Below are 63,407 nucleotides of genomic sequence, written 5' to 3'. Positions count from 1 at the left end.
TATCTCTGTCTTTTGCACTTGGTAGGGAATAGGGAAATGCTTTTTTAGTGGGTGTAAACGGACTTGATTTGCCCGACCTGAGAAACGTCATAGCATAAGCGTAGACGAGGGGTCTAATTCCATGGCTATAATAAATTTATAAATTAAAAAAACACAACTGGGACGTTTTAAAATGCCGTAATAATTAAAATTGATCAAAGTGCCGGTTATAGCAAACCTTAAAAAATATTAGATGTTATGTTTTATTATGTTTTTTCAATATTTTATATATCTTGTTGCCTTTTACGCAGACACGCCAATGGATTTTCGTTCCCGGCACGCTTCATCCCCCTTACTAGTCCAAGAGCTAGCGATGAATCACTATCTATAATTTTGGCCGTCGAGTATAAAAGAAAGCAGCTATTGTAGTATGAATACTATTATTTTTTTCGTGTCCTTTTGAACATTAAATGATTTAGTGTTTAGTGGATCACGGAATCTATTTTCGAAACACTTACCAACAATGGTCCAATTTCCTCCAAACAAGTTACGACTTAAGTACGACTTTCACGCACCTTCCGTTAAAACTAACCTCGTTCTTGTTGTTGCAAGGAACTTTGGTCGCCACACCACCGTCTTTTCTGGCCATACATTTTCCTGTACGAGATAGATAGCCATTCTTGCACGGTTTATCTAGCATTTTTTGGGATCTATAGTTCGCCCTATATCCAGTGATCAATACGACGCACAGAAAACACACGGACAAAATTAACAAAAGTTTCATGTTGATACGTCGAATAGAACTTAGTAATTGCGGTACTGTTTCAAGATATGTCGTTTAAAATCTATAAATGTCGTGGCAAAAGGAAGTGAGCCGGTCAGTTATCTTTACCGCTAAATACTAAGTAATCAAGAAACGGTAACTGATGAATATTGTATACAGGGTGTAACTTTAAGTGGGGGTCAGTTACATGCTCCCCTGAACACGAATCTGAAATTATTATAATTTTTTAATCAAATAAATAGTCGAGTCGTAATTTGCTTTTTAAAATGCACTTTCGTTCTGGTGTACACGCCGGCCCTGAGAATTTGTGTGTGAAGTTGCGTTAGTGATGCATATCAACGTTGCCAATTGTTTTAAATCAATCTACATTGTGGGCTGTGACAAAAAATAATTTAGCAAAACACACTTTATTTGTGTAACTTAGCAAGGTGTCATGTTAAAGTCACAATATTTTTTTGATATCGCTGTGATCGAACATTAAAAGCAAAACATTCTATCGTTTCTAAAAAATAAAACAATCATTTTTACTAGTCCGCCATTATTCGAGTTATTTATAAAATTCTTGGCTTCACTCAGATCCACTGTGTGTCCTGTGTCCGCCCTATGCTCTGCTACTGCCGATTTTTCTCAGTTGTTATTTTTGAGGTGACTTCTGTGTTCTTTTTATCACACACACACGCACACACACGCACACGCACGCACGCACCCGCCCCGCACACACACACACACACACACACACACACACACACACACATACCCTCCTTTCCCCTCGACTCCCGCTAGCCTAAGGGCCACCTTAGCAAAGCGCATCCCAGGCTGCATAGCCGCACTACCTTACCCAACCATACCACACATAAACATGACACCACCCCCAGGGTTTACACAGACGAGCCGCCGAAGCAAGAAGAGCTCCAGAAGAAAGGGCCTTAGCCGGCGGGGCCCAGCCAGGACTCAAGAAGGTCCCACAAAGAGCCTACACCGACCGCATTTGCGGTCCGGGTAGACGACGGATGGGGCCCACCTACGAAGGCTGTCCAGGCCTACACGAGATGAGGCAGGATAAAGAGGGATNTAGACGGGTTAGGATAATTTTTTCTACCACTTTGCTCATAGCCGGGAGCAGGCTAATGGGCCGGTAGTTGGATGGGATGGTGTGATCTTTGTTGGGTTTTGGGATAAGGATTATGTTTGCTGTTTTCCAGCGGATAGGGAAGTGTCTTAGTCTGAGTGGATAAAGAGGGATAATCCCCCTCGATCCCAAATTATTGAGGCCAATTTCTAGCCACGGAATAATGGCGCGTGTTTCTCAATGGGTGTATATCTTCTCCTGATAGCTCGTTTTATATTTCTCGCCTTGCAGCCATTCCTTCTCAAGGCCGTGCGTAGGTGATCTAGTTCTTCGGCCAAGTGTCTTGGCTCGCTGATCCGCGCTCAATGAATCAAGGTATTTATGATCCCCTGTTTTTGGGCTGGGCGGTGGTGGGACTGTGCATTCAGATACCTATCTGTGTGAGTTGGCTTCCTATATACTCGATGTCCTAAAGTGCCATCTGGTTTCCTCTCCACCAAAACATCCAAGAAGCGGCGTTTTTCTCTACTTCCATGATAAACTGGATATCTGGATGTATCTCATTGATGTGATAAAGGAAATCCGCTACGGTGTTGCGTCCGTGGGGCCAGATGATGAAGGTGTCGTCAACATATCGTTGAAGCCTAAATGCTGGTACACATGTCTTGTCCTGGATATCTCGATATCTTTTAATCTCTCGTTTTGAAATTTTTCACAACTAAGAATTATTCAAGTACTTAAATAATCTCAATAATACAATAACAAACCGGAACTTAAATGCATTAGAAATGTCCTAGCTTTCAATATAATAAAATTCAATTGTTGATTTAAATTTAATCATTGTTTTTAGAAGACAAGTTAAACAACCTTGGTTAGTTCTGTTCAGTAAAATCCAGATGGCAGTGCCAATGAAGTGTGTTTATTAATAAATAAATGTAAATATCTATCTGGTTTTAGGGTAGAACATTGTATAATCATTGTTTTCTTCTAAAAACAATGCTCTAACGTAAAAGCACATAGACATTTACATTTATTTATGAATAAACACGCTTCATTGGCACTGTCATCTGGATTTTACTGAACATAACTAACCAAGGTTGTTTAACTTGTCTTATAAAAACAATGATTTAATTTAAATCAAGTACAAGTGTTACAGCGATCCCAGTGGTAGCGACGAGAAACGCAATTATCGAAAGCCACGGCCAGATATAAGAGTTCACTCTTATCTCTATATTTTCCTTTCTCCATGGTTTATGTTCACANTGGGGCCCACCTACGAAGGCTGTCCAGGCCTACACGAGATGAGGCAGGATAAAGAGGGATAATCCCCCTCGATCCCAAATCATTGAGGCCAATTTCTAGCCATGGAATAATGGCGCGTGTTTCTCAATGGGTGTATGTCTTCTCCTGATAGCTCGCTTTATATTTCTCGCCTTGTAGCCATTCCTTCTCAAGGCCGTGCGTAGGTGATCTAGTTCTTCGGCCAAGTGTCTTGGCTCGCTGATCCGCGCACGATGAATCAAGGTATTTATAATCCCCTGTTTTTGGGCTGGGTGGTGGTGGGACTGTGCATTCAGATACCTATCTGTGTGAGTTGGCTTCCTATATACTCGATGTCCTAAAGTGCCATCTGGTTTTCTCTCCACCAAAACATCCAACAAGCGGCGTTTTTCTCTACTTCCATGGTAAACTGGATATCTGGATGTATCCCATTGATGTGATACAGGAAATCCGCTACGGTGTTGCGTCCGTGGGGCCAGATGATGAAGGTGTCGTCAACATATCGTTGAAGCCTAAATGCTGGTACACATGTCTTGTCCTGGATATCTCGATATCTTTTAATCTCTCGTTTTGAAATTTTTCACAACTAAGAATTATTCAAGTACTTAAATAATCTCAATAATACAATAACAAACCGGAACTTAAATGCATTAGAAATGTCCTAGCGTTCAATATAATAAAATTCAATTGTTAATTTAAATTTAATCATTGTTTTTAGAAGATAAGTTAAACAACCTTGGTTAGTTCTGTTCAGTAAAATCCAGATGGCAGTGCCAATGAAGTGTGTTTATTAATAAATAAATGTAAATATCTATCTGGTTTTACGGTAGAACATTGTATAATCATTGTTTTCTTCTAAAAACAATGCTCTAACGTAAAAGCACANCGATTTTCAGTTTATTTTCTTCGTAAAGAGTTATATTATCATGCTGTTAAAAAATGTTGACGATTTTATTAATTTTAAGGATCAAAAAATGACTGAAAAAGTTGCACTTTTTTGGGTATGTTTTTTTCATATTACTATTTCAATTTTTATTTTATGAAAATGACTTAAAGAAACAAAACTAAACATTTACGGGTCAATTTTGCTTCTAAGGCGAAAATGCTATAATATTCGTGTTTAGCTACCCCAGATTAAGTACAAAAAATAATAAAAATTGAAATACATTTTTATAAACCAACCATTCCTCATGGATTTTTGAGGTTACGTGTTCTGCAATGTAGCTTATTTCTAGCTATATAAAATTTTATTTTGCTACCATTTATGAAATACCTAACTGGGAATACACCGCTTTAGCGAAAGAGCAATTGATTGCATAAGAGTGTCTTTTGTGTAAAATTAAATTCTGATTAATACGTAAACTTATAATGCAGAAGACCTAACTTGAAAAAAGGTGTAATGTTAAAATGTCACTGAGGAAGACCGAGACTTTTGAACCAATATTTTCAAAACTTAATTTTAAAAAATCCTATTTCACACCCTGTATCTCAAGATAAAATCGCCGTATATTTTGGTGTTCTGTCAATCCCTAAACCTATGTTCCTTTTTTTCAAAACAGTCTGCGTGTATTAAGCGGAGTGTTTTCAAAGTATCATCTAAAATATTCCAAGGTTATGTCATTCTAAGGAAAAAACTTCACATAAATGTAAACATTTTGATTATGTATATATTATGATTTTTTTTAATTTTTGATGTCATGATTTTTTTGTGTTAAAATTTTATTACGTAATTGTCTCATCAGAAGACATCTTTTTTTGAAACCAGTATTTCATCACCCTATCTGAGGTGGAGTGTTGTCCCAATTGTCCGCTACTGATTTCTTTAACTTTATATGCATCTTTTGTCTTGGTATTTTTTCATTTGAAGACTATTCTAGAAGAAAACATGATTTTATTAAAAAAAGAGCAAGTGGTTTCTGTTATTTTTCTTTTTAATTTATTCGTGCTAATAAAAACGTTCGCATACTTTTTATTTGTTGTTTTTATATATCGATCTCGTTCATATTTAGTTTTCTTATGTATTAACTTTTAATTAAAATTAATTTCATTCAAATATATTCAGTTGATAAGAAAATATCTAAAAGTTTGAAATGACTGATAAATTGATAAACGTTATCATTTACCGGTATAGTTACTGTCTACTTTTTTCACCTTGAATAAAATTTATAGTTACATGGATTTCAGTTATCAAAAACCAAATAAAAAGATCATTTTATGACTCATTTTTAATAGCACAATTGCATCGTCTGTATTGCTTTATTATTTTAGTGTTAAAAGAGAAGAGGAAGTCTGTCAAGCCGTCTTGATGTGTTTTAACAGCATACAGTAGAGACTTGAGCATACTTATTTAGATAATCTGGCTTTATGACACAAACTATTATCAAACTAAAGGTAGGTAAGTTTAACTGTTTTTTGATTAAAACCAATATTTTTATTGCGAAAATTTAGAATTATTCAACTTATAACTGCATGAAATTTTATAGATAATATGCATATGTTTTTCATTTGACCCAAAATTTATTCATATGCTAATTGCTGAAAATCCACCAAACTCTTTAGGAATTGTTACGTTAACCCCAGAAATTCAATTCTATGAGTTTTTCTTGTGAAACGAGTAGTTCCTGTATTATAATACTTATCTGGCACGTCATGTTTGATAGCGATGAATAGGAGGGTTTAAAAGGAAAAGATAAATCGAAATGATTCATTTTTCAAATAATACGAGTTATATTTTTTCTTGGAAATACCATAAGCAGATAGAAGTAGCAATAGAATTTTTTTTTTAATTCCGTGGGATCAACTTTCTGGGTTTTTTAAGTGAAGGTGACTCTCTGTAACTGGTACACATCTGAATTTAGATTTTTACCTTTATTTGGAATCATCAGCCTAAGCTTCATCGTTCTTCATCAAACGTCTACAGAGATTTTAGAAATGGTGTATTTTTTTTAATTTCTCCGTGTTTTGAAAACTATCAATCTGCAGACGCAGTTTATATTACCTCTTTGGTTTAAAATCGTTCAAAGAATTACTACCTAAAATTTCTATATGAAAGACATTTCACAATCACTTTATCATAAACACTGAAAACTAAAATGTAACAAAAACGAAATAGTGATTCTACCATTCCTTTTTCACCGAATTAACATGGCAGTTTGTTTTCCACCCGTTTACCATGCCATCGTATTATACCAGGTGTGCAGTCAACTGGTAGTAGTGCCTTTTCAGAGGCAATACGGCTTTTTAACAATAGCGGAGGCTAGCCTCCACAATCCTTTGTAAGCGTTCAGAACAGTATCGGATTTTGTTTAAATTTAAACTGGTTGAACTATTGGCTGTTTTTTCATTTCATTTGTATTATTCGCAGTTTAATTTTGTTGCTTTTTGTTTATTTTTAATAATTCCAGTTAGCCTGGTTGAAACAAGAATTAAAGTGCAATTACCAATAAAGAACTGACCCCCCACTTAAAATTACACAATTTATGCTCGCATGTATTGTATACTAGTACATTATTTATTTTTTAGTTTATATGTATTTATAACATAACTTTTTATTATGTATTTCCCCATACTGTAATTGGGTTTGTTGGATGGTGTATGGAAAATAAATAAAGACATAAAAATAAGTAAATAGCAAAACAATCGCAAATACTTTGAGTGATGGCTTGTGTGAATGATGATTTTTTTTTAAACAGACTGACTTGTCTCATTAATTTTTAATTTTTATTGTTTCAAAAAAATTTTATTTGAAAATCGTTCTTACTTTTTTAAGTTGCATCCTGTTAAAAGAAAAATACCAACTAAAAATATACAGGGCGTTTCAGGATTAAGTCGACAAACTTTGAGATATTCCTCATAAAAAAATTTGAAAAAAATCAAGTATAATTTTTTTTCCAGAGACGCTTCATTTTCGATATATAGGGCGTTAAAGATTTTTTAAAAAATTCAAATTTTTTAAATAACTTCTAAATGAAAAAGGCTATTTAAGCCAAATTTGGCATGACACATCTTATAAGATACCATTTTTCCATAGAAGTAGAAGTCCCGCAAGCAACCAGTGGCGGAGTTATGGGGATTGTTATTGACAAAAAGTGTACATTCACTTTTTCCGAACTCATAGTTTCATGGCAGAATTGTTTTCGGAAGGGTGCTTCTGGATTCTGTCGATAAACTTTAGGAAGACGTTCCTCATAAAACCTAAAAATAGTATATTATGTTACTAGGAGTAGAAGGCGATCATTATGTGTTGAGCCCAAAAGTTTGCTCGCCGAGGCGTTAGCCGAGGCTGAGCAAATTGGGCAAAACACATAATGAGCCTTCCACTCCGAGTGACATATACTATTTTTTCTTCAAGCGTGAATATAAAAAATTACTAATTTTGAAAATTTATAGCGGATAACGCGATGTTCAATCTCAGCACAAAATAAAATCAGTAGGTAGGTAATACTATTTATTTTATACATTTTATACATTTTATTGATTAATTAAACATGACAGTTTTAACCACTTTATTCATGAATAAAAAAACAAATGTAACAATTATTTTTCTTTAATTTGAATTAAACGAATAAACATCTAAATTACCTACATGTCTATCATCAAACTTTATTTATTAACATGAATATTAAATGTGCAATTTTGTATGGTACAGTTGTTGATATTTAAAGCGCTGCTGGCTGTCTTTTTTTCAAAGTTTACAGTTCTGTCGTTGAATACGTTACTTGTAATAAGGTTCTCAGTTTCAGTGTTAACAATTGTACCATTATTAACAGAAAAGTCTTCGATTAAATTATTTTCAGGATCAATATTTACAGTTTCGCTTGATGTACTTGGTTCATTATACTCTAATGGGTTTAATATTTTCATCGCTATCTGTTTCTTATTGTTTACAGAATCTTCAATGTATCCTTCAGCGACGCTGGTAGATTTCCATCCACCATGTCGCTTTAGGGTTGTAATGTCTCCACCATTATCAACTAAGATAGTTGCCGAGGTTCTTCTAAGGCAATGCCCCGTATATTCATGTGGATTTGGCAACCTTAAAAATGATGCAACATCTTTTGGCACTTTTGAAATTTTATGTATGCCCATTACAACACGATGACAATGGCCATTTTGATATTTAATAAAAAATCTATCAAAAGTTATGTCTTTTGGCCGAAGAGTAGCATATTTTCTGTATAAATTTAAATAAAACTCTCCAATTATGGTAAATGAACGATGTTTTTTAGTTTTTGTATTGGGAATATTTACTAATATTATATTTCCCAAATCTTTTACATCATTAACTTTTACTTGAATGAGTTCATCGCATCTACAAGCTCCTGTGACTCCAAATATTAGTGCAACCTAAAAAATATAGAATTATTAATTTTGTAACAATAAAAAAAGTTGGAAAATGCAAGGAAATTCTAAAACATGACGTAATTTTAAGACATCTATATTTATGAGTTTTTACAACATTCTTCCAATGAGCTATCTTTATTTCCGAAAATTGTTTATTATTCTCGTAATGGATACTATAAAATAACTTGAAGTTTACAAATTATAACAAAATTTTGTATTACAAATATAAAAAGGTTAAATATATATCTACCTATAATTTAAAAAGTACATACCTTGGTTGCTAAATATTTATCATCAGGTGCTTTATTCAGGAATTCGTCAAATTCTTTTTTAGACAAAACTTTCGACTTTTTTGGTTTATAATTTTCACCTTGTCGTTTCAAAAATGTAATTAATTTTGAATATTTCTCAATATTTACATTGTGTTCTATGTTTAATTTAGATTTTACCATTGAATATTGCGCCCATAAAGTTGAACTTTTCAGTGTTCTGGATAATCTTGTAAAATATGCTATCATCACATTTTCTGAATAAATATGTGCATTATTTTCTTTTGCCCAATTTATGAATTTATCATAAGCATTTTCATAAATTTTTCTCGACTTTGTTGGTATAAGTGTTGCCACTGATGTATTTGCAATTTCCAGTAATTCTGGTGGTGTGCACTGCATTTCTTCAGACATTTTAAAAACGACCCGACGCGACATCAAATTTCAACTGACACTTAATGAAACGTCAAAGCTTCTTGAATCTTTAATTCGTTGCTAGGATACTTACCTACACATTGTTACATTTTTTTACTAGTTAAAAAATGAAAAATATTTGTACTAGTTAAACAATAGGCTGCTTCTAAAGGAGGTGTTGCACTATATAAGTATTATTATACGCTTGAAGAAAAAATATAGTACCTATTAAATTTGGTCTTATTGTTAGCCTCGAGTATGTGTGAGTCAAATAAGCCTTTCTGTCTCCCCTTCCCTTGGGTTTAACCAATAATATTAAAATTATTTAGGAGATACTTCATTTATTTCATTCATTCATTTCGAAAATGAAGCGTTTCTGGAAAAAAAATTATACTTGATTTTTTCTTATTTTTTTATGAGCAATATCTCCTTAAAGTTTGTCGCCTTAATCCTGAAACACCCTTTATATAAAGTTAGCCTAGCAAAATGTGAAATAATAAAAAACGTTCATATTTCTTGCAGTTTTAACTTCACGAAAATGGAGAACCAAAGGTACGATAAGGGCGGCAGCGCGGGAAGCAAAGGGGTACAATTCCAAGTCAACCTATTGACCGTCTTTCTTCTCAACGCTTTGAGGAGGCTGTCGGGCTGGAGGCTGTCCACGGAGGACAAGCGAGCCGGCAAATTCGACGACGTGGTTCTGGAATGGCCAGGAGGCGCCGTACTGCTGCAGGCGAAACACAGAGAGAATAACAAAAAAAGGATCACCGCGGACGACCTGATGTCCACAACCTCGAAAAACAACGACTTCAGTCTTCCCAAGTACTTCTTCTCATATCAAGAAATTAAGGATAAATTTACATTGAGAAATGTTATCGTTTGCACCAACGCCGGCGTCAACCAGAAGGCTTTCAAATATTTAAAGCCTCAGGCGGACTCTCTTGAGAGTATGTTACACTCTGGGGATGATATTGTATTTTACTCATTTAAAGAGGAGAATTTGCCTGAATTGATAGAAAAAACAAAGATTTACCGTGAGCAGAATTTGAAGAAATTGACGAATCGGTAATCACCGACGAAAACGTGAAGGAATATCTGGAACACCTGCAATTATTCTTTGACTATCCTCCGGGAAACGACTTGGGAAGTATCGTGGAAAAGTTACTACGAGAAACTAGGTGGCACGGCAAAGTATCCCTTTTGGAAGTATACTGTAAAATAATGGATTGGTTCCAACAAAAAGACGGGGAATATCTAAACGAGGCTTACGCGAAGGCGATATTTTCCGAAATAAGAAGAGACAAATATTGGCAGGCGTTGGAAGGTTACAACGTTTTTCTCCGAGGCGATTCGAATTTCCAAGATTCAAAACGGATATACCGCTTCGTAGCCGATAACGCCTGTCTGTTGCAAGAAATAAGGGCGTACCGCTCTTTGCGAGGTGCGGAAAAGAAAGTCCTATGCATCTATCCGGATGATAGCGTCGAAGATCGGATGCAGCTAATCGAAGCGTTTGGTCTACGCCATTACGTCTACTTAATAATCGTTTGGCCCGAACTGCAAGAAGAACCTCTAGTAAGGGACGTACGCGACAAAATAGAAGAAATCTTAAACAAGTACAAGTACAAAAAAGTCATATTGTTAACTCGACGCGATGACGCATTGTTTCAAGGGATTGAATTAAGCCGTGATAGTATCGATGTTCCAAGAGAACCCCCGACATTCCGAGATCTTTTAAAAGAGACGCAAGACGGGCTATTAAGGAAGAAAAACGTAATTTTCCAAGGAATCGCCTTTACCTTGGAAGACCTCCTTGCTCCAGAAACGGTCGAAGATTACAACGCAGAAATATTGGAGAGACTAGTGAGAGGTGAAGAGATCAAAGTAGGGTCAAAGTTGGGGCTTTTAGACGAAAGTATTAGGCACCTCTACGTATACCGCGACATCATCAGGAAAGGCGAGAAGAGGAAAGAAGACGACATCTTTAATGTGAGAGAGAAAGCGATATTAATTTCCGATAGTGCGGGTACCGGGAAAACCACGATCGTCACTAAATTAGCGACGGTTATAAAGGAAAAATATCCACACTTGTGGGTGATCAGAATCGAACTCAGTCATTATTCAAAGATTTTAAAGGGTTTGCACAGAAAGAAAAGGAAAACGATAAGTATAACGGAACTGCTAAATTCTCGAAAGACAACCGAGCTAGCAAACCCGTTGGAGAAGTTTATCTTTTCAATGAACGGCAAAGTGGTGTTGATGTTAGACGGGGTGGACGAAATCGGCCCCATTTACACGAAACTCATCGGTAGCCTTCTCGTCGATTGCCTGAAAGCCCCCAACCTGGCCAAAATTCTGGTTACGACGAGACCGCACTTGACCAGGGAATTGGAAGAACAGCTGCAAGTGAAACCCTTTGCCCTGCGGCCGTTCACAAAAAGAAACCAGTTAGATTTCCTCACAAGTTACTGGATACACAACCTGGAACTGGACCCCGCCGTTAAAGAAAAGTGCGAAATCTACGCTAAAGCGTTGATAAGCAAAATGTCGTCTTGGACGAAATCGAACTCCGGAGAGGCAAACCAGCTCATGGCGGCTCCGTTGCAGGTGAGGATGCTCGCGGAAATCTTCCAGGAGGAGAACGGATGCGACGAGGCGGTGGATTGGGAGGGATGTAAGGAATTTTTAATGGCGGATAAACCGGAACCGAAACTACCGAAAAGAATCGACATATCGAGTTTGTACGAGATGTTCCTCGAGAAGAAACGAATCGATTTTATAGACAAGAGCAACCCGAGCGGGATCGCGGCGGCGGAACAGGCGCTCACCGACCAGTGCGACGAGTGCGTCGTTTACCACCAAACTTTGGCGTTGGAGGCCATCCTGGAAAGAGCGCAATGGGAACTCTTCACTTGTTACAAGGAGGGTAGCGAAAAGGTGATAGTGTACGTGTTGAAGCTGGGAATCGTACAGGAAGTCGACGACGGACTGCATTTCCTGCACAGGACGTTCGCGGAATTTTTCGTCGCCCGATGCCTAGTGAAAGAATTGCAGCGTCGAAATGGAAACGCGGAGTTCCAGAGGTTCTTGATCGACGAGATTTTACGTAGTTTCGATTTTAAAGTTATCCGGAACTTCTTCGACGGTTTACTTAAGGACTTCGTGGACGCCTTACCTCGGGATATCTTCCAAAACTATCGGTCTCTATCGTACGAGGCTGAGAAGAACCAATACAATTTCGAGTACCTGGTACACGACCTAGCAGCAGAAGGTTGCGTTGCTATACTTCAACTTCTACTGAAATGCGTGAATTTCAAAATTATCAAAGGCAAGGAGACCACCATTTATGACCTTTTCAGACGATCTAATAAAAACGAAAAGCCTGGATTACATCTCTCTGGAAACAGGTTGGATATTTTGCGGTTCTTGGTACGACGGGGCGGCGTAAACATCAGGGACCACATGCGTCAGACCCCGTTGCATTCCGCCGCTCGCGAGGGTCAGTTAGAAATGGTGAGGTTCTTGGTTGAACGAGGTTCGGATATCAACGTTGCGGACAGGGAAAGGTGCACCCCCCTGTACGAGGCCGCAAGGGGCGGTCACTTTGACGTCGTGAAATTCTTGGTGGAGCAAGGGGCAGTCGTTAAAGTGAAATTAAAACAGCGCGGGAACGAACTGCACGCAGCCCTTAGCAGGAATCACGCTGATATCGTCGAGTACCTTTTGGAGCGAATGTTAGAAAAAGAATTTGATTGCTTAGACGCAAACTATTCCATGATTCCTTACGCGGCGGCTTATCTAGGCCGACTAGACATCCTGACGACTTTAGTAGGAAGGGGCTTGGACGTCAATTGTAGAATAACGAACGGAAAGTCTCTAATTTTTGGCGCAGCAGCAGGAGGGAAATTAGAAACCGTGGAATATCTCGTACAGCAAGATGCCGACATCAACTGTAAAGACGAGCATAATAACACGTTGCTTCACGCGGTCGCAAAAAGGCCTTCCTGTACCTGCATCGCAAAGTTTTTAGTGAAAGCGGGGATAATCGTCGACGTGGAAGACGTTGACGGGATGACGGCTTTACATCGTGCTGCCGAAGCAGGCGTATTGGATACGGTGGAATTATTATTAAACAATGACGCTAACGTGAACAACAGAGACAAAAAGCATAACAGGACTGTCCTAAGCACGGCCGCACGGAATGGTCACGTGGAAATCGTCGAGTTACTCGCGGAACGCGGAGCGGATATTAACGTTAAGGACATCCGTGACAGCACCGTGCTGCATTTGTTCGCACAGCGGGGCCGATTAGACGCTATTAAGCGCCTTGAAAAATTTAACTTAGACGTTACTGTGAAGGACAATAACGGGCGCACAGCCCTGCAAGTAGCCGTTTTAAACAAACACGCGGATGTCGTCGATTTTCTCGTGGATCGTAACTCGGACGTTAACAGTAGAGACAGTGATGATCGTACAGCGTTACATTTAGCCTTTTCGGCGGGTACGGGTCAGAATGTACTACAAATAAATCATAAAGATGTTGTGGTGGACGTGGAACCTCATGACGGAAACGTCGATCACAATTCCGTTCATTCCGTTATTTTATCACAGTTGGATATAGTCGGGAAGCTTGTGGAAGGCGGCGCAAATGTTAATGCGACAAACGGTACCGGCCGAACTGTATTGCACGTAGCGATTTTACGTTTTACGTTAGACTTTGAACGTTACCCGTTTATGGCAAACTGCGATCGTTGTTCGAGTGTCGTAAAGTTCTTAATCGGAAGAGGCGCAAATGTCAACATCGAAAACTGTAATGGGGACGTGGTGACTGTACTGGCCGAGGAAGTACAAGGGTGCAATAAGTATTATTCGGGGAAAAGTTTGGAGGATGTCTTGCAGTCGCATGTTTTCAAGCTACTTGGGTCGATGTCACTGAATAATAAATCAGAAGAGCGTGCAAGCACCGACGGCGCGTCTCTTGGTTCAACTTGTATTGCGGGGACATCTCAGCTGACGGTCAATATGCCTCTTTCAGAAAAGGAAGCCGTTTCACTTCTAAAGCGAGATAATGAAACGACTAACCAAAACCCTCTAGATGTTCCAAAGCAACAGTCGTACTATGAGTGACTACAGAGCCTCTATTAAGGTGTACAATGTAAATTCAACGGTAAAGTCAATTTGTTCGATTTTTTTTGCGCTCGCACGTGATTTTTCACTATTTTTTGCTAATTACTCAAAATTTTGAAGGTGTTTGTGCTAAAGCATTTTAGATTCGGATTCAGCAAGTCAAAATACATACATTGCCAACTGACTGACTGTCAAATCAAAGGTACAAACCAGTTTTTTTTGTGCGCCAACAATGTAATTTTTTCATGATTTATTAATTATTAACTACTACCAGTATGTAGATACGTATGCATGTTTTAAAGTATTTATTTTTGTAGTTTTATAGAATGTACATAATAAAAAATAAATAAAAATATTTGAATATGCTAGGGAAAAGATGTTTGAAAAAAAAATGTACTAAGAGTTTTGCGGCGGCTTTGTTGCCCTTACCTTTGAGGGTTTCACTATGTTGGCTCACTCGCCTGCAGCAGGAACTAGCACCCTTGCATCAATTTTGTGTATCACTTATATGTACCATTAGTCCAAATTTTAGATCTCAGTTGCGTATAGTTGCGTACTGTCTTGGTCAAAGCTCTTTCACATACACACACTTTTAAAATTGAATGTAGACTCTTCTCCCCCTCATCGAGTCTTTTTCCCCACCCTCGGTTAGAGGACAAGGACAACATGAAATTAAATCGCGGAACGCGCGGTGATTTAAATAAAAAATAAATTAAGAGAGAAACGCAAACAATATTAATAGAGCAAGTTAAAAGTACATATTTGTTACTATTTTTTTAAAGAATTGTATTTAGTTCGTGAATCTCAAGGTGAATGACCTCTGACCCACTTTAGATTAAATATTCTACAAACTCTACATACTCAAATGAAATAAACAATTAAACAATTGCAAGCAGGCACGGCGCGGCGTCTTCATAAAAGTGCACAAGGATGTATTTAGGAAGTTACTATTAAAAAGTTATAAAATTGTAAACAAAATACTAACTGTTTTTAAGTACTCTTTATTTCTTATTCAGTTCCTTTATCAGTTGAATCCGTACTAGACATTTTAAATTAATCCAATAGCAATAAAATTAACCTTATAAAGTTATTTATTTCCGTGTTTGTGTCTTCCTTTTCAAGGTTATGTGTGATATGAGAAAATAAGTATATGAATAAAAAAGAATAGACTCATTTAGTGTGACGTCACATATTTAGGCAACCCGCAACGAGTTGTCATAGTTGAAATTGTACAGACCGAATCTGATCCTTGTGTACTATTTACATAGATTCTATAAAAATGAATAAAGCAAAAATTTAACATTAGCCGTGTTATCCCTCATGCGCGGAAAGAATAGCCTCATAGGCAGGTGAGATCTTGTTGATATGTTATCGCTGTCATCATTAACGTATTTTCTCTTGTTTTGTTTAATCTTGGCATATTATACTTCTACTAAGTATTTTTATTGTCTTTCTTGGTGTTGTACTGTGTCAGTGTGTTTATCGAGTGTTTTTTTTCTTCAAGTGGCTTATTATAGACGTACTCTTAACCATAACAAAACTTTTGATAATGATATCCTGTTGCGAGGCTATTTCGCTTACATGAAATTATCTTTAATGCGCATGCTCAGTAACATTGATATAATTTTAATTTATTAATTACTATAAGTCAATATAAAAATTCTCTAATTCTTTTAGTTTGTCACTTGAGGCTTGAAACTTTTTAAATACATATTTCTAATATTGCCAGAATATCGCAATATTTAAGGTCATGACAAAAAAGCCATTTTTTTAGCACTTATGTCTAATGTAGATAAGGTCGAAAATCGATCTAGTAGAAATATTGAGAAATTCTTCATAACAATGTGCACTTTATGGGGTTGCCTATTATTTGGCGTATGTTGACGTCACTACTAAAAAGGTCTCTATACCAAGCGATACGTACTGAATAAGAAAATAATTATTGTAAAATTAATTCAACATCAACAGATTGTGTGAGCTTTTTTAACTCCAGTACGCTCGGCAGAACGTGGATCTTAATAAGGTAGATTGAGATATTCTATGATTGTGATGTGTTGAGGCATGTTTGGACAATAGAGGAAATTTTAAGCATACGCTGTAAAAATCGGGTGAGTAAATTGGTTATTTACTTATTTTTATTTATTTCATTTTATCTTTATTATGTTTAATGCATGAGTTTTCAGTTAGATGACTTGTTATTCTTTTACTGTTTATTTTATTTAAAAGAATTAAATATTTGTTTATGTGGGATAATAGGCCTCCCCCTAAAACTCTCCAACTCTTTCTATGAGCTCATTTCATTCGTTACAAAATCTCTAAAAAGGTTGGTAATATATTTAAGTTGCTACAAAAAGACACCAATGGTGATCGTCAGTATACAGCACGACCATTCAGTCCAACAAGATGGTGGATCAAATCTTTAAAAACAATATAAGTCTATATCTTCTTCTGTTTCTTAATGAGAAGTCTAATGAAAATACTGAAGCAGCGGGTGGCTAACCTAATGTTTATCTTGCGAGTTTGTATCAATTTCAGTGTTTACTTTTTTTTTGAAATACATGATTTCTTATGCGTGATAGAGTTGAGCAGCTTTAATACTGTTTTTTCAGCGCAAATCATTATTTTATCAAATTGTACATGGGAAACATATGCCATGAATTAATTTTGTACATGCATGAAAAGTTGTGATATTGTTAATCCATAAGACGTTCATTGAAGTCCATCTGGAGTTGTAACGGATTAACAGGTAAACAATGGATGTACAGAATATCCAGGGCAGCCAGCTGTAGGATGAATGTGTGCTGTTTGGGTTTATAGATCAAATAAAAAAGTAAGAAGCGGATGTATTATATTACAATAAAAATATAAATGTCTCTTATAAAAAAAGAATACCTATGATATTTATAATATATTACCAAAAAACTATTCCGCAAGATTATGTACTGAAAAAAATGATTCAAGTATTAGACACTTTTATAAGATTTTTTAGCTACTGTTAGTAAAATATCAGAAAGAACAATAAAAATATATTGTTGACATGAGTATATGTGTTTGCGAAAACCAGTTTTCTACCACAACAAGGAATGTTTGGACTTTATTTAACACCTTGCTTAATTATATTTTATTCAATTGTCGATCCGCCCGAAGTGAGTTGTTTTGCTACGAGCTCTTATTTGTAGCAAATTAGGATTCACTAAGGCTTAACTTAAAATTTTCTGGATTAAACTGAAATTCGTCTTAGTGTACTCTTACTCCCGCCGTATTACAATAAAACCCCTCTATCCCGAGACCCAGTTTCGTCGCAGTCGACACAAACAGTCCATTATATACATTTTCCTGGTGAACAAATATCTAAGTACATGCAGCAATTAATTCTCTCTTGTCGTTTCCCATATCTGGGTCAACACACCTCGTTGAAGCTACAGAATACCATGACGTCTAACAAAATATCGATCTAATTCACTAAAAGGAAATATATGTTACTTTTTTAGTATAGGCAAGCTGGGGTTAATGGGTTGACTCACTTGAGGTAACAAAAATTTTTATCGAACCTTTACCTACTGCAAGTGAGCTCTATTTGCAAAGCATATTTGATTATGGTAAGAATGCAGTTCACTTGATCCTATTTAATTCAGATATTTTGCTACTCTCTGTAAATTTTTATTAATTGTAACAAAATATTCTCTCGCTGCTTTCCAATTGTCTTGGAACCGCTCCTGAAGTGTTCTACTGTTCTACTCTTTAAAACATTTCCGAGAGAACCTCGTCAGCATATAAATATTTCTCAAGTACTTGTTTTTATTATCGCGTGCCAAAAGCCAGAGGCAAATATACAGCAAATAATCTTTATGAAACATATTCAGAAATCCTAACCTCACATTATGTGGAAACGCTTTGAGAATACAAAACTNTCTTATTATCGCGTGCCAGAGACAATTATACAGCAAATAATCTTTATGAAACATATTCAGAAATCCTAACCTCACATTATGTGGAGACGCTTTGAGAATACAAAACTTTTTAGCAAAGGCGGTGCGCGAGGCAGCTGGAGAAAGCAAGCAGGAACACTTTAGGATTAAAACGTTTTAGCTTAATGGAACGTAAGAAGCCAGTTTGTAGTGTTCCCGAAGTTCTTCCGATGTACCTACATCGGAAAGCAGCTTACAATGTTCTTAGTCGCTTAACCGTCGTTTTTGTGTTCTATTCCGTGGCCCCAGATACCGAACTAAATCCGTGGAAAGCGGACGCCACAACGTGGCCAAATGCAGAGCCGTAAGGCCGTCGTTGTCGCGGATCGTAACGTCTGCACCAGCCTCCACAAGGGTCCGTACAGCGTTTAACTTGTGTTTGACAGCAGCTAGGTGCAACGGAGTGCGGCCCTCGACATCCCTTTCGTTAACGTCTCTAACGCGTTTAATAAGGAATTCTACGATATGCAACCGGTCTTTTTTCGCAGCTAAATGTAAAGGGGTGCGCCCTTCCCCATCTCTAGCGTTGACGTCCATACCGGCGTCTACAAGGAACTCGACGATGTCCGAATAATTCTTTTTCGCAAACAAGTGTAGAATTGTGCGACCGTCGTCCTGCGTAGTGTTAATATCGACACCGCATTCCGTAAGGAACCGGCCAGTGCTCGGGCGGACTTTCTCAGAGGCCAGAAGAAGAATATTGGCCCCTCCACTACCACTGTCTGGATCGTGTTCCGTGAAATACTTAAACGATTGCAGGCTACATTTTGACGCAGCGAATTGTAGTGCAGTGTCGCAGCCCTCCCTATATTTAAAATCGGTCCTTGACCCGTTTTGTAAAAGGAACTTGACGATGTTTAAGTTGTCTCGTGCAATGGCGGAATAAAGTGGCGGGCACTTATTAAAATCTTGAATGTTTACGGTCGCGCCCTTCCGCACAAGGTATTTAACAACATCCAGGTGGTCATTGTAGGCAGCTTCATGTAGCGCCGTCCTACCGAATTCGCCTAGGATGTTAATATCGCATCCCGCAAGTGCAGTTACAAACTTCAATTTACCTAGCTTTGCAGCCAGATGCAGCACGGTACGATTGATTTTGTCTCTAATATTTACGTTTGCTCCATTCTCAACAAGGAACTTAAATATGTCTAAGTAATTTTTCGAAACGGAAAAACGCAGTGCTGTATCTCCGTCACGGTCCCTGGCATTAACGTCGGCTCCTCGCCGCACAAGAAGTTTAACTGCGCCCAGGTCGTTCTCGCGGACAGCGAAATGTAATGCGGTATAGCCTTCTTTGTTTATAACGTCAGTATTGGCACCACGTGCTAGAAGATACTCGGCCACGTCTCTAAGGTCGTTTTCAATAGCCAGATGTAGGACTGTATACCCGTCTATATTGGTAACGTTTAAGTCCGCACCGTGCTCCGAAAGGCGTTTGCAAAATTCCACGTTACGGGAAAGAGACAAGTGAAGTGGCGCGTCGCCCCTGGCGTTTTTAACGTCGACATTTGCGCCGCGTTGTAAAAGAAATTTAACGGCTTCTAAGTCTTTCGTTGAAACGGCTAGATGCAATGCCGTGAACCCGTTCCAATCGGTGTACTTCTTAAGAGGTGCGCAGCTTCTGGTGTAAACGTCTTTAGTGAGAAGCGGACATTTCATGCGGTCCATGAAATATTCAGCAATGTCGTCCAACGAATACGCATTCGTACGCAAACAGTGTCTGGAGTTAATGTCAGCACCACGGTCCACGAGGTACTCGGCAACGTCCATGTGATTCTCCAAAAGAGCTACATGTAGGGCTGTGGGATCATTATTTCTTCTAATGTCGACATCGCCGCCGTGCTCCACGATCAGTTTAACTATATCCAACCGACCTTGTTTAGCCGCTAAATGAATCGCAGTGTATAATTCGCTGTTTATTTCCCTCATCTTGTCACCGCTTTCGATGAGAAACTTGACAATGTCGAAGCGGCCACCGGAAATGGCAAGATGTAGCGCCGTACCATTTTTTGAGCCGATTTCGATGTTCGCATTGCGTTCTACCAGGAATTTGACTATATCCAAATACCCGCCCAAAGCAGATACATGAAGCGCCGTTTGAAACTCGCTGCAACTTTCGTCAACACTTGCGCCTTGTTCTACCAGAAACTTGACCATCTCGAGGTGGCCTTTTTCGGCCGCGTAGTAGAGGGGCGTGTTATCTTTTTCATCCCCGATATTAACCCCACCCCGTCGCGTAAGGTACCGTAGGACATTTAACGAATTACCGAAAATGCGCTTCCAGGAGTCATTGTCGAATGTGGCTTCCGAGATGTTTGCGATTTTAATACTTTCGCCTGTGACAGGTCTGTAATCGATGCATTTTAAAAGGAGTTTGAGCGTCGCTAGGCAACCTTGCTTCGCCAGCAAGTGGATCGTACATTGCAAGGAGTTCTGCTTTTCGAAGTCTATATCGTGCTTCAGGGATTGATAATTCCGGAAGATATTTGAAGGCAACGAAGCTGTTTGGAGGTGACTCTCCACGAAAACTCGGGTAATTTTAAATTCCCGGCATGAGATTATTTCTTCAAACAGGAATCTCTGGAAGGCAGCCTTTTCATTCCGATTTAGTAGCTCTTTTAGCAGAGAGTCGGCAAAGAAATATTCTTTGAAAATGTCGTGGATAAAATGAAATTTATCGTCAGATTTTTTTACAATTCCAAACTTTAACAGGTTCGGCTCGAAGTTTTCGCTCTCCCGCTGGTAAGACGCAAAAAGTCCACATTTCGCTTTGTCTAAAACAGTTTCCAAGGCTAGAATTCGATGACTAGCTAGGCATTCTTCAAACTTCTCTACAAGTGTTTGATTTTCACCAATAACATTTTCTGTATCCATGAAAATATCTCGCTTTTTCTCCATAATCATATCACACAGTTTTACGAAACTTATCTTTTCAGGCAATTTTGGTTCCTCTTCATCTGTTTCTAAATATTCTTTACAACCCTCCCACTCGGAATTATTATTTTGTTGGAAGGTCTCTGCCAACATGGTCCTTTGTAACGTAACGTCAGTGAAGTCATTTTCGAAATAATTCCCAGTTTGTATCCAAGAAGACATTCGGTTTAATAAGGTTTTAGCATATCGCTCGCATTTATTTCTTGAGGAAGCCTCAAGATTTAAATTATCCGTCCAATAGGATACGAGGTAATCCACTAGGTATTGTTCCGTTAACTTTTCATCTGCAATTACCAACTTGCAAAATGTACTCCCTTCGAGGCTCACCACAGCTTCTATTTTAGCATTTCCTCGGCCCTCATCAAAATAGCGCCTCAAAATAGGTCCAAGAAGATCTAGATCCGGTTCTATGACATCACATCCGCTTTTTGAGAATAGTACAATTTTCACATTTTCATGTGCCGCCAAAAACGGCAGTTCCTCTAACCTAATCGCTCGTCCTTCGTTAATCTCAGAAGCATAGTTCTCAAGTTGATCCTGGTCTTCGACAGATGCGTGTTTATATTTTTCGTTTGCCAAGAAGCACCTTCTTAATATATCGATTAGACCGGATGGCATCGGTTCGTTTTCAAAAAAGGTTAAGTAGTTTTCCAAATGTCTACGTATTCTAAGGACGCTTTCCGCCTTATACGGTTCATCTTCGTTCCGTCGACTCCCAAAGATAGCATGCAAGAGATTGTCGTTTCCGGACCCTGTGGGAGCTGGTATCCAGAACTTGCCATCGTGAATGTAGTAAGGTTTTTCCATTTCCATTGCAGATCCTTGAAATAGTACTGTTGTCAATGTTAACTGCAAAGAATCCCGCACTGTGTTTATGAAAGTCAAATTGGTTGAAATTGTGGTAAGTTGTTGGTTTTGTGTTACTGAGTCGCCACAGTACCTATGCAGCCAGTTGGTATTTTTTACATGTGAAAAATGTTACTTAGCAACATTTCGAAGCCATTCGATTAATTTTTTTCTATAAACATTGCAGCAATATTGGAGACTTTTGGTCAGTAACACAAAACCAACAACTTACCACAATTTCAGCTAATTTGACCGAGCCCACATTTTCATAAAGACAGTGCGAGGTCCTTTACAATTATTTATAGGGATATTAAAAAAAAATCCCACAACTCTATAAAGTGTCACAAATTAGTTAACAAAATATTACTTCAGCGAGAACAAAAAGACTTATTGTCATTTTTAATAGCGCTTGTTCTTTCTATTCTGACATAACAAGTTTTAAGGTTATATCATTACAATTTTGACCAATTTTGGTTAATAGAATCTAAGCGCGAGAAAGGGGGGGTGGAACCTATAATTGAGAGGTACTGTTTTTAGATTACATTGTTATTTTTCTACCCTTCCTCTCTTAAACTTTGTATTTAGGTTTTCCTAAATAACGAGCGTTCAAATAAAAACGTGGTCAAGTTAAATTTGGACGTAGGGCGTAGCGTATAGCAAATGAACTTAAACGTCATCTGTCAAAGCGCTATATCGCCGCTATCAATTTGAATATTTTCGTTTTAAAAAGCGTTTAAAATGGTGTTTTCTCAAGAACAAAAAGTGTTTATCATAGAGTCCTACTTTAGAAATGGACGCAAGATTGATGGAATATGGAAGTATTCTATTGAGGAATGTTTCATAGAATTTCAAAATCAATTTCCCGGCGTTGAGTACAAAATTTTTCAAAGTGCAGTTCAGCGTTGTGTTAATGTTTTTCGTGAAACGGGCAGTGTAACAAGAAAAGAAGGAAGCGGCCGACCTAAAAAGCGGACTGAAGAATTAAAAGAAAATGTCCAACAAATAATGGAAAACGCGCCAAGAACTTCTGTACGTGTTTTATCACAAATGGTGGGAGTATCAGTCGGTACCTGCCACACAGTGTTAAAAAAAGATTTGCGTTTCTTCTCCTATCGTTTAACTTGTCAGCAAGAACTTCATGAAGTTGATTTTCCGCGACGGGCTGTATTTTGTGAATGGTTTTTAAACAATTACGGTGAACTTCATAATATCACCTTTTTTTCTGATGAAGCCTGGTTTCATTTAAGTGGTTATGTAAACTCACAGAATATGAGAATGTGGTCTTCTGAAAAACCAGATAACTTTTTTGTCGAGGGCCCTCTACACGCTCAAAAAATTGGAGTTTGGTGTGCTCTCAATCGAAGGAGGATTTATGGACCTATTTTTTTTAATGGTACTCTTACTGCGCAAAGGTATAGAGAAGAAATTATCGCTCCTTTTGTTAACCAGCTGGAAGAAAACGAAATTACAAACTTTTACTTTCAACAAGATGGCGCAAGGGCACATACGGCAGGCGAGACGATGAATATGTTGAGGGAAGTTTTCCAAAATCGACTAATAAGTCTCAATGCTGAACATGAATTTCCACCGAGGTCATGTGATATTACGCCGTGTGATTTCTTTTTATGGCCTTACCTTAAAAACACTATTTTTGAAGTGCCTATTCCTGATTTAAACCATCTGCAGGCTCGGCTTATAGACAAGATTCGTGAAATTGACAATACCCCGAGCATCTTAGAAAATGTCTTTAATTTTTTGAGGAACAGGTGTGAAAAATGCTTGGAACAAGGAGGGGGACACTTTCAGCAGTTGCTTTAATTTATTGCTATAACAAGGAGGGGGACACTTTCCGCAGCTCATTTAATTGTTTGTTATTGTTATCACGATTATTCTTTAAAATCAAGTTATATAGTCATTAACGTTATTGAAACTGACAGCTGCTATACAGCTCGTTGAGAAATGAGGTTAAGTTGGTCGCTATAAGCTACTCCCTACGTCCAATGTGTCAGAGCCAACTTCGACCACGTTTTTATTTGAACGCTCGTTATATGATCTGGAACCCTTGAGAAGCAGTACCATTTACTCAAATATCGACAATCGATTTTAAAAATTATCCAAAGGCATTGAAACTATTGGCAAGAGGGAAAGAAACAACAAAACAGCAAATTATTACTTTTTCTATGAAAATATGTAAAAGACCTCATTTCTAATGCACTTTACCACATTAGCGTGATAAAATGACAAAAATTTGCAAAAATATGCAAATAAGAAGGGGCAATAAAAACTATTTAATAATATAATAACCTTACATAATCACATACTGAAAATATTAGTAATTAAAGTTTGACGCGAACAATGTTTCAAGCTTTAAACTTTTGACGTCAATTCATGACGTCATTTAGTGTTATCAAGAATCGAGAAAATGAATGATAGGGATAAGACGTCGCAACAGCATGAAGAGCGTCTAGAAACAGCCAAATTCACCCCTCGCATTTCATTGTTTATTTCGATGTTATTTTATTAATTTATTTTTTATTAAAGTCGATAAACCAAGGCAATTTACACTTTTACTTGAACGGTTGCATGCAGCATGAAGAGCGTCTAGAAACAGCCAAATTCACCCCTCGCATTTCGTTGTTTATTTTGATGTCATTTTATTCATTTATTTTTTATTAAAGTCGATAAACCAAGGCAATTTACACTTTTACTTTAACGGTTTAAACTTATCCCAAAATAATATTCAATAACTGGAAAAATTAATCCTGGTTGTATATTCCGAGCAGAATGGCGTGGTATTAGATTTCAAATAAAAATCTTGCTAAAGCAATTTCGCAATTTACAATTTTGAAAAAGTTACGTTTCCAAAAATATACTTATGCATTGCTGGGGGGCTATCCAAAGAAAATTCGAAATAAATGCGTCATGAAAAATGAAGTCGATATCATAAAAAAATTTTTTGTAAAATCCTTATATAGTTTCCGAGAAAAAAATTATTGAAGTTATAGTATTTTCAACTTTGTGCGCTGTGCTCACTGCGCTGTCTCTTCACGTGGTCCCAGGGGCGATTCCGAATACTGAAATCCGATTTTAATATTAACGTTTTTGCGATAGTGTTTACATTAATTTTTCAGTGTCAAAAATGTCCTTTACGTGTAGTGTGTTTATCAACTCGGAGTTAATGCATATCGTTTTAAGTGATGGTGAAGCAAGACGACATTTGCGTACTTGGCCGGCACATGTAATTTAAATATCTTTTCGCAAAAAGGAGAAAGTTATTACACATAACGTACAATTTCGCTCTCGAAAATACCATGTTAAATCTTTTCGAAGCGCAAAAAATGTGGGTATAATAAACAAAACTGTATCTAGGTTAAAAGTCAAATACCTTTCACTTTTCTAATTAATTTTGCACGAAAAGAAATTAAAATTTGTTATGTTAAAACTATAGGCAGATGGTCAAGGTCAACTGGTCTACAGCTGTTTCTTCCAGACGAGAATTGGCGATATCAGCATTCCCAGCGTCACAAATATTAGAATACTGGCGTTTGGGTAATATTTTTACTCTTTTTTAAAGGTATCAAATGATGTCAAAACAAATTTTTACGACACCAGAAATCTAGGTATAAACCCTAACAGACTACGTGGGCTACATACTATTATTGGATTACAGCACAACTCACTAAACAGTTAGTAAAAAAATTAAATAAAATATAATAAAATGTACAAATAATAAAAAACACACGTCACTGAAGGCGAAAATAAGGTAAAAGCTCCCAATTTTTTAGGATAGCATGAATTTTCCTGAAAATTTGCATACAAGCTCATCTGACCCCCCACTTTAAAAGTTATATTGTCTAGATGTGTGCTTTTTTTTCTATTTGGGGGTGAAAACTACCATTGTACGAAAAAAATGCGAAAATCGCAGATTTACGTAAGTATTTTAAAGATTGAATTCATGTTCAAATATGTACATATGTTGGGTAAAGTTCCTTTCATGTTTTTTAATATAATTTATAAAATTTAATTACTTTTCAACATTTCAACCCTTAAAAACTACCCATCCATGGCCAAAAAAATATATAAAAAGTTTTTAACAGTTTAAAATATTCTTTTAGTGCATTCACAATGCATTGCATTTCTTTTTGTTATTCATTAGAAAGCTTACGACTCATTACAAAGTTTCAACCCTTAAGAACCATCCCTTGTAATAAAATAAACAAAAAAATATTATTGAAAGCTTGAGATGTTTTAATGGTTGCATATGTTGAATTATAAACTTTTTATTGGTTTTCAAAAAACCCTTATGGAAGACCTACCTCTCATAAAAAACCCTACCCCTTATAGAAAAATTTCCTAAAAATTATATGTGAGTATGATGATATAATTATTTTTTTTTAATTTTATTGAATTTATTTTTTTATTAAATTAATATCAAATACACATATATATACATGTGAACTCGGATACGTGTGTGTATGTATATTATTAAAATACTTACTCAAATCAGTTCACAAGTGCTCCAAAATACATAAAGATGATGGTAATTTACCCGTTTTTTACCATAACTTTTGTAATTTTAAAGTTATAAATTTACTCAAAAAAACATTTTGTAAGGAATTTAAAGCTCTTTAAGTTCTGTGATTTACATTTTTTTTGAGCCCTTCGTTTTTTTATATTTGTAAGTTAAAAGAGCTCAGGAAAGGCAGTCTTGGAGCTTAGTTTTGAGCTTCTAACGGTCATAACTCGGTCAAATTTTGTCCTACAAAAATTTAAAAAAAGCAAATTGTTCAGTAAGAAAAAAGTTACAATTTCTTATTCTATCATTTTTTTATAACTTTGTCAGCTTTTGAAATATTTTGAAAAAAGCGATTTTTAAAAAAATGGAAAAATTTTATTCGAAAGTAAATGTAATATTTTTTTTAAAATTTAGGCTTCTAAAATCGTTCCAATTCCCAGAATCTACTGTTAATACATAAATAAAGTAAATTGCAGAAGGAATACGTTTAATTTTTTTTCCGTCAAGCCATTAATTTTAATACAGATTTTTTTTCTCAAAAATCAAGACAATCATTTTATTTTGATTGTAACTTCATTAGATTTCATGCTAACGACTTTTACCTTTTCAAGAACTTTAATAAGTTATGTAAGTTTTCCTCGAAAAACCTTTAATTTTTCCGCTACAGGACGTTGAACGTTTCGATTATAGCTATCTTCGAAATCGACTTCAACTTCTGGGAGTTAAACTCGGATTCTGTACCACCTACAAAAATAAAAAACATCAATCTCTTTGCTATTCATTTTTTTTTTAATAAAACTTGTAGCTTTTGAGATATTCGCGAAAAATGGCTCAAAAACATGCATTTTTTGGGTTAAAAACGAATATGTTTAGGCGCAAATAACTCAAAAAGTATCGACTGTACAAAAAATTCTTATATAACATTTTTTTGCTTCGAATTGGTCTCTCTATCGAAACGTGAGGTTATTTTTAATAAAAAAATTCCCATCCTCCAGAAGGGGTGGCATCCACCCCTAGGATAAAAGCACACATCGGCACTATATAACTTTTGTTTCTTGGGAATCCTAGCTACAGTTCAAATTTCACGTCTATCCATTCCATCCAAAAAAATTGGTAGACAAAATGCTTCAAATTCAAACTAGGTACTTTGAAGCGTTTGCTTTTAGCTTTACTCTTTACTTCAAGCAAATGCTTTTGTTTTATTCACCCAATCTTATATCTCTATATTGAAATTAAATTAAAAAAAAATAAACGTTGACAAAGCTCTCGGTAAAGAACAAAACTTTCAAAAATAGTTTCTGTTCCTATTTATAACCAAGAGTCTCAGAAATTTCCAAGATTCAGATATGAAGTAATGGTTCAAGACTTTATTTAATATTGACTTTTTAATTTCTGCAAATGGATTTTTGTTTTATATTGTTTGTATTTTTTCTTTGTATTTTCAAGGACAACTGGAAAAGAGGGAGGGTTGGGATCCTATACGTTTCTAAGAGTTTTGTATATTAGCGCAGATATTGTATTACAATAAAAATATAAATCTGTCTTATATTTAAAGTATACTTATAATCCGCGGTCGAAATTATAGAGAGTGATTCAGACATAATATCAAAACACTATTACCATAATGCGTATAAGATATAAAATGATTTTTATACGGTTCAATATTATTTATCTTTGTGCCGCTCGCTACGCACATCGACAGAATCTATAATCGTCTATAGACTGAGTTACACTGAACGTCGATCTATATTCTATCTCTGTCTTTTGCACTTGGTAGGGAATAGGGAAATGCTTTTTTAGTGGGTGTAAACGGACTTGATTTACCCGTCCTGAGAAACGTCATAGCATAAGCGTAGACGAGGGGTCTAATTCCATGGCTATAATAAATTTATAAATTAAAAAAACACAACTGGGACGTTTTAAAATGCTGTAATAATTAAAATTGATCAAAGTGCCGGTTATAGCAAACCGTAAAAAATATTAGATGTTGTGTTTTATTATCTTTTTTCAATATTTTCTATATCTTGTTGCCTTTTACACGCCAATGGATTTTCGTTCCCGGCACGCTTCATCCCCCTTACTAGTCCAAAAGCTAGCGATGAGTCACTCTCTATAATTTCTACCGCGGAGTATAATTACATGTTCCCGAAAACCGTTTCTTGTCCAAATATGTACTACAAGACGTTAAACTGGGATTCTTCCAGTTAATAGCTTAGCCGTCGCTTTTGTCCCTTATTTTGTGACTCCAGATACCACGCTAAATTTGTGGAAAGCGGAAGCCATAACTTAGCAAAATTCAAGGCTGTAAAGCCGTCGTTGTCGCATATTGTAACGTCTGCACCAGCCTCCACGAGGTCTTTCACAGCGTCTAACCTATCCCTAAGAGTAGCTGAATGTATTGGAGTACGACCCTGACTATCCCTTACATTAACGTCCTCAACACGTCCAATGAAGAATTTTACGACTGGCGCCCAACCGTGTCCTGCAGCGAAATGCAGCGGTGTCCGACCCTGCTTATCTCTAGCGTTGACGTCCATACCCGCCTCAACAAGGAACTCGACGTTTTCCACTTTATACCCTTTTGCAGCCACGTGCAAAGCTGTGCGGCCTTCTTGTGTACCGTTAATGTCAGCACCACGTTCTATAATGAACCGGAATATATCCAAGAGGTCTCTCTCGGCGGCTAGAAGAAGGACTGTGGTCCCGTCGCTACCCGTAATATTAAACCCTGGTTCCCGTTCCAAAAAGAACTTAAACGTTTCCAACCCACATCTTAACGCTGCGAAGTGCAATGCGGTGCTGCAGCCGTGTTCGTCTTTAAAATCGGCGTGTGCCCCATTTTGTAAAAGGAACTCGACGATGTTTAAGCTGTCTTGGGATACGGCAATATGAAGAGGCGTGTGGTTTTTAAAATCTAGTATGTTGATGTCCGCACCCTCCTGCACCAGGACTTTAACAGCATCCAAGTCATTGTAGGCGGCTAGATGCAGGGCTGTTTCACCCGAAAAGTTTCTGATATTAATTCCACCGCACTTTGCAAGTACACGTACAATGTCTGGATTGTTTTCATTTACGTCTTCATCCACTGCTAGATGCAACGGTGTGTTGCCCTCGCTGTCTCTAATAATTACATTTGCCTCATTCTCAACAAGGCACTTGACAATGTCTAAATTACTCGTATCTCCTGAAACGGCAAAATGCAGCGCTGTTTTCCCGTAGTAGTCTGTTGCGTTAACATCCGCTGCTGCCTCCACAAGCAATTTAACTGAGTCGAGGTAGTTCTCGCGAGCAGCAATATGTAGCGCAGAGTAGCCTTCATTGTCCGTGATGTTCCTGTTTGCACCGCGCTGTAAAAGGTACTTGACTGTGTTTGTCCGGCATCTTTCGACGGCTAAATATAAAGCTGTACATCCATTTTCGTCGGTAGCGTTTAAATCTGCACCGAATTCTACAAGGCACTTGACTATCTCCACGTTATCTCCATAAGAAACAGCGAGGTGTAGCGGTGTGTTGTCCTTGCCGCATTTAACTTTAGCGTTTGCGCCGCGTTGTAAAAGAAATTTAAGGGCTTCTAAGTTACCCTTTGAAACGGCAACATGCAATGTCGTAAACCTCTGCCCGTCGGTATAACTAAGGCTTGAACAGCATTTGGTGTTGATGTCCACACCGCGATCCACGAGGTATTCAACGACATCCATGTGGTTCCCGTAAAGAGCCAGATGAAGAGCTCTAACATTGTCGCCATCGTCACCATGTTCCACAAGAAGCCGAACAAAGTCCAGCCGTCCTTCCCTAGCTGCTAAGTCAAGAATCGTTTCGTACCTGCCGTTTGTAATCATATTTTTGCCACTGTTTTCCGCAAGGTACTTGACGATGTCGAAGTGGTCGCCAGAAATGGCTAAGTGGAGAGCTGTGCCGTCCCATGCTCTGCTATCGGTGTTGGCGTTGCTCTCAACCAGGAATTTGACTATATTTAAACGGCCCCCGAAAGCAGCGAAATGTAGCGGCGTTTGACGTCGGCTGCCAGGACCGTTGATATTTGCGCCTTGTTCTAAAAGAAACTTAACCGTGTCGAAGTGTCCCTTTTCAGCGGCGTAGTGCAGTGGCATGTTCTCTTGCTTATCCTTAATGTTAACTCCTCCGTGTCGAGTAAGGTACCGTAACACATTCAACGAGTTACCGAAAATGTGTTCCCTGGTGTCTTTGTCCAGCTCAGTCGCGTTATGTATGATTTCTATTTTTTTCCCTCTGACAGGTCTGAAATTGATGCACTTTAATAGGAGCTGGAGGATCCCTAGGCAGCCTTCTTTCGCCAGCAAGTGGATGGTACACTGTAAGTGGTGTTTTTTGAAATCGACATCGTACTTTAGCGACTGATAATTCTGGAATATGTTCGAAGGTAATGAATCCGTTGTTGTTCGGAGCCGACTATCAATGAAAGCTCTCGTAGCAGCATATTCCGTGGATGAAAATATTTCTTCAAATAGGAACTTCTGAAAGTCCGCTCCTTGGTTTTGAAGTCGCAATTCCTTTAGTATGCTTTCGGCAAAGAAATATTCTTGGAATGTGTCGTGGGTGAAATGGAATTTGTCATCTGATTTTTTTACAATTCCAAACTTTAACAGCTTCGCCTCGAAGTTTTCGCTCTCCCGCTGGTAACACGTAAAAAGTTCACATTTTGCTTTGTCTAAAACGGCTTCCAAGGCTAGAATTCGATGACTAGCTAGGCATTCTTCAAATTGCGCATAATTTTCACCATTAACATTTTCTGTATTCACGAAAATATTACGCTTTTTCTCGATGAATAGATCATAGAATTTTATTAAACTCATCTTCTCAGGCAAATTCGGTTCGTCTCCATCTACGCTTACAAACTCTTTACACCCGTTCCATTCCGATCTTTCACTCTGAAGATTATTCTCTTGGAAAATTTCCGCCATCATTTGCGGATAAATATTCGTAAGACGATTTTTCAAATGGTGACAAACTTCTATCCAAGAAGACATTTTATTCAACAAGGCCTTGGCGTATCTCTCACACTTATTTCTAACCGAATCCTCAAGATTCAGACTGCGTATCCAATAAGCCTCCAGATACTCCACTTGTTCCTTTCTTATGAAGTTCTCATCAGCAATTACAACTTTGGAAAATATATTTCCGTCTAGACTCAACACTTCTTCTATTTTTAATCTTTGAAAGTAGTTGGAAAAACGTGTGATCGAAGTACTCTCAATAATTTCATGATCCGGTTCCACAATTCTATTAGTTCCATTTTTTGAGAGTAGAACGATTTTCATATTAACAAACGTTGCCAAAAATGTAACTTCTTCTATCTTAACTGGTTCTTGTGCTGCTTCAATATCAGAAGCATATTGTGCAAGCTGAGCCTCGTCTTCGACAGATGAATGTTTGTATTTTTCGTACGCCGAGAAGCATCTCCTTAATATATCGATTAGGCCTGGTATCATTGTTGATGACTTGTTTTTAAGAGAGGTCAGGCAGTGTGACCAATTTGTACGTTTGTCAGCGGCGTATTGGTCGATATAAGGTTCACTTTCATTGTTTCTTTTCCCATAGATAGAATGGTAGAAACTGTTGTTGTCTGATCCTGTCGGAACTGGAATCCAAAATTTGTCATCATAAAAATAGTAAGTCGTCTTCATTTCCATTGCGACGATAATTCTATAAATAAAAATCTTATGTCAATGCCAACGGCAAATTCACAGTAAATTAGTAATGTAATATTTTAAAGAGAGAAAAAAAAGTTATTATTTTCTTTAGGGCCTCACACCACGATTCCTGAAATATATGGTCCTCGCTTTTTTGTTCATTTGTGGTTCACGTAGAATCTACTTCTCTCGTAAAATTTGAGTTTTGAGTGCATTTCGTAGTAAATTTTTCATAAATACGCTAAATCATATCAAGGCCTAAAATTTTCTTAAAATTACCATCTGAAGTCTTTGACACCAACATCTAGGTATGTTAAAAAGCAAGTACAAAGACGTTATGAAGTAATTACTAATTATATTGTAGGAAACAACTACTCTGCGAACTAAATCTGTGCTTAGCAGTGAGGTTAATATACCCGTAATATTTAGAAATCATGTTAATTATTATTATAATCTACAAATTTAAAGTAATCAATCTAAAATCTCCGCAGTCCTAGACTACTTAATTTATTACTGTGTAGCTCAGATTATGAATCATGTCTAATATACAGGTGCTTCAGAAAGACCTCCCGTACATTCTGGGGGTGATGGTACGACAAAAAATAAGAATTTGGTATGAACTATATGTCTATCTCCTCTCGTTTTCGAGATACAGAGCAACAGAATAAAATATTTTAAATAGAATTTTTTCGAAAATTTCCAAACGGTGCGAAATATTTTTATGAAATTTGGTTTCCCGGGGTTTTTAAGGACGCCAAATACGCTGGTCTAATTATTTTTTTGTATATTTTATAGAGGCCGAACCGTGTCACCTTTTGCAACAGGCCGTAACATGTTCATTGTTACGTTACGTGGATTTTTTTTCTCGAAAACCGTCCACATTAGGAAGTTCTAACAAGAGTACATTATTTTTAGAAAATACAATTGTACATTAGAAATTGGAGCCCGAACCTAACCTTAAAAAAATTAGAACCTAAAATGTAATAGGAATGTAGCGTAACTAGCGCCCTCTGTGAAATATCCAAAAATACTAGCGTATTTGGCGTTCTTAAAAACCCCGAAATACCCAATTTCATAAAAATATTTCGCACCGTTTGGAAATTATCGTAAAAATTCTATTTAAAAAATTTTATTTTGTCGCTCTGTATCTCGAAAACAAGAGGAAATAGACATATAGTCCGTAAGACAAAAAATTCTTATTTTTTGTCGTACTATCACCGTCGTTTGAAGGCGATGTGTCATGCACCTCGTTTTCTATGTATTATTTCTCAACCTAACCTAAAATTTTCATTATTTGTTATACTCCGCGGTCGAAATTGTAGAGAGTGACTCATCGCTAGCTTTTGGACTAGTAAGGGGGATGAAGCGTGCCGGGAACGAAAATCCATTGGCGTGTCTGCGTAAACGGCAACAAGATATAGAAAATATTGAAAAAAGATAATAAACATAACATCTAATATTTTCTACGGTTTGCTATAATCGGCATTTTGATCCATTTTCATTATTACAGCATTTTAAAACGTCCCAGTTGTGTTTTTTTAATTTATAAATTTATTATAGCCATGGAATTAGACCCCTCGTCTACGCTTATGCTATGACGTTTCTCAGGACTTGTAAATCAAGTCCGTTTACACCTAGTAAAAAAGCATTTCCCTATTCCCTACCAAGTGCAAAAGACAGAGATAGAATATAGATCGACGTTCAGTGTAACTCAGTCTATAGACGATTATAGATTCTATCGATGTGCGTAGCGAGCGGCACAAAGATAAATAATATTGAACCGTATAAAAATCATTTTATATTTTATACGCATTATGGTAATAGTGTTTTTATATTATGTCTGAATCACTCTCTATAATTTCGACCGCGGAGTATAGTTAAATTAACACCAGAACTCATTTAAAAAAAATCGGGTGAGGTCAGAACCCTGGCAGTTCCTGCGGTAAAAACAATTGAATAATTCCAATTTTTGAGAAAAATTCAAAAAATGGAGAAAAATAAATGCCGATTTCGTTAAAAACTGTTGAATATTTTCAGATACTCGTGAGCTAATATTACTAACTTCATTCCATGGCTCAATGGGCTCATTAAGCATTTTTTTTTATTTGCTAACGGACAGATATTGCAATTTTAAGGTTTTCTGCAAAAAATTAGAATTTTATATTGCCAGTCATCAAAAAAAAAATCAAACTGGTTTATTTGCCTGTTAAGTTTCGATTGAGTACGTTAAGATACCCAATTTTGTTAGCAATATGGAAGACACAAAACAGAAAAAAATTATAAATATTGTATTATTTGTATTGTTCCCCGTAATTCTGTCGTGTGGATCTAAAATCGATAGTCTATTAGTCTCTACTTTGATTTTTTTTTTTTATATCTTTTATTTGAAAAATGACTTATTTTAATAGCAACAAAACTACCCTGTGTAATTTAGGTATGTAATAAATACGTTTGTATCATCTAGAAACACTATACACTTGTGTTTTCCATTGTTGATTTTTTTTGTGAATATACAAATACCTGTAAGTACTAAATATTAATACAAAAATACATAATACATATTATATTATTAATATATTTATAAGATATTAGGTAGATTTTATGTAATATCCATGGGAATAAAATAGTAATAAGAATTTTTTAGTTGATTAGGTAAATCTTTGAAACCTGACAGAAATGGTTTCGTTCAATTAAATGCAAAATCCTTATTCTTATTTACTATTCTGGTTGTACAAAAACATCAAAACTTTCGCTACAAACGTACTTAAAGAAGTTTAACACGTTATTGAAACGTAACCTTTGCATTTTCACTCCTCTCATCTCAGCACTGACACTGATAAGCCGTGGTTTTTATTTAAAAAATCCATAACCATTAAAAAACCTACTTCTGGCAAATTAGAAGAATCTGCTTTTACGAAACTTGCTTCCATTTTTTAAATTTATTATGCACAAACGCTAAAACATTCTGTGAATGCAGAAACTCACCTGCAAGTAGCACCAAGCCGACTTACCGTCTCGTGCGGTGACGTCATTGCGTTACCACGGCAGAGACAAATATTCGCATTTTAAAAATCATACAGCTTGAAAATCGCTCAACGGATCGAGTTGAAATTTTGTATTGCCTAATCATGAGCAATACTTTGTGTATATAAAATAAGAACGTTTATGAAAATTTACTGAATAACCCCACTAACAAAATGTTTTTGGTTTCAATAGTATATATCACCGAAGCCCGAAGCTTATTCTTTTAGAACAGAGATAGTACCCATAAATGCGAAAGGAAATAGAAATATGCAATAGAAAACGACTTGTGGAATTCCACAGTACACGGAATGCTCTTCATTTTGTTTCACCACTATATTCGTTGGAATACGGCACCGCTCGGCACTTTTGTTCTGTCTGTGTTTGCAAAGATCCGAGATCCGATACGTATCTTTAGGCGCCAGTTCGCTTGGACCGGCTAATAAGGGAGCCGGATCAGTCAAGGATATAATATTCTTTCTATTCTTAAGGCAACTTGAAAATGACAATGGAAATTTAGTTTCCTGTAGAACTGTCTAATTTTGTCGTCTATAATTGACAACTTAATATTGGAAAAGAAAATAATTTCTTTAAAGCTACAAATTATGCAAAGATTTAAATTTTGTGAATGCATTCTGACGTCATTTACTTTGACCGAGAACGTAATCTGTTTCTCGTCCTCTTCCGTCTAGTTTACCAAGGTGAAATAATATAAAGAAACGCGCTCCTCGATTTTGGATCTCACCAAATGACGTCACGAAGTAGAAAGGCAAGCAAACGCCCATTTAAAACATTTATTTTGTGCACCAGACTTTAATAATTGATTGATTTTCACTGCATGATTATAGGTTATAGATTATTTGTAGACATTTAAAAAATATATGTAAATTGCCTTTTTCATTGTCTTTTATAGACCTTAGTAAAACAACGAATTTCTAAAATTTTACCTTGCTATATTAATTAAATTCGATAAACTTTCAAATTCATACTTATCTATATTAAATTAATACTGTAAGGGACATGCAAAAAATGTACGAAAATCGTATTTAGGTTAAAAGGTCAAATACCTTCTGGTAATATATTTGCAACAAAGAACAAATTTTACGTACCTGATAAAGCGACAAGAGATGATTAATTATTAAAAAATCCGTAATATGTTATTTGCACTGCGTTGTAAAAATGCTGATTACAGGAAAACAAGTCCTAAATAAATACAATACCGGTCACTGGACTCTTTAAATGTTAAAGGTTAACAAAACGTATGCACATTATTGCACAGTACACAAACCACAAAACATAGTACACTAGAGTAGTTCAGTGCACGGATCACTACCATTTTAGGTTGATAATTAAACAAAATTTGTTTATCCACGACTACTAAATATTTTTGTTGAAGTTTTTTTTTGAAATGTTTCGAAAAACATGGTATGTTTAAGAAACAGATATACGACTCCCATAAATGAAGTCGCTGATGGCTCAGTGTAGATGCTCTTTCCCTTCCAACCGCGGGTCCCGGGTTCGAATCCGGTCTAGGAAAATTCACTTTTTTAATTTTTTTTTTATATGTACAGCACTGAATTGAAAATATTTAGTGCTTTACACGATAAAATTTTAAAAACGGATTGTTCGTAGCAGAACAATATAATATTATAGCTAAATTAAGGAAGCATCTGACAGTAGTGATTAATGACTCATTAATCACTGCCGTGATTAATGGGTATTATTAAGGTGGAGCAAACAGACGTATAATGGGTACAATATACAATAGTCGTGGATAAAGTATAGTATTCTACTCCCGTATAATGGGTATTATTCACTCGGTGATTTAGGCGACCTGACAATCACATCCCAATCCGTAGATCCTAGATATTCCGTCTCCCTCCTCCAAAACTCCTTAGACCAACTTGAAACCTGGTGCAACAGGTGGAAAGTCAAAATTAATCCCAACAAAAGTTCGGCTATCCTTTTTACCAAACGAAAAATCCCACAAAACCTCGACAGACTGACACTATCCCAGGAACCTATCTCCTGGAATCGACAAACACGATACCTGGGCGTGACGATGGACCAGCGTCTCACGTGGAAACCGCACATCGTGGAGACGGTGGCGCGAGCGAAGACCACCAGGGCTAGGCTCTATCCCTTACTCAAAGGTGGAAACACCCTCAGTTTAAGGAATAAGCGAACGCTTATCAAGGTGGTACTTCAACCGCAGCTAACCTACGCCTCCACGGCGTGGGGTCACGCGGCAAAAAGCCACTTAAAGTCATTACAGGCTGTGGAAAACATAGCCCTCCGCACGGCCACCGACGCGCCCTGGTACGTAAGAAACTCTGACATATTACGAGACTTACAATACACAAACGCTACACAGACAATAAGACAAAACGCGGAGAAACGATTTGACGTAGCCGCTAGACATGACAATCCCCTCCTCAGGCAAGCCGTTGACTACGTACCCGACGTGACCGACAAACACAAAAGACCTAGACACCAACTTTTTGACCCTGGGTGACCACCCCAATGACCCCCCCCCCCTGCCCGCTAACCTTTTCTGTTTCAGAGACAGCCAGGATCAAGAAACGAAGACAACGACACACACACACACACACATACACACCCCCCATACCCTCCTTAACCCTCCCCTCCCGCGCTAGCCTAAGGGCCACCTTAGCAAAGCGCATCCCAGGCTGCATAGCCGCACTACCCTACCCAACCATACCACACATAAACATGACACTACCCCCGGGGTTTACACAGACGAGCCGGCGAAGCAAGAAGAGCGCCAGAAGAAAGGGCCCTAGCCGGCGGGGCCCAGCCAGGACAAAAGGAGGTCCCACAAAGCGCCTACACCGGCCGCATTTGCGGTCCGGGTAGACGACGGATGGGGCCCACCTACGAAGGCTGTCCAGGCCTACACGAGATGAGGCAGGATAAAGAGGGATAATCCCCCTCGATCCCAAATCATTGAGGCCAATTTCTAGCCATAGAATAATGGCGCGGTGATTTAGGCCACTCGCCTGCGGCTCGTGGCCGTAAACTTCACCTCGTGAATAATACCCATCATTATACGCTCGTTGAATAATATACTATTTTGCATCAATTTCTTTCATAGCTTAAAAAACAACATATATTAATAAATACGAAAATCTTTATCGATTGAATGTTTATTTGAAAATATTATTATTATTATCATTATTACATAATAGCAAGGACAGAGGCAATATGTAATAATCTAACCTTATTAATTTAGTTTATAAGGTCTATGACGTTTGCACTGATAAGCTCGACCATAACCTCATTAGCCAAGACTATCACCGAAACTTTTGACAATTTTTTCGTGAAATTCGGATGTGAACTCGTCGCAACTTATTCTCATTTGTTCCATATCCCTAGTAATTTTATTAATTTAAAACAGTGCGGAAAAGTTAGTAACAAACAAAAGACGCTAGCTTTATAGAGAGGAAACATTAGTAAAATCGTAAAATCATAGACCACCGTAAAAATTGTAAATCAAGTCACTTCCAGTGTTGCCAATATGCAAGGAATTTCTTAAATTGCGAAATAACCTCCAGCACATCAATAAATTCCCTTTTTCAAATAAATAAATTTTTTGAAATTGTTTTGTCCTTTCCACAAAAAAATCCTGTAAGCCATTCCAATGAGGTTCAGTCGTAAATAATAAAGATTTCATAAGTTTTGTGTAACACAAAAAAGCAAATTCTCTGTAAGGTTATAGAAAGTAACATATGTGTTTACGGGTGTATGCAGAATCAACCCAAAATAATTTTTCTATTACGTTAGGTAGGTATGTTTTATTTCGGCAGTAATACTGTATTTTTTTTTGTTTAATTTATTTGTTAGGAATTTCGCCCATCTTGGTGAGGAATATTTTGTTACAATATTTGTACCACTGGTCAATTTTTTTCTTATCTCTTTCCACAAGTGTCAGTGGACACCACTTCTATTTGCATTCCCATTTTCCAAAAAAATGTAAGATAAACTTTTTGCTTGAAAAAATATTAAGAATGCACTTGTCTAATTTTCGAAATATTCATTAACGCATAATTTCTGGGGTTTTTAGTGTACTGCCTCCCAGTCTGCCGTTGAATTTGTAAATTATTTTGGTTTATTTTTGTCTTTAATTCCACAAATTATTAGCCCACCCATTTTCAACATCTAGTGGCTTTAGGTCTTTAGTCGTTAGTCATTTTAGGTAAAATCTGATCCAACTAAAAACATATTAAAGTTATGAATCATTCAATAAAGTTTAATCTCCAGTAGTAAGTATAGTTAGACGATAGTAACCATGTTTACAAAAATATGTTAAATTCTCCATTAATTTACACGTAAACTAGAAAATATTTTTATCACTTTTGATTTCATATTACATTTATCACTGTGATTCACTGGCTGCCTCTTGCGACCCCTTATAAACAGTCTCCAAAGCAGCAGTGATGGTACGAATGTCGGCATCTATCGTTTTCGCCCAATTTTCAACGTCTCCTAATTCTTTCAAGGCACTGCTGAATGAATCCACGAGGTTTACCCATTGCTGAGTTTGTTTTGAGAAGTTTGTAGCACTAGTATGCAACTGCTTGGCTTCTGCATCCAACTTTTTCTGATTCAAATACGCTTGGGCTACGCCAACGTTCAAGTGGTTGACGAGAGCTTGAGTCAGTTCGTTTGCAGCAGCACACGCTTCCTTCCGTTTAGTTTCTTGTACCTCTTTCTTTATTGCTTGCTTTGCTTGGTGTTCTTTCACCATCGACGACAGCATGGTTAACTGAAAATGTTGATTTCATTACAATCGAATGTACACACGATAAACTTGATACTCAAAAAATGCTACTAAGATTGTCTTACCGGTTTTTAGGGTGCGGGAATAGATACAAATATTAAAAATGTTATTATTCACACTTAATAAATTAAAGAAACAAAAATAATCATTGCATTTTATTTGCTTATTGCAAACATAACCTGAAATATAGTCATAACATAACACTGAGTGAATCATATCTCGATTTTCGATTAATCTTCTTCTTCTGTTAACATTCACTCGCCAACAAAGGCTTTTGGAAATAACTTATAGGCAGGCTTAAAGCCTTTTCAGTTTTCACGCATTTTTTGTATCGTCAGTTTAAAACTTTTTAAAATTACCGTTGGTGTTCTGTCACCGCTAATGTAATACTACCATCTAGTTTTAAATAGTTTAACTACTTTTATTTCTAATTATATAGAAAAAAATAATTTCATGTAATCATATAACCAATCAGACATATTGCAAAGCTTTATAACGAATATGACTTGCTTGGCAATTGGATAGAAGATAGATAGATGATCTAGGTATCGAGCGATGCGCTAGCATTAAATTTTTAACAAAAGTTTATCGTTGCAAATGTTTACAGTTTATTGGGTTTACGTTTGATCACAGGTATGGACCCAGGATATATATGTTTAAGCTGTATTATGGATATGAAATGTAATGGTTTTAAACAAGTAGGTGCAAAAATGTTTAATGTCACGAGCAAAAACAAGAAGAGGAAGAATTTTCTAGGTTATAATTTGCACAAATTGTTTTGAAGAACCTAATCACTTATTGCTTTGGTTTTTGAAAATTGTTTACCCCAAAAATAAATGGTGTGCGTAATTTAACACACTACAAGAACGATGGGGAAAAAGTGTTCACTAAAGAATTGTAAGAATTATCAAAAGGAACCCTCATATGGTTGTGATATATCATTTCATGGGTATGTAACTATTCACTTAAGATTTTACCATTAAGTCAGATGAATATTTTCTTAATATAACCACACTAATACAAAGTTAAATTTATTGTTTATAAATTATTGTAAATGACTTCAGATATCGTTGATGTGTATTATAGGATACCTAGAAATGAAGAAACTAGGAAAAAATGGCTAGAAGCCATACCCAAACACCTGATAAGGGAGAACGCAAGCAGTATCTACATATGCGGTGTGCATTTTACACCAGAAAGTTTCCAACCGGCTTCTCTAGGTCTAACGAAAAATATGCTGCGAAGAACAGCCGTCCCATCGATCTTCGATGATGTAATAGAAACTACAAAAACTAGCACGAAAAAGGTAGGTTACAATGTAGCTAAGTAACAATTTATACCATATTATTTCCAGGCTTCCGCCGATAAAAACGTATTGGGTATGGTGCAAGCGAGCGCCGAGGCCACTAAAGTGAACTTCGTAAACGCGAGCGATATGTGTGTTTACGTGATCACCAAAACGGAGAGTCCCGTTGTTCAACCAGAAGGAGAGACCACCCAACTAGCTACTCCGGAAGGTCACGGTTTGAAGAAGACCTGCGACGTCGGCATTCAGGTGTCGCTGCCTACCAACAGGGAAAGGGAGCTTCAAAGGAAGCTGTACACCTTACAAAAGCGTCTAGAAAGGAGGGAAGCCAGGATATCTTCGATAATGACGGACTTCAAGACGCTGATGGATCAGAGTTAATGTGGAGTTAAAATTGCCACAAAATTTGACTGCTTTTTCAATTGTCGTAAAATCTAAATCGTTTGTCTGTAAGTAATTATCTATTTGTGTAAATTTTTTATTTATATTGTTTTATAAAGTATTTATACCACACTGGGAAGAAGAAGTTTTAAATAAACAACCCCTTGTGTTAAAGGGAGCAGTAATGGCGTTAATTTTATAAATTTATTTTTTCCAACCAGAAGTATCTCTCATTCAACAATTATCTTATTTTACTTAATTTACCATCTGGAGGATCAAACCCTCAATAATTTTGCTGCGTCTGCAGTATCCTTTAGGTGGCGTGACTACATCATTTTAATAAACAACAATATTGCCAAGTGCATAGAAAATCATTGTTTACTTGTTTTGTTAATGAAATTATTAACTGATCTTTTTTATATTGCCTTGTAGAAATATTGTATATCTAAATTGTAATGAACATGAAACATTTTTTTTAATAGAAAATAGGTTGATACTCATTTTGTTTTTAATTTACAAAATTCATTGTTCAATTATTAAAAAAATGTAATTAAAATCTTCATTTCCGACTACAATTTTTTTTGATGCACGGCAACAATTATATAAAATTTAAAAGACATGCCAAATACCAAATTTTATCTCGAAATCTGAGATCAAAGTATTTTCCCAGGATCTTTAAGGTCATTTGAAGGTCAATTTCTTTTTTCATGAAAAATAATGTATACAGGGCGTTAAAGAATGAGTCAAACTTTACCACTAGATTCTACGATGAAAATTAATGGGGAAAAGTCATATATAATGTTCTCACAAACGTTTAGTTGAAAAAAAATATAAAAAAAATAAATTTATTTATAAATATTATGTTGTATTTATAAATTTGTTTTTATAAAATATCTTTCGACTACTTTGAACTAATTTCGTGAAATTCGTATCGAGGGGTTTTGGAGAGATTCAAATTTATGACGATTTTGTCGTATCTTTTAAAGGCCGCCACAAACGATCATTAGGACGCGTTTAAACTGCCAAAACATTTTTGTGCCACCGTGTATGTCACTTTGGGCTGGAAAATGTTTTTTCCCCAACTTTTCTGCTTAAAAATGTGTACCTTGCTAATGTCTCTAAAGCCAACCGTTTTCAACAAAAAAAGCATTTAAATTCGTAAATGCATAAAAAGATTTGTTTAAAAGTTTGGCCCATTCTTTAAAGAACGGCCTGTATAAAATTAGTGGAATGTAATAGAAATTTTCAACTAAAACTGTCGGTATGGTTTTGATAACAGTTTTGAAATTTAACACATTGTTGTCATTCAAAATCCAACAAATTTTGCTTGAAGCATTTTTGTTTCACTGTTTTCACCCATTCTGAATTTCATCGAACGTGATTTTCAAACTAAATATTTAAATACACACAGCTGCATATTTTTTAATATCTAGAAATAATTTGTAACCTTATACAATCATGTTGTGGAAACACAGGTTGTTAATAATCAATTCTTAAATTTTGGCGCCCAAGATAAATGTTTTAAATGCGTGTTTGCCGCCGTGCTAATTTGTGACGGCATTTAGTGCGATGAATAAATCAAGAAGATCCAGACAGCATGAGCAATTAACTTTGGTTCGAGGTTTTCCGCATGCGCGTTTCTTTGGATTAGACTCCGTCTCGTCGGCGTGTGAGTTGAAGATTTGACGACAGACGGCCGAGAAGCAGGTTATGTTCTCGGTCGCACTAAATGACGTCACAATGTCTTACAATTTTCGCTCATCTGAATTTGCTGGATTACATTCTGCTCTATATGCATTTCAATCCGATTAAATCCTAAATTTTACGTTTGTCGATATATTAATCTTCTCCTATTTTATACTATTTCGGCATTAGAGATACATTTATAATACCCTATTCAACAGATTCTGGGCTTTGTTAGATCTGATTTTTCAGACTTTTATTTCTCACACTAAGAGAGTCCGCAAGCTAACTAGTTTATAAAATCGTCTTGTTGGACCCTTTTGACACATTGACACAGGAGGTTATTTATTTAAAATTTATTTTTCTTATCGTGTCAGAATATGTAATTAAGTAAATACAAAACTAAAGCATGTTTATTACTATTTAATACTTTAAAATTTATACAGATATGGAAGTGATGGATTTTACTTGTGTTTTTTAAATATATTTTGTGGTAATTGAGTTATTTCTTGTGAAACAATATTTGGTCATTGCATTTGTATGTATTTTGCAAAACTAGACTTAAAAAATGTCAACTGTATAACATCTTAAATCTTGAATATGAGTGCTTTATGTGACATTATTGAGTATAGTAATATAGAATATGTAATTTGTTATATGCATGTAAATAAATCATTATATTTATATAATCCTAAACTGTTTTTAGTGAATTTTGCAGTGTTGAATTCAAATTATAATTTCATTGTATGTATATTTAGATTTTCATTACGATGTTTCAGTTGCGAGAAATCATTAGAAATAGATTTATTCTTTATAAACGGTTTTGTTGCTTTTACATCCATAGTATTAATTTGACTAGCATAGTCGAGTCGTAACTACCTTAAATGAAGAGAAATCGGATTCAGTTAAGTTTGTACTCTAAATTTTTCCTGTAGTAGCTCTATCTCTCTCACACATCTCTGTGCGGCAACGGCTTGTATTGGCAGAATACATTTCAGCAGAGACCAGGTCTATAGCAATGATCCCCACAGTGGTCTATATCGACCCAGAACTGCAAGGGCTCCACGTCAACGGAAACAAAAATTAGGGGTGCATGAGACGTAAATGGGGGACCATGATAATGGGTTCCATTTAAGCAGGTCTTGACCGAAATTTTGGCTTTCCATAAATGGAATAATTCTCATAACATAGTACATATGTACTTACACAATAGTTTCTAATAATAGACATATAAATTACATATAAAGTAAATATTTTTAGAATAATGAAGATTTGGAACTAGGACTTTTTGATTTCATGCTTTAATCATGGGAAAATTCCAGATTAATGATGGGATCATCTCCATTGACAATCAAACTAATAACATAATTGCTTTGAATTTTAATTAATGCTAATTGTTAGAATATTCTCTTGAGTTTAACCAACATAATTATTTCGTTTTACTTATAAAATTATTGTTAATTTACTTTTGTTACTGAACAATTATTTTATTTACTACACTTTATTACATATTAATTAAATATATTTTATAAAATTGTGCAACATGCTATTCGCTTTGTGGTCGCAAACTTGTAACTTGTCAAAACTTGTACTTACTGTGTCTAGTGTCAAAAACACATTTGATAAGTTAATGAATTTGTAGCAATTCATTAGAAAGGCAGGCGGGGGGCTATCTAAAACAGAAAAAATTGGTGCGTGGTCTACGAGATAATCCTTAGTAAAACCAATGCAAATATTTCACTCTATTGACAAATAGACCTTTTAGTAGTGACGTCACATACGCCAAATAATAGGCAACCCCATAGTACACATCACGAAGATTTCTCAATATTTTTTCTATCACTCACGCTCGCTATGGGACCTATAGTGTAGGGGGTTAGGTGCTCGGAAAGTGCTAGATAGTACAACAGCGTGATGTTATTTTCATAGCACTTTTCGTGCACCTAACCAGTGTTACCAGATCTCCTGTTTTAACAGGAGATCTCCTGTTTTCACTCTCACTCTCCTGTTCTACTGTTTTCACTATGAGATCTCCTGTTTTTAGTTTCAATGTCTATTCTTCTAGTTTCTCTATGAAATCTTCTGTTGATTATACTATAATTTTCCCCAGAATAAGAATNTCTCTCTCACACATCTCTGTGCGGCAACGGCTTGTATTGGCAGAATACATTTCAGCAGAGACCAGGTCTATAGCAATGATCCCCACAGTGGTCTATATCGACCCAGAACTGCAAGGGCTCTACGTCAACGGAAACAAAAATTAGGGGTGCATGAGACGTAAATGGGGGACCATGATAATGGGTTCCATTTAAGCAGGTCTTGACCGAAATTTTGGCTTTCCATAAATGGAATAATTCTCATAACATAGTACATATGTACTTACACAATAGTTTCTAATAATAGACATATAAATTACATATAAAGTAAATATTTTTAGAATAATGAAGATTTGGAACTAGGACTTTTTGATTTCATGCTTTAATCATGGGAAAATTCCAGATTAATGATGGGATCATCTCCATTGACGATCAAACTAATAACATAATTGCTTTGAATTTTAATTAATGCTAATTGTTAGAATATTCTCTTGAGTTTAATCAACATAATTATTTCGTTTTACTTATAAAATTATTGTTAATTTACTTTTGTTACTGAACAATTATTTTATTTACTACACTTTATTACATATTAATTAAATATATTTTATAAAATTGTGCAACATGCTATTCGCTTTGTGGTCGCAAAACTTGTAACTTGTCAAAACTTGTACTTACTGTGTCTAGTGTCAAAAACACATTTGATAAGTTAATGAATTTGTAGCAATTCATTAGAAAGGCAGGCGGGGGGCTATCTAAAACAGAAAAAATTGGTGCGTGGTCTACGAGATAATCCTTAGTAAAACCAATGCAAATATTTCACTCTATTGACAAATAGACCTTTTAGCAGTGACGTCACATACGCCAAATAATAGGCAACTCCATAGTACACATCACGAAGAATTTCTCAATATTTTTTCTATCGCGCTCGCTCGCTATGGGACCTATAGTGTAGGGGGTTAGGTGCGCGGAAAGTGCTAGATAGTACAACAGCGTGATGTTATTTTCATAGCACTTTTCGTGCACCTAACCCTCTATGCTATAGGTCCCATAACGACTCGCACTTGTGATAGAAAATAGTATGTGCAACTCGTTCGGAAAAGTTGTCATAGCGCTACTTGGGCGTCAACTGCACCCGCGTGACGCTATTGGCAACTTTTCCTCACTCGTTATACAATGTACTATACTAGATCGATTTTCGACCTTATGTACTTTGGACATAAGTGTCAAAAAAGTGGCTTCTTTATCATGACCTTAAATATCGCGATATTCTGGCAATATTAGAAATATTTAAGAAGTTTCAAACCTCAAGTGAGAAACTAATAGAATTATATAATTTATATATTTAAACTTATATAACAATATTGACTTTTATAGTAATTAATACATTAAAAGCATATCAATGTTACCGAACATGCGCATTAAAGATAATTTCATGTAAGCGATGTAGCCTCGCAACAGGTTATCATTTAAGAAAAGTTTGGCATTGGTTAAGAGTAAGTCTATAATAAACCACTTGAAGAAAAAAAAATGATAAACACACTGACAGCACAACGTCAAGAAAAACAATAAAAATACTTAGTAGAACTAGAAAATGCTAAGATTAAACAAAAGCAGAGAAAATACGCTAATAACGACAGCGATGACATATCAACAAGATCTCACCTGCGTATGAGGCTATTCTTTCCGAGCATGTGCATTAAGAATAACACGGCTAATGTTTAATTTTTACTTTAATTTAAATTTAGGTATATTCTTTTATATCGTTTTTTGTAAGTTTTATGGACATTAGTGTATCTGTTTTACGAAACACGTGTTGGTTGTTCTTAAATACTTCTAAATCCTTGTAAAAATAAATTAATTTAAAGTTGTTCATTTTTATAGTGTCTATGTAAATAGTACATAAGGGCCAGATTCGGTCTGTACGACAAATTGTTGTGGGTTGCCTAAATATGTGACGTCACACTAAAAGAGTCTATTGTTTTTCACAGAATCGTTGCAGTGTGCTGTGGATTTGTCTGTACAGTCGCTTGGGAAATAGTTCAAATGAATAAACTCCGAAGAATTGGTATATCCGATGCGCCAAATTGAAATTAAAAATTTTACTCGTATAATCCAAAAATCAAAATCTTTTGTAGAATTATTAAAATAGGAACCGACACAAAATCAGCGACGTGACGGTTCATGCCGTTTACCAAATATAGCTAATTCAATCCTCCATACTTTGCCCGTTATATTGCAGCTCCAGATTGGCTAACTTTTTTCACGTTATGTAATAGTATATTACGTAATAAGTGTTGTAAAAAGCATTTTACGCACGAATAGAAAAGCTACGCACGACGCCGCGTAGTATTTAAAGTAGTGGTCNAAAATTGATATATTTAAATTTATAGAACAATATTGACTTTTATAGTAATTAATAAATTAAAATTGTTAATGTCACTGAGCATGCACATTAATAGTATATTACGTAATAAGTGTTGTAAAAAGCATTTTACGCACGAATGGAAAAGTTACGCACGACGCCGCGTAGCGGCGAGTGCGTAATTCTATGAGTGCGTAATTGCATTACACCACGTATTACGTACTATACTTTACCTACGACCACTACTTTAAATACTTAAAAACACACCGTCTGCGATCAATGCAAGATTCCTATTACGTCGTACGGTAAAAAAATCGCACAGCTTGGTAAAAAATCGTACAGTTTTCTTAGCAACCACCTAGCGACGGTCAATACAAACAGTATTGTATTGACCGTTGCTAGGCGGTGGCTAGGAAAACTGTGCGATTTTTTTACCTTACGTAATAGGAATCTTACATTGATCGCATACGGTGTATTTTTAAGTATTTACAGTAGTGGTCGTAGGTAAAGATATTTACATTTTCGTTACATATTTAAATTTCTTTTTAAGTGGGAACCTATATAAGCACCGTCCGCCCGAATATAATTACGCTTCAGTCAAAGTGATTGAAAAGTACCTACTTATTGTTTTCTTCAAATACTGCTAAGGTAAACATCTTTTTAATTTTTTCACTACGTGTCCAAAAATTCTATCTTTATAAATATTTTACGCAATTTGGTACGAATAATGAATTGTTTATATTTCAATTAGCAGTTCGGAAAATTATTATCTCGGTATAACTCAAATCAGTAGATGCATGTAGTTATAGAACATGGTTGTTGATGACATTTTTTTTTTGCTCACGTCCCCAATATACTTTAGAACGTGACAGTGTTTATTTACACCTGTATAAATTGTGTTTCATATTATTCTTGAATTTGTTATGAATATATTTAATTACTGCTGCATTATCTGTATTAGTGAAATATTTTTTAAATTTATTTAAAACAGAGTAATAACTATTTTTTATTACTATTTCGCCTATAAAGATGCAAGGGAACAATTTGAAAAATCCGCGACACTCTTAGACCCACAAAACAGAGAAAAATATACTCATTTTCAATATAGTTAACAGTTAATAACATTGCTCAAGATCACAAAATGGAACAAGTTTGATTCTGCAAAACAACTTTAAATACAGGGTGTTCTACAAGCTCTATGACAACAAACTTTGGCAGATGGTAACTGGATTAATTTCAAACATTTTTTCTTAGATGAACATATAGGTCCGATTCGTTTTTGTTTAGAAGTTATACAGGCATTTTAAAAAATATAATTTCGTATTGCAGTCAAAGTAACCTGATAAATACAAATGTTGGCCGCTATAACAGTAATTATTATTTGTTTTTAAAGGTTAAACGTTAGTTAACCTTTATTAACTAAATTAACAATTCTTAAGACTATAAAAATTGTTCAAAATGTCCATTCTCGGCTCGACTGCAAGCCTCGCATCAGTGAATTAAAGATTCCGTCACTGGACGGTTGAAATTTCTCTGTTCAATGCATGCCGTACAAAATTCGGTGATAAATGAAGATTACTTACTGTACACCGAATAATAATTGAAGAGTTGTCAATGACAGCATCTATTATACCTTCTTCATTTTGTACATTCACTTCAGACGTAGGAATGGTTTTTTGGAACGGCGTTACCTTTTTTTTGAAGTCTACAAAATGATGCACTAAAGACTCATTTTGCTCCCCTAAAACGTTGTTTTTATTATATTTTAACTAATATTAACTTATTAATTAACTTTTTAAGGAATTTTAGGTGCGGCTCATTTGTTCTATGATTTTTCAACTAAAAAAAAACGATGAAAAATAACGAAGAAAACCTCTGTGTGGGGTTTTATCTAAAAAATAAGCTCATATTCAAATTTGGTAATCTCAAAAACCCTCCATCTCGAAGAAAATTTGATATGGTGGTGTCGAATTTTTTAGTACCAACTTAGTGACAATGTCTTCAGTATATCCGCCACTAATAGATGTACATACATAACCAAAGATTTTATACAAAATCCTTGAGATTTAAGGGGATAAAGAGCTGTAATCTTGAGCAAGTTAACCATCGAAGCTGCCGCTCGCCGAACTGCGGTTTTGGCGGTTTAAATTTTGTATTCGAAGATGCTGAAATTTATTCAAAGTTGTTTCCATGTGCTAATAAACATGCTTCCAAACGACGGTCAAAATTAGTCTTCATGCGTGCAAATACCCCCGGTATTTGTCGAATTTCATTAGCTGCAGCAAAAATACGCTGTTAAAGATTTACTGTATCGACAATAAAGTGTTCGGTACACATTTTGTATCATACACACCCAAACAAAAAAGTCCAGAGGGTTCAAATCCGGACTTCGTGCTAGCCAACGTACATTTCGTCCTATTCGCCTTTCCGGAAAGTTGGTATGTAAAAATTCACAAACTGCACGGAGAAACTTGGGGAGGGGTACCATCATGCACGATAAACATTTAGGTACGGATTTGTAAAGGGACGTCTTCCAACAAATCCAGTAAGGCGTTTGTTAAAAACTCTAAATAAGCAGTAGGTAACACTATCGGGCCGAGTAATCTGTCATCAAAAACACCACACATTTACTGAAAACCGTTGCTAGAACCGAGATCTCTGTACAACGTGAGGATTTGCTTCTCGCTAATAGCGAATGTTGTGAAAATTTAGTAGTAATAAGTCAACATTTATCCGTAAAAAACAGCCTGCTTGTAAAATCCGGATCTTGTGCTATTTGATGTCGAAACCACTGGCAAAGTTCCGCACGGGGCTGAAAATCATTGTTATTTAATGCCTGAAGCCTGAACCCTTTGTATACGTAGGGGTGTATTAATTATTCCCGTATATTGTGGAAGTCACTTGGAACGTCAGCCAATTAGAGAAGCGCTTTGCGCATGTTCTTAATTTTCTCAAAAACAGAAGCACCTTTAATAAAAGTTGCTCATTTTCGTGCTCTCTATCACCCTTTTAAAGGAACGCACGTATTTCAGAAAGACCATGTATATTCATAGCGTATTAAAAGTTAAAGTATTAGCAATTCTTATTGACGAAAAAAGCTAATAAATTTGAAAAGGTTAAACAGATTAATTGTATCGACGATTTTGACAATCGCGTTGCAAAAATAGTCTATATTTGAATGTTAGATTATTGAAATGCTTCACCTTAAATACAATTGGATGTAACGTACTTTGTTATTTAAATTATAAATTCCACACGTGCATGAATATTGTGGCGAAGATTTGGTTGACAAGGCATCCATTCATCGCATAATTTGGCATATTTTGTTTATTTGTTAGGAGCGTAAAGAAAAGTGCATAATATAATATTAGATTTGGTTGGGTTGATGTGCCACGCTCTAATTTGTTTTACCAAGATGCACGTTGGATACTTGTACAGGGTGTCCTTTTTCAGAAACATACCCAAATTTTTTTCCTGTTAAAAAGCTCTCTTTTTTCTAATAAACTATATTAATTTTCTGTTCGGAAAAATCAAATAATTGACCGAAGGGTAAGAAACAATGTCAATACAGCTAGACCGTTACAGTATTTCGAACAAAATCCACGAAATTCTATACGGCAGGCTAGCCGGGAATCGAATTTGGATAAATCCGCCGTTTAACGAATTTTAAAGACCAATGGGTATTATGACTACCTACAAAATTCACAATTTGGAGTATTTGCTTGAGCGTCACATTGAAAACAAACTTAATTGTATAGCTCAAATTGTAGTAAATGTAGAAACTGTTGATCAGAACCTTTTTCGGCACGTTCTTTGGTCGGACAAAAGTCGGTTTGTCAGTTATGGTTGGCCAAACAGGCGCAACAAACACTACTAACTGATCCATTGAAAATCCCCACATTGTAAATCCGGTCCAAAACCAAGGCCATTTTGGAGTAAATGTATGATGAATTTCCTGAACTTGAATCCACTGAAGGATAAACCTATGGTTTCAGCACGAGGGGGCTCCACCTCACAAGGACAGAATTGTGCACCAATATATTTAGATAACACTTTCCCAGAAAAATGGATTGGGCTTAATGGACCTATTCAGTGGCCCGGAAAGTCACCAGATCTAACACCCCTCAATTTTCTTTTATGGGGGGTTTTAAAAAATAAGGTTTACAAAATACCTTCGTAACATATTAATCATTTGAGTGAAAAAATCACAAATGCTTGTAATGAGTTAAACGGCGAAATGTTAATAAACGCAGCCGACAAAGAAGTCAGGCGAAAATTGGATATGTGTCTTGAAATGAGAGGAGGTCATATAGAGAATAGATTGTATGATTGTAATATATGTAGTACGAAAGCGTTTGCCTCATTTCTCAAGTTTAGTTATTATCATCGCCTTTTGTTTTAACTGTATTAAAGAATTATCGAGATTAACGCTTTTATTTATTCTTAATGACATTTATGCACTTTAAACAACGAACATTCAATTATTTTCCAACGACTACTTGATTCTTCCACCCCTAGTGTGATTTTTTAGGTCGTATTTCTTTTGAGTCTTTACGACGATATTTCTTATAACTTTTAAACGGGAAGTAATATCGAAAAATTTTTCTAATAAAAGTTTATCGAAAAAAAGAGAGCTTTTTAACAGGAAAATTTGGGTATATTTCTGGAAAAAATATAATTGATGTCGTTTCTGGCAAATCCCAAAGGTAATATTTTCGATTGCAAATGGAACTTACCGCCAAATTTTATTTAATTTTTTTGTATCCTCACAGTAGGCCCATACTATCGAGTTTGGGAGACCCTGTACTTTATTTTAATAAAAGTCGATATCACCTTTAAATATTTTTTGTAAAGGCTTTTCAGAGAAATCTTTGGAAAGATCGGTGAAAAATTGGTAATTTGATTATACAAGCACAAAAAAGAGTTGCAATTATTTGAAACACTTTCGATTCACGCTTATGATTTAAAACTTATAGTGTTTTCTATTATATTGCTCTCAGAGTGCTCTGAGTGCAATATGTGACGTTATAAGTTCTGTTACGGAGCATTCCTAATCCGAGCAGGAGCAATCCTTTTCAGAGCAAAATGAAACATACATTGGAAAAGTAGAGGGAAGATAACCTCGAAATTTCCTTCAGCTAGAGAAGATTTCGTTGTGCGTTGTGTTGTAGTACTTGTCATCAATTGAAATAGAAAAGATAAAATGAGTCAAAGTAGCGACATAACAATTTTAAACGTATGTACTGATTCACACAACCGACGTTTTCTATTCATATCAAATTAAAAGTAAAAAACTAACACAAAACGAAAAAAACAAATCGCCTGTGATGTTTACTCAACTCAGACCTTCAAATTAAATATGGCCGCTTTGTTTACCTTTCCCTTGCTTCGACAAATTTTTCAGATCAATAGAGAGCGCCCTGGGAGCGTTCCGTCACAGATTTCGAGCAAAAATGGAACGCGCACCCTGAGAGCGAGCGCCAAAAGGAACACGCGAATCTGAAACAGAGCACTCTGAGGTTGTTCTGCGAGCAATAACAGAAAACACTATTAGACTATAGTGTTCGACACTATTTGCAATAGTTAATGATACTAGGAGGCTTACCCTAGCCTCCTAGCCTAGCCTAGCCTCACCACAAAACAATGAGCAAATATCCACAAAACACACAACAAGGGTAAATACTACGGATAGTAATTATAAACGCAGTAGGAATGAATTCTGAAATTAGCTTGGTGCAAAAATACTGCTATCCCTACTGGTGTTTTTATGCTCTGATCAAAACGATAAATAGAAGAACACGATCTAACTCATCGATTCTCGGCAGAATATATTGCTTATAATTCTTATAAAACCAGTGACTACAATTTGTTTCATTATGAAATCGCTAATGTATGTCTTAGCAATCCTGAAACTACCCGAACTTTTGTTACACAAATTACGGGTGACTCTCTGTACTTGTTTTTTTTTTTAAGGTATTAGTACAATGAGTGAAATAGATCCAGTCATTGCGAGAGATGAATACTATATTAGAGGAGGACGATCATTCGCATCCCCGTTGCTAGGAGAGGAAATAGTTATTTCAGGCAAGAAGAAGAAGAATTGAACCATAGTTCATTTTTATTTTATTTTATTTTTTAAATATCAAACACATACCTTATAAAGAGATAGTAGTGCCGGCAAATGACTAGGGTGCAATCTAAATTGAACTCGATTTCTGTTCATTTGACATTTAACATTAAACATTTATTAATTAATTATGATTAATGAATAAGAAAGTAAGCATTATTTGTTAATTTACAAGATCTTTGTAAACCTACCTAATTTTGGCATTTTGAAACCCTAGAATTAATTGAGGCTATGTTGATGCATTTGTAACCACAAATTGTGGTTTTGCGATCAAAAATAAAGAAAATATCGAAGATTAGAGACTGTTACAAAAAAGCACTATTGAACTGAATACCTTTTATAAAGGAATAAAGAAATTACCTAAAGAATATGTAGGTATACAAACCTGTTTTTTAAATTTTAAAATCCCATAGAAAAATATATCTATATCTGTCTTGATATATACTATAGATAGGTTAGGTTGGGATAACTAATGTTTTTATGACCAGAAGCCTAAATCGCTCATAGTTTTCAGGTATTTATTATCAATCTTTGTTTTTATATTGCAGTGATAACGGCAAGGTTGTAAACATAATATAAAATTTGTAACCTCAAAGTTTCAGCTCTAGACTCTTTTGAAATTATTATTATATGTATTCAATGTTTTAATCTCCAGGCATGGCAGCTGTTTTCCCAAACTGCAGCGACATCTATGAATTCAAGAAGAAATTGTTCAACAAGGTCAACATGGTGGCGTCCAACAGGAAATGGGACTTTCACTCTGAAATTTCCTCTTGCTCCGGTACTATTTCCGAAATAAATAGATTCGATTGTGGATTTTTTGGTAAGAATTCACACATGAAGTAGTTAAATTAAACATTGGCTTGTTGTTTGTTTTTATATAAAATATAGAAATAAAAAAAATTCTTAACAGTCTTGTGTTTAAGGAATAAATTAGATGTTTCTATATACGGGGTGATCCGTAAATAATGGTCCATATACAGGGTGAGTCAGAAAGAATGGGTCAACACTAAACTGGAGATACTAGACACCAAAATATTATGTCTCATCATGCCTTATACGAATGTCGCTGGTTTAAGAACTACAGGGTGTTCAAGGTTTCAATTTTATTCTGAAATTTCTCAATAACTGAGTAAGTTTTGATAGCATGGTTCTGAAACTTGGTAGTGTTGGGTTTTTTGGTGTGAGAATTACGAATTTTAAGATTATTTTGACGTTGCTCCTAGAGGGCGCTAGTTTCACCATATTATTTAGGTAAATCAGAACATATTTTTTTATCTGTTGAGCTATGCTTTAAAAAAGCTAAAAATCTAAAAGTACGTTAAATTCTACACAAAAAATATACTCTTGTTTAGGTCGCCTAACTTTATCGGTTTCTGAGTTATTTGCATTTAAAAGTTTCAATGTATTTTATGGTAATTTTTTTCAGGCGCTGATATTGCTATTTCTTTTCTAAGTAGCCTTGTGTAAAATTTCAAATTTTCATGTCAGTAAATATTAACGTATTTTACGTGTGTGTGATTTATTATTCGTGCAAAATTATTAGCTAGTGATCAAAAAATGCCATGACATAATTTTTCCAACAGTGCGATGCATGATATGACATGCGGCGGCCTGAAGATATGTGCAATAGATTACCTAATTATAAACTATTCAGAAATCTTTACAATCGCTTAGTCGGATCTGGATCTTTTCCACCAAAAAGTAACCATGGTACTCCAAAATCTATCACAGTCAATGAAGAAGAGAAAATTTTATTATTCGTACTCGTCGGTTAAGTGCGGCAACGAGGGGTAAGCCAATCGTCCATTTGTAGAATTTTGAAAAAAGAAATGCTCCATCCACGTCATTATACTCCGGTTCAGCAGTTATTGCCTCAAGATTTACCAGCTCGGCTACAACTTGCTCAGTTTATACAAAATATGTAAACGGAAAACCCAGATTTCCTCAATAGGATTTTATTTACTGATGAGGCGACATTTACTAGACGAGGAGTTTTCAATTGGAAGAACAATCATTTGTGAGATTCCGCATGCTGTAAAAGAAAGATATGATCAGCATGAGTTCAAGATGAATATTTGGTGTGGTTTAATTTCTGTTTTTTTTTTTTTTCATAGGACCTTTTGAATTGCCACCCAATCTAACTGGACCTCATTATTTAAATTTTCTTCAACATAATTTAAACGAGCTTCTAGATGATGTACCACTCGCTTTAAGAGAGAGTATGTGGTTTATGCACGACGGTGCACCATCACATTTTGCCTTGCCAGTACGCCAGTATTTAAATGAACATTTTCCTCATTGGTGGATTGGCCGTAGGAATGAATTTAGTTGGCCACCAAGAAGTCCAGACTTAAACCCTCTGGACTTCTCGGTATGGTCAAACTTGAAGAATGTGGTGTATCGTGAAGAAATTAATTCTGTTGAGGAGTTGCGGCAGAAAATACAAGTAACCGCGAATGCATTTAGAAAGAATAGAGACATTTTGTTTAATATTCAGAAACATTTAAGAGTGTATAATAAAATGTACTGAGGTAGGTGGTGGACGCTTCCAGCATTTGATTTACGGTTTGTTATTATTACTATTATCAATAATTGTTATTGTTATTTTCATCTTTTGAGAATAAAAAATCACCACAAAATACGTTGAAGCTTTTCAATGCAAATAACTCAGAAACCGATAAAGTTAGGCGACTTAAACAAGAGTACATCTTTTATGTAGAATTGAACGTTCTTTTATATTATTAGCTTTTTAAGCATAGCTCAACAGATAAAAAAAATATGATCTGATTTATCTAAATAATACGGTGAAACTATAGCGCCCTCTAGGAGCATAGTCAAAATAAGCTTCAAATTCATAATTCTCATACCAAAAAAACCAACACTACCAATTTTCAGTCATGTTATCAAAACTTTCTGAATTATTGAATATCAGAATAAAATTTAAACTTTGAACACCCTGTATTTCTTAAACCAGCAACATTCGTATAGTGCATGATGAGCTCAAACATAATATTTTGGTGTCTAGTATCTCCAGTTTACTGTTGACCCTTTCTTTCTGACTCACCCTGTATAAGAACAAGATATTTTATTTCAAAATATTAAGATTTGAACCAACACTCCTTAACAAAGTGTTGGCAAAGTTTAAATATTTTTTGCAATAATTTTAATGTTTTTAAGTACAATAGAAGCAGATGTTTATAAGGAACAGTATTGTTGAAGTCATAGGTATTAACGTCAAGAATTTAAGTTATACAGGGTGTTCTACTTTTGTTTAGAATTTTAAAAAATATAATTTCATATTTTATTCAAAGTAGCTTTGATTTCGGCTCTAGTCTGCCGTAGTTATGAATTTTAAAAATTTTGATATTTGTACAATTTTACGTTTTTAAACCTGTGATGTTTTTAATTATTTGTAATGACGACCTATGTCCGCTGTAGGTGTACCTATTATGTTGGCTAACTTCAATGTAATTCTCGCATATTTTTTCCTGATGAAGAAACAAAATATAGTCTCGAAAGCTTGAAAATTTAAAAGAGTGTAACTTTTTTCCCTTGGTTGCATCCCCGTCTAAGAAAGAAATTTGGTTTTGATATATATATATATATCGTGCTACTTCCTACCTACGCCATTCTGTGACCTGCTACAATTTTCTTTCAAGTAAATATAAGTTTGATTATAATATGCTACATTTGTCCTGAATAATCCCTACATTAATAATAAATTTTAAATATACATACATATATATTTTAAGGAACTGGTAATTTTGAAACAAATATGTTTGCAGTTTATAATGAACTGTAAGAGATATTGTAGCTAAAGTCCGAGATAATAAATTTCAAAACTATATAAATTAAATATATATTTACAAATAATAAAAAAATATTTGACATAGTTTGACGAAAGTATCTACATTTGAATACGTCTATGTTCACCTAGGAGAAAGTGTTTGAAAGTAACCCAGCTCCAATCTGTCACAGTTTGTCATAGAGCTTGTAGAACGCCCCGTATAAAATTGAATAAAAAAAATATCCAATGATATTTAATTACGTGATCTAATGCTGTATTATTTCTTCATCAGGTATCCATGAAAGGCAATCCCACTCCTTGGACGCGATGGCCCGAATTTTCCAGGAAAAAGCCATAGAAGCCATCTTCGATGCCGGGCTCCATCCCACAGAGCTACAAGGTACAAAAACTGGCGTGTACGTTGGCGTCTGTTCCAGTGAGAACGACAAGGCTTGGTACTTCGACAATTTGAATCCCCAAACCTTTGCTGTAACAGGGTAAGTTATGCATTTCCAATTTTCTTTATAATCCTCGAAAGACTTGTGTATAATATACCTACTATATTAGAAAACGTATAAAATAGCCGACCGACCGCCATGTGCAACGCCAAACAACTGAAATGAAAACTGAACGAGCTGGACCTAATACGACTCTGTTCGACTGTATTTCAGATCTGAAAGGTCCATGATAGCACATAGACTCAGTTATTTCTTGAAGTTGAAGGGTCCGTCAACTATTCTGGACACGGCTTGCAGTAGTTCTTGTTACGCGTTGGAGAACGCGTACAGAGCCATCAGACTGGGAGAAATCGACAACGCCATCGTGGCAGGGACGAATCTCTGTTTGTATTCAAATACTACCATGCAATTTTTACGGTAAGTAAAATGTTACGTCTACGTTAGAATCACGCACACCTTCGATGATCAATTACAGATTGGGACTATTAAGCGACGATGGCTTTTGCAAGGCGTTCGACTCTCAAGGAAACGGTTACGCAAGGGCAGAAGGGGTTGCAGTTGTCATCCTTCAAAAAGCGAAGGATGCCAAGAGGATATACACGCAATTGGTTCACGTCAAAACCAACTGTGACGGTTTTAAGGAGCAAGGCATCACTTTTCCATCCGGTGAATCTCAGACTGAACTGTTGATTGATATGTTTGAGGAATGTGAGGTCGACAAGTTTAGTTTGAGTTTTGTAGAAGCCCATGGAACAGGTAAATAGCTAAAAAACATATAAATAGCACCACCTTATAGCATCGCAGGTATTATTGTCAGCCAGTAAGATTGGTCCTTATGCATAAAATCCAGCAAACGTTCTTTTAATCGATCATCTCGAATAACTTTGCAGGATAACCTCCAAAACAAAAGTTGTAAAGGTTAAACTTAGGGTCAACTTTAGTATTTCAAATGGAAATCCCATTTGTTTTATCTAGAAATGGAAAGAGGTGTATATTTGATCTTGGGGCATATTGAGCCCCTGGGGCATCTTAAGGTCGAATCAGCTCAAATGACCCCTAAATTTGGCCCCAGAGCTCAGTCACAATTGGACCATAAATCGTGACCACGGAATTTGCCACAAAAATTAATCAACTTTTGCCATAAATGGCCGCTAAATTTGACTTCTGGGTAAAAACCAAGGTCATTATCGTACAGTCCCCTTAAATCCTTACAACTTTTGTTTTGGAAGTTTTCCAATTCGAGGTCATCCCGCAAAGTTATTCGGGGTGATCGATTAAAATGGGACGCCTTATTTATTAATCTAAAAATAAGCAGCGGGTCAAAGGAATATTAAGTAGTACTTTCTATAATAAACTACTTAAATTTTATATCATCATTTCTACCAATTACGTCAATACCTACAGTAAAGAAAACAACAAAGGAGTGCATAAATGAACAAAATTTTACTGTTTTGCATAATTTCCAGTATTTCCATAAATTAATTTGTATTACTTACCCTTCTACAGTGCATTCATGATGAAAGGAACTTTGTTTCAAATTCAGGTAGGTAATTATTTTGTGGAAAAATGCTCGGACACGTCGATTAGTATTTTTAGTTGCGGATTTTTTGACATAAGAAAATTGTATATTATGTTATTTTTTCGAAGAAAATTTAAATATGGAGAACTCTACTTAGACTTTCTTCAGTTTGAACTCATCCCCGCTTTAGCTGTTGTGTTTCCTAATCCACAAGATCCAGATATTCGTCATAATGACATATGGTTCCAACACGATGGGGCACCTCCCCATTTTGCAATAATTGCAGTTCGACAATTTCTTGACTTAATTTTCCTTAATAAATGAATTGGGCGCAGAGGTCCTATTGAGTGGCCACCAACGTCACAGGATTTAACACCTTTAGATTTCTTCTTATGGGGTTATTTGAAATCTTAAGTTTATGTGAATAGACCAAATAACTTTGATGGCCGGAAACAGAGAATACGCCAGGAATTAAGACTTATTCCACCAGAGGTAATTGAAAACGTTCAACGGGAAACTATCCGTCGACTACAAAAATGTATTGAAATTAACGGACAAAACATTGCACATTTATTATAAAGCAATTATTTCAATAATGTTTTATGTTTAAATATTAATTTCGCCTTTGTTTCGGATATTCGCAGCAAACCCTCAAGAGAAGCTTATATGGCGTAGTTCCCGTCGTGAAATAGAAAAATAATGAGAAATTCGCCGATGTTTCGAAAAATATCATCTCCCCAAGGTCGCTGACGGGTGCAAGAAACGTAAATATTTTTTTTCGCAGGAGGCAAATTCTCCTGAAAATTTTATCATCCAGAACTGTAATAGTAAAAGATTGCCAAGTAATTACTTTTACTTTATTTACTTTACTACAATTTCTACTACCTCTACTACTACTAACTACTTTATTTTACTAGGTTTCATGCACATTCTTTATGAATATCCTCCCAACAACTTTTCTAATAAAGTCGTCATTTAGGCACAAAGGCTGGTGACCCCGAAGAATGTACTGCACTGGACAATGTCCTCACCAGTGGTCGAAAGAACCCGCTCCCAATAGGGTCTGTTAAGTCCAATATCGGACACACGGAGCCAGCGTCTGGTCTATGCTCGATCATAAAGGTAAACCTTGTTTTCTTCTCTAACTATTTTAACTAAAAACGTTTAAAAGTATTGAAAATAGAAAGTGTTATTAAAGAAAAAGAAACCCTGATAGCTGCTTCCTTTACTTCTGCAGATAAGACCGACGATGATCTTGTTATTTTTTGATTTCTATAACCTTCCTAAACTTCGTTCTATTCAACTTCTTTTATTTATCCCCCCCCCCCTCTCTTCTCATATTGCCAACCCTCATCTAAGCGCCAAATTTAAAAATAACACTTCATAAAAATTAATCAATAACTCATAGTGTGTTCTGGCAATGGAAACTGGATACATCCCACCGAATATTCATTTTGACGCACCAGGGGATGCAATGATGGGGTTGGTAGAAGGCAGGCTGAAAGTGGTCACAGAAAAAACTCCCTTAGAGGACAAAGATGCCTTAATGGGTAATACTATTTTTTTTTCTAAAAGCGTTTTACTGAATCTTGGAAAAACTGAACTATTTGCCAATTTCCATGACCTTTAAAGGCCAAACAAGTAACTTAAATTAAATTAAAGATAAGTTTGGTCAAATTGTCTTATTTTTATTATTATCACCCCAAGAATCTGCGATAGGCCCATGTACTAATATTAGGATACTCTTTAAGAATATTTCTTTTAATTTTTAATTTTTTTTCAGGTGTTAACAACTTTGGATTTGGTGGTGCAAATGCTTACGTACTGTTGAAACGGAATTCAAAAACGAAGACTAAACCTAAAGATAATCTGCCTAGACTAGTCTGCGTTAGTGGCAGGACAGTAGAAGCTATTCTTGTATTGTTAGGCCGCATTGAGACTAGCAAAATGGATGTTGAGTACATCGGACTTCTACATGAAGTATTCGCGTAAGTATTATACAGGTTGCTTCATGATGAACTGTGCGAACTATGTACATACTTTGTTCTGAGTGTGGGTGAGATTAACCTACCAAGTATATGTATTATCTTAAATGTCATTGCAACACAATGGCTATTGAATATCAATATCTATGAACCAGCTAAGATGAATCGGCAGAGGATTCACCAGACAGACTGGTTAATACTTATTAACACTGCATTGAAACGAATGAACGAATCCATTAACAATTAGGCCGCCAGCCTGCTGCAAAAAAACTGTATGATTTCTCCAGGTATGCCCTTCAAGGTATCGTTAATTATGCGCATGCTGACCAATGAAAAAGTACATATATATTACATATACAATGGGAAAGACATATTTTTTTTGTAATACATTTTTTCAAATTTTCGCTCCTTAACATTTTGTTTGCAAGAAAAACTACGAATATAATTTTGAAAATTTGAATTTTCAGGGAGGGGCACGCGCCCCCCGGCTAAATCCGCCACTGCCGGTGCATGTTCCACGGTTACCGGCTAATTGTATTTTTTCATTGGTCAGCATGCGCATAATTAATGGTACCTTGAAGGGCATACGTGGAGAAAAATCATACGGTTTTTTTGCAGCGGGCTGACGGGTTGTGATGTATGATCATATCAACATGATGTGAATAAGATGATTGAGATGTACCTAACCTGCGAAGTATTTATATATCATCAAATGTCACTGTTACTCCAATGTATGTTCCAAAGTAAACCATATAGTCCACGGGCCCACGTACAAAGAAAAAAATGATTACCAGCAAGCTGTAACTTTGTGTGCAGCTTAAGTTTGACGAGTCTCCCAAGATTTGACTACGAGGAAAATTCAACAGTGGTAAGTTTTCCCGTGATTTTCAGGAAAACATGTCAATCTGGCATAAACATGGATTGTTATCACCAGCACTTTTTTTTAAGTTTAAATAAAAGATATATATTTTTTAAACCCCCCATAAAATTAGTCCGACAAAAATGTTGGTATTTTGAGTTTGTCTCCCACCCCAAATATGTCGATTTGGTGACATTATGGTTGGTGATAACCAGCAAGCAAATTTTTCTAGTAGGGTTTGGTAATAAGATTTTAAATAAAAGTATCTTATTGTCCGACAAAATTCTTGAGAAGTTTTTGCAGTCCGACATCCCGAAGATGTCGACTTAACGACAACATGGTTGGTGATAACCAGCAATCTGGATTTGATTTTTTTTTCTCTAATAATTGAAATGTATAACACAATAATATACTTGTCCGCCAAAAATATTAGAAATTTTGTCTTAAAAATGGAAAAAATAACTATTTTTGTGGTAGGTACCTAATTCCGCTATAAAATAATTAATTTTTTAATGAAAAAATAAAGAAGAATGAATAAGAAAATATCTTGTTAACAGGAGCAACAGAAATTGAAATTCCTAAATAATTATGTCTAACTAATTTAATTAATCTCCATCAAAATGATTTCTTTGTTCAAAAAACTTGTATGTACATTTTATTTTATAAACTATTGTAACTATTTTATAAAAAATGGTAACTGTACAATGAATGCATAAATTTTTGCTTGTGTTTTTTTAAATTAAAATTTGCAATCTTGTTTTGACAAACAGTTTACACATAGTTTTGTTCTTGAAAAACCAATTAAACCAATTTTAAA

At 35.8% G+C, this 63,407-nt stretch overlaps 5 protein-coding genes across 5 annotated transcripts; 3 read left to right on the top strand and 2 right to left on the bottom strand.

Moving 5' to 3' along the window:
- The first annotated feature begins 5,395 nt into the window (after nucleotides 1–5,395).
- On the top strand, nucleotides 5,396–14,623 carry LOC108913503. Its single transcript, XM_018719055.2, is given in 3 exon segments — nucleotides 5,396–5,504; nucleotides 9,662–10,202; nucleotides 10,205–14,623. Coding segments are annotated over 2 exon segments (4,587 nt in total). The 5' UTR covers nucleotides 5,396–5,504; nucleotides 9,662–9,677; the 3' UTR covers nucleotides 14,267–14,623.
- Nucleotides 14,624–28,595: 13,972 nt separating this feature from the next.
- LOC108913498 (ankyrin-3-like) lies at nucleotides 28,596–36,437 on the bottom strand. The gene is made up of 2 exons (XM_018719051.2): nucleotides 36,330–36,437; nucleotides 28,596–32,212 (listed from the first exon to the last, which is right to left on the bottom strand). The coding sequence occupies exon 2, from the start codon at nucleotides 32,197–32,199 to the stop codon at nucleotides 28,735–28,737; it is 3,465 nt and encodes a 1,154-aa protein (XP_018574567.1). The 5' UTR covers nucleotides 32,200–32,212; nucleotides 36,330–36,437; the 3' UTR covers nucleotides 28,596–28,734.
- A 3,026-nt stretch (nucleotides 36,438–39,463) lies between these two features.
- Nucleotides 39,464–40,228, bottom strand: LOC108913500 (biogenesis of lysosome-related organelles complex 1 subunit 1-like). Its single transcript, XM_018719053.1, has 2 exons — nucleotides 40,087–40,228; nucleotides 39,464–40,006 (listed from the first exon to the last, which is right to left on the bottom strand). The coding sequence occupies exon 2, from the start codon at nucleotides 39,998–40,000 to the stop codon at nucleotides 39,617–39,619; it is 384 nt and encodes a 127-aa protein (XP_018574569.1). The 5' UTR covers nucleotides 40,001–40,006; nucleotides 40,087–40,228; the 3' UTR covers nucleotides 39,464–39,616.
- Nucleotides 40,229–40,799: 571 nt separating this feature from the next.
- LOC108913502 (THAP domain-containing protein 4-like) lies at nucleotides 40,800–42,170 on the top strand. The gene is made up of 3 exons (XM_018719054.1): nucleotides 40,800–40,970; nucleotides 41,108–41,327; nucleotides 41,376–42,170. The coding sequence occupies exons 1-3, from the start codon at nucleotides 40,891–40,893 to the stop codon at nucleotides 41,706–41,708; spliced, it is 633 nt and encodes a 210-aa protein (XP_018574570.1). The 5' UTR covers nucleotides 40,800–40,890; the 3' UTR covers nucleotides 41,709–42,170.
- Nucleotides 42,171–53,836: 11,666 nt separating this feature from the next.
- LOC108913497 (fatty acid synthase-like) lies at nucleotides 53,837–61,734 on the top strand (the record flags this gene model as incomplete). The annotated part of the gene is made up of 8 exons (XM_018719050.1): nucleotides 53,837–53,936; nucleotides 54,635–54,802; nucleotides 58,062–58,266; nucleotides 58,441–58,644; nucleotides 58,703–58,983; nucleotides 60,726–60,868; nucleotides 61,155–61,296; nucleotides 61,530–61,734. Coding segments are annotated over exons 1-8 (1,448 nt in total), but the record flags the coding sequence as incomplete, so codon positions are not given.
- Nucleotides 61,735–63,407: the final 1,673 nt, after the last annotated feature.

Source organism: Anoplophora glabripennis, unplaced genomic scaffold (genome assembly GCF_000390285.2).
Source record: "Anoplophora glabripennis isolate ALB-LARVAE unplaced genomic scaffold, Agla_2.0 scaffold1178, whole genome shotgun sequence".
Lineage (NCBI taxonomy): Eukaryota > Metazoa > Arthropoda > Insecta > Coleoptera > Cerambycidae > Anoplophora > Anoplophora glabripennis.
Note: the sequence above shows the minus strand (reverse complement) of the source record. Positions and strands in the feature narration are given on the sequence as shown.

Bases quoted from the DNA above. Each gene is read 5' to 3' on its own strand.
- LOC108913498 (XM_018719051.2), bottom strand. From the start codon at position 32,199: ATGGAAATGAAGACGACTTACTATTTTTATGATGACAAATTTTGGATT.
- LOC108913502 (XM_018719054.1), top strand. From the start codon at position 40,891: ATGGGGAAAAAGTGTTCACTAAAGAATTGTAAGAATTATCAAAAGGAA. The intron at 40,971-41,107 runs GTATGTAACTAT...TGTGTATTATAG, and splicing joins TGTGATATATCATTTCATGG to GATACCTAGAAATGAAGAAA. The intron at 41,328-41,375 runs GTAGGTTACAAT...TATTATTTCCAG, and splicing joins CAAAAACTAGCACGAAAAAG to GCTTCCGCCGATAAAAACGT.
- LOC108913500 (XM_018719053.1), bottom strand. From the start codon at position 40,000: ATGCTGTCGTCGATGGTGAAAGAACACCAAGCAAAGCAAGCAATAAAG.